Consider the following 72089-nt stretch of genomic DNA (forward strand, 5'->3'; position numbering starts at 1 on the left):
AAATGCGCACTTAGACTTTTCCCCGATTCTTCACGCCGGCGGGAGTCGGCCGGATGCCACGGGCGACGGCGCTCGAAGGTTTCCTTCCTAGGGTACAACGGTTCCTTCGCAGCCCTCTCTCCTGACTTTATCTTCTTATCTCGCCGCTTACCACCTTCTACTTTTTCTTTACTTTGTTTGCCTTCCGACGATGCGTCCCTCTGATCGCCATCCTTTTCCATTTTTGCACGCTTTCTTTTGAAAGCATCATCCTCCTCGTCCAAGATGTAGGTGTTTGCCCTCGCCCGGATTTATGTCATCGACCGAGCCGGCTTACGGCTCAACTTATTGTACAGCTTTCCTGGCCGCAACCCGTTCTTGAAAGCGCGCGCGCAAGCATGTGGTTCTGACTACTCAATTTTAACAGACGCCGCGCTGAATCGCTTCACGTACTACTTCAAAGTTTCACCTTCTGATTGGCGGACATTGTATAGGTCATCGATCATTACCTGCTTGGTTTTGCTCGCAGAGAACTGGACGAGGAACTTCGATGAGAAGTCGCGAAAAGTTATGATAGATCCCCGAGGTAAGGTCGTAAACCAAGCCATGGTCGTGCCTTTGAACTTCGATGGGAACATCATGCATTTCACCGCGTCGGAAGCAGCTTAGAGAATCTAGAGAGAGTTTAGAGCGTAACCGCTTAGAGAGAGAAAGTAACTGAATTTCAAGCTTTTATTTATCAATTGAGCAAAGAGTCCCTTACCATTGGTAACCGCCCCCTATTTATAGGCTAGGGGTTGGGCCTAGTGTTCCTAACTGTCCTTAGTGGGCCAGTTGGGCCTTCCGGGAGAGGCCCAACTCCCTGGCTCGTGTACCGCCCTGAAACAAGCGCCTCTGGGCGAGGGCCCCTGGGGTCTCGCCCAGTCCAGATTTGTTGGTTTATAGCTAAATAAAAGAGCAATAAAAAATGGAAAGCAAGTGATATATTGAATGGTGAAGGGTCTACGGTTCGAACCCTGAGGATGACTAATTTACTAACATTACTAATAACTAACATTTCCCTATAAAAAATGATATATAGAAGCTCTTACATTTACAAATAACCGTTACAAACAAAGTAAAGGAATGTTCCCATAAGTATCGTAATTAGAAAGAAAGTAGAAAACAGTTACATGATCTCTTTGGAAGTGTGGGGGCACTAGCAATTTTGGTGTGGGGGCAATCTTATGATATTAGAGATATATTGATGAACCCCCTATGCTTGAACCTGAGTCTATCCTTGTACCCAAACCAACCCCATTAATGCCAAATATTCTCCACCAGAATCTCCGGTTTCGGTAACCGTCGCGTGCACCACCGTGTGACCACTGCTATTAAACCTCGCACATCATCAAAACCAGGTCCAACCCCATCGCCTGAACCATCATAGAAATCCGAGTCGTAATCAACCCAGATTTAGAATTTGTGAAAGAAAAAAACCTGAAATTGGTTAGTCAGATCTCTCTCTACCAACCTTTTCTCTCTTATGTGGTGATGATTCCCTTCGACGGAGAATAAAACATCGTCATCGTCACAATCCCTACTGCCTTTGACGGAGTCCAAAACGACCATTGTCGTTAACGACAACACAAATAAAAAGCAATCTTTCAATAAAAATCAAAACATTAGTGAGATTCACAACCACCACTATCAGATTTGAACTCACCATGGATTCCCTGTTCCACCACCACAAAGCCAATTTGATTCAGGGTTCCCTTTCTCACTTGCTTTTGGATATAGGGTTTTGTTCGTCATCCAGACCCATAAACCCACACAAAAAACCCTATCTCGCGGGAACAACACATACTGGTGACGGTAGAGGTCGATGACGGCTACGATCCGTAAGGATGGAGAAAAAAAGAAGCATCAACATGACATGCATGCCATAGATTTTTAGATCTGGGATGGGGGTTTCTTTGTACCAGACCCTCAACCATCGCGCCACGACCAGAACGCCCACCGCGCCGCTCCTCGTATCACCGCGACAATCATCATGTGAAGCCAGCGCCGCTACTACCTGTTACCACTACCGCTTCACCTACGAAGTTGACACCCAATTTCTGAAACCCACCCCACTCTACAATCATTTTTCCCAAAATTCTTTCAGAATGTGAAAGGTAGAAGATGGTGAACAATGTTGTGCTTCTCACGACGGTAGATGTCCATATCTCTAGATAATGTGAGACTTCTCAACACACCTCATTAACGACAACACAAATAAAAAGCAATCTTTCAATAAAAATCAAAACAACAGTGAGATTCACAACCACCACTATCAGATTTGCACTCACCATGGATTCCCTATTCCACCACCACAAAGCCAATTTGATTAAAGGTTCCCTTTCTCACTTGCTTTGAGATCTAGGGTTTTGTTCGTCATCCATACCCATAAACCCACACAAAAAACCCATATCACACGGGAACAACACAGACTAGTGACGGTAGAGGTCGGCGATGACTACGATCTGTAAGGATGGAGAAAAAAAGAAGAAGCATCAACATGACAGGCACATTATAGATTTTTAGATATGAGATCGTAGATCTTCAAATTGGGATGGGGTTTCTTTGTACCAGACCCTCAACCATCGCACCACGACAAGAACGCCCACCGTGCCGCTCCTCGTGCCACTGCGACAATCATCATGTGCAGCCAGCGCCGCTACTACCTGTTACCACCACGGCTTCACCTACGAAGTTGACACCCAATTTCTGAAACCCACCCCACTCTACCATAATTTCTTCCCAAAATTCTTTCAGAATCTGAAAGGTAGAAGATGGTGAACAGTGTTGTGCTTCTCGTGACTGTAGATGTCCATATCTCTAGATAATGTGAGACTTCTCAACACACCTCATTAAGAGCTTGAGATATGCAGAAATATACATGCATGAATGGGTACCCCATATACAAGTTGTGTCCAATTAATGGATATATGACCCTGATACAATATTAAAATTTGAGATGCCTGACTGACAAAAGCACTGTCGCGGGTGAGTGTAAAAGTATTTTGCTTTTAAGTCTAGTACTAGGTGATGAACACCAGGATCGTTCTCACAAGGACTTGATGAAGTATTAGGTAGCGTTTGGAATACATGTTGGAACGGGACGGAACGAGACATGTGAATTATGTTCTGTGTTTGTTAGCTTTTTAAGTTGGAACGGAACGGGACAAAAGTCTTTCCGAACAGTACACTTTGGCTATGTGAATAATGGTGGAACGGAAAAAAACGGAACCAGACACACAATTAAAATATTTACACTGACAAAAGTACCCTAGGTTATTATCTTCTTTCTCCTTCTTAATTCTTTTCACAATCACAAACATTACTGGAGGCAAAGATCAATCCCGATCCTTGAAATTATTTTTTCTCCTAATATGTCTTCTCCGAAACCGTAACAGAATTGAATATTTTTTTGTTTTGAAGCTAGAGACGTTACACTCCGAAATTTAATGAGGTTGAAAAATGAAGAGAATGTACATAAACCTTTTGGAGAAAGGAGAAAAAGTAGTAATACCTGGAGGTGATTTTAGACAAATACTACCTATAATAACTAGAGGAAGCACACAAGAAGTTGAGGAAACTACTGTAAACTCTTCATTATTGTGGAAGCATTGCAAAGTTATGAAATTGTCTAATAACATGCGGCTAACCGCAACTGAAACGACTGATGAAGCAAAAGAAATCAAAGAGTTTGCATATTGGATTCTTAAAATTGAAATTGGCGATCATCCTGATTCTAGAGCATGAGAGTATGATGTTCAAATCATGCCAAATCTGCTCATCCCAATTATTCCTGACCCATTAATGAAATTGATTAACTATACATATCATGAACTTCCACACAAAATGAAAGACCCGCAATTCTTTCAAGATAGAGAAATATTGGCCAGTACATTGGAGGCTGTTGAAATGATAAACACTTACATGCTTGACATGATAATTGCACTAGAACATGAATTTCTGAGTTCCGACTCTGCCTTGCGATCTGATGAGGATTCTGAAATTCGAGGTGAGTGGCTTACCACAGAATTTTTGAACGGCACTAAAATTTCAGGAATGCTTAACCACAAACTATTATTGAAAGTTGTTACTCCAATCATGCTTTTGAGAAATATAGACCAAGCAAAAAGTTTACGCAATGGAACCAGGTTAATTGTAGATGAACTTGGTGGACGTTTTATTGGTGCAACTGTTATCATGGGAACAATGCTAATGACAAATTGCAGTATGCTTTGCGATGACCATAAACAAAATTCAAGGACAAACACTATCTACAGTTGGACTCTTCCTTCCGAGGTCTGTCTTCACTCACTGTCAGTTATATGTAGCTCTAGCTATCTAGAGTACGCTCAAGACATGATCTTAAACTTTGTTTACTGATGAGTCGGGCAAACAACAAACCAGTACTGTAAATATAGTGTTTAAGGAAGTTTTTAAAATATTTGATGTATACAATGCAATTTCACGTATTTATTCTATTTTTCTCTACATATATTATTACACGATTGACTTATTTATAATTTAAAAATTACATATATATGTAAACTTATTTCTTATAAAATTCTAACATAAAATTCCGTACAGCGTACGGGTTATTGTACTAGTATATATCAATGTGTCTTTTGCGTCAGGGATGCTGTGATCAATTCCTATCACTGTTTTTCCTTCTAATCTTTTTTTGAGAAATTAACATGAAAGATGAAACTATGTGACATGTGACTTGCTAAAAACAAATCAAAATCATATAAAAAACAAGAACCCGATACACAATCCCTGCAAATCTTAAAAATTTGTTCTTTATATAATCACCAGAAACAATTTTACAAAACCCCTAAGATCTGAAAAAAAAACGAAAAACCCTAAAATCACAGAAACGAGGAAAAGAAAGCAAACGCTGTTTTGAGTCGCAGATAGACACACGTTTCCCCTCCTAATATTCCTTTTGGCTTTTAATCTATTACACCAATTTCAACCACATGTTTCGTTATTCAACAGGAATTTCCAGAAAAGTTACATGTTCCAGGCACTAATGAATTTTTCTAGGAAAATAAATCAATATTTGCAAATTATATTTTTCTATAATTTATGGGTATATATGTAAATAACCTTGTAGTTCCGTTTTGTCTATGATGTAACCACCAAACACATTGTACAGAACATTATTGTCCTGATCCATTCTGTTATGTTTCGTTCCATCATGTTCTGTTTTGTTCCGTTCAGATTCTAAACGCAACCTTAATTGATATTAGAGTAAAACAAAAGCAAATAAAAAGGTGTTTTGATTGATTTAATTGCAGGGTAACAAAGAATAATTAAATAGATTAGACAGATGAGAGAAAGCGTTAGTCATCGGATTATAACATTCAAGTGCATCAAACCTTCATTGATTACAAAAGATTAATTCTTCCTCATTAATTCCCTAATTCGTCAGAACTAATTAACTAAGCGGAAATTAATTCACAGTTTCCTAAACCAAGCGATTAAGAAACATTTGCGAACTAACATGAACTAAGCGAACATGCATCAGAAAGAAACATGGATGAAGATGATTAATAAGAACGAATTTGCATGAAGAACAGAACCTCAAGTTTGCAAACACGAGAATATTAAAAATCCTAAGACTAACTAAGGAATTTAGCAACTCATACTAGAAAAGAGGGAGAGATAGGAGGTGTCTAACAAAAGCCTAAAACTTACTTATTTATACTAATAAATAACTTCTCCTCCAAGTATCAATCCTTGTTATCTAAATCTTTTCTAAATCTTCACAAAATCAGGCCCACATGAAGGAGCAAGCAGCTTAACAATCAGGCATTCGCGGGTCCCACAAGAAGTCCGAATCTTTAATTGAGGTAAATATGAGAGTTGTAGCTCTTGTAAGATCAAGATTTGATCATGTAGTACAACTCTATGTTTTGATTATTACATGTTAACTATTGTGTATGAACAATTATGGTACTCTAACGTTGTTTTCTGAGTGTTTATATGACAGGATTTGACTCTGGTCAATACTCACACTTATCAGAAGCACTATGCCCAAAGAGTAACCTATGCAACGCTTTCGCACTCACTATGTTCTGTTGAACAGTAGTATATGCTTCAGAAGTTCTGAAGTTTACAAGCTCTGATATGGATTCAGATCACTTGAAGTTCTGAAGGTCCAGAAGCTCTGAAGGTCCAGAGGCTCTGAAGGATCAGAAGTTCTGAAGGTCGAGAAGCTGAGAAGTGAAGACTCTGAAGTCCAAGAGTAAGCTGGCTCTGAAGACCAAGTACTTTCTACTCTGAGGTCCATAAGCAGAAGTTACGAAGGTCAGAGGATCCAAGCTTCCCTCTGACTCTGATCACCAAGCTTCACAAGTTCCAACATGAAGCGTCGCTCTGATCAGAAGTCATCTAGGATAAAGGTCAAGTCGCTATCCAAGTACAAAAGCAATTGTACTATCCTGACGACCTTACCTAAGACAATTAGCCACATCAGAATCTGGAAGTTACAGATTTTCCCTCTAACGGTAGCAATCCATGCAACGGATACAACGCTACTCCTTGGAGTATATAAAGAGGCTGAAGATGAAAGATGCCGCCTAAGAAACCTTGTTCAAGCTCAAGCAATATAAAATATTCTCTTAGCAATCTTTCTTCAAACCGATCTCATTATGTTTACCTTAGCTTTCTGAGAAGCATTTCATTGTAAACCCAAACATTCAAACAGTTAGTTTGTTTTTCCTTAAGGGACCAAGGTTGATCAGGTCCTTGAGAAGACTCAGAGAGTGAATCTTAGTGTTTACTAGTTCATTGTATTGTTAGACACTGAGCAGGTTGCTAGTGCAGTTGTAACAAACTCTGAATAGTGGATTGCCTTCATTCTAAGAAGGAAGAAATCACCTTAACGGGTGGACTGGATTAGCTTGAGGGATTTATCAAGTGAACCAGGATAAAATCCTTGTGTGCTTTCCTCAACTCTTATCTTAGCACTTTTCATTCTTTGTTTGAGAGATTTGTTAAAATCTCAAGTGGGAAAAGTTTTATCTGAAAACGCTATTCAACCCCCCCCTTTCTATCGTTTTTCATACCTTCAGCTCTTTCAGGTCAGCTTCGCGGGCTTTGATTCGGAGTTCTGTAACCCAAGATATGATCATTTTAGTGCACACTGTTCGAGACTCGCAGGATTAGCGACAGCAACTTGGAAAAGCAATTCTGATCCTGTTAGAGGCCGATTCTCGACTTTTTCTGAACAAGAAAGTTGTAGAGCTTCGAGTTAGCTTTCCAACAACATATTATTCGCCCTATTTAGATATATGGAGCTCCATATTCAACCTGTTCTAGTGCAAAGGGCCACAAAAGCTGAAAAGAAAGAATTAAGCATTTTTTTATGAATAATCCAATTACGCACTAATAGTCAGAACATGACTAAGGCATAACAATTAAAGACAAAAATGTATATAATGAAGCTTAGAAAGACACACATAAAAGCATCAATTATGCGCTTATCACTGACTTAACCTAAAAACTAGCTTAAATGTTTTTTTTTTTGAAAGCAAGCTTAAAATTAGTTAAAGATTCTCTTTCCATATATACAATAGTCATGTTATATCTCTTATCAATTTGAGTCTTCTTAATGTCGGATACTCGATAAAATTAGAATGATAAAGAGAATTTGAGTCTTCTAAATAATCTAAAAATTAAAGTTAAAAATCTCATACACATCTGATCTTTTTTCTCTCCATCTCCATTTTCTTATGAAACCAAAGATATATATGACATTCATTACGTGTACGGAGTGTCTATTCAATGTGAATTCCACAAATAATTCATCAGAAGATTAATTGCTCATTCAAAGGGGCGCGTTTACTATAGACCTCTTTTTGGTGGTCTATAGTTACACCACCTACTTTTGACCTGCTACTACAGGTTTTACAGGTAATGTCTAATTTTTTAAAAATCAAATAATTAATATATTATAGTATAATTAGTTATATAATTAGTGAATGTTAATATGATTTAAGCTAATTGGATCAGGTAACTCATCATCTTGCTGTTAAAAAAAAAAAACTCATCATCTTCAACCTTTCACAATCTCATCCTCTCATCATCCACCCAACCACCACTGCCCCACCCCACCGCCCAAGTCACCAACCCCCTCTGAACTCCACCCCATAATTTTTCAAAAACCAAAAATGAATCTTCACAAGTTTGAAACTAAATTGCGCACAAAGTACCACCACAAATCTCCTCTCTGCATCTCTGAAATTTAACGAGAACTATGCAGACTTAAGAATTGATCTCCACCATGATGAGATCACAGCAAGCAAGAAAGAAAAAACCGAAATTCAAAACCTCTAACACCACTATCTTCCAAAAGCTTATACAATCTCAAAGGGCAAATGCTAAAATTGTTTTCCTCATGAAGTTAACTGAACAACGATATTAACATATCCGTCCATCAATTCCATGATCAAAAAAAGGGGAAATGAGGTTCAAACTTTTAGTGCGGAAATCAAAACCCAGATGAAAACTGTCTGAAAAATGCAAGATCTAAGGGGAAAGCAAGAGTGGCAAAGATTCAAACTTTCTTAAGCTTAAGAGCAAGAAGAAGATTTGGTAGTGCAAGGATGGCACTAGATAGTGAAGTTGTCTGCAAGTAGGGGATAAATCAAGTTCTGGATGAAATTGTTATGAATCAACCAGAACAAGAAAAAATATGGGTTTCTGGGTCTTCACATATCGAACGTGAATTCTTCATCTTGAGCTAGAACGGCGGCCACCGCCACTTCTCACTCTGCACCTCTCCCTCCATCGAACCCACATCAGCAAACCACAACCCAGAACCACCCCCACCAGCAAACCACAACCCCCCCAAACCCAGAACCCACCCACACCTAACTTGACCCCATCCCCACCGCAACCCACTACCGCAAACCCAGCCATTATCTCTTCGATTTTCGCCGTCGTGTCGTCATTAGATCTGGGAGGAAACGATGCACGGTCTCAGATCTGGAATTTTAGTGAGAAAGAAAACTCGGAAGCAGTGGTGGTGGATTCTTTGACGCCGGAAATGATGGGGTTGTGGTGCGACCGGAGTAGACGACGGAGGTGCGGTGGCGTTAGTCGCCGGCGGTGAAGATGGTGCTCTCTGATTGAAAAGGTTGAAGCTTTGAGAGAGAGAAAAGGGGAGAAGATTAGGGGTAATTAATTAACTTGAATATATTAATTATTTGTATTTTCGAAAATTCCAAAAATACAAAATTACCTCCAGTAACAGGTTATCAGGTAGTGGTCTAAGTTTACACCACTAAAAAGTGGTCCATAATAAATTTTCCCCATTGAAAGCTTCCTACATATGAGTAAAATTTAAGTTAGACGTGGAAATGATATTGAGATCCATCCAAGGTAATGTCAATGTCCACAATCCAAATATAGTGAAGTACTCTCCGTTTAGACCAAGTCTTATGAGGAAAAATAGAAACCCCACGGCCCACACATTAAAATTAAATGTCGCACATGGATGGTGTTTTTATTCAAATTCAATGTAGCTTTCTTTAAGCCGTCTAATTAACGACAACCAAACATTGACACATGAAGATGAAGTGCCTAGGATCCACAGTCCCAATCCAGCGTACAAAAAGGGTCATGAATCCTAAACCGACCCATACGCTATGCACTTCAAGCCACACTCTCATCTCATGAGATAAACCTGTCCTACAGGACGAAATAAAATACTGAAGTGTAACTGTGTAAGTGTTCCTTAAATCAAACATTCATGTTCATAATTCATTCACGTGACTACTCTATTTCCGATTCAATTTTATTCATCTCTTTCTTCTTTTTCAATTATTCTTTAATCACATCTTTTCAAATTTTTTCTTTTCATTTTTCTTTCTATCTCTCTTTTCAACACACCATATCTCCATTTTTTGAGAGATGTCAATGAAATTTAATCCAGGCATCTACTCTTGTCGGTCAGGTCCGTTAGCGGTCCATTCGTAGAATAAGATATAATAATAAAATATTAGATTGATTACGTATTTGGTCCTTGTAAAATATGAGTGAACTAAATCTGTCAATCCAAAAGAAATTATAGCTTTTAATCCCAACATTATTGAAATAAGTGATGCTAGTCTCTATCGTACATTTTGTGTCGATTTTTAACCTCCACAATTTATAAATTCTTAGTTTTTTTTTTTCAGATGCACATCTTCTGGCAGCAAACATACTTAGGAGAAGCTAATTGGGAGGTGGCAGGGTCCATGAGCTTGACGACGACAAGCTTCTGGTAAGGTGTGTTGTGTATGAAAGAAAGGGGTGTAAGACCAAGATTTGGTCATGTGGTACAACTCTATGTTTTGATGATAACAAGTTTATTATTGTGTATGAACAATTAGGGTACTCTAACGTTTGTCTTTTAAGTGTTTGACAAACAGGTTCTGATTCTGATTTCAAGGCATACACATCAGAAGTTGAAGACCAAAGAGTAACCAATGAAACGCTTCTGCAATCACTACGTTCCTCTGGACGGTAGTAAACGCTTCAGATGTTCTGAAGATTAAAGCTCTGACGTGGACTCTGACAATCTCAAGTGTTGAAGTTCTGAAGACCAGATGTTATGAATGAACGGTCCAGAAGCTGAGGACTTGAAGAATCTGAAGTCCTGGAGTTAGCTGGCTCTCAAGACCAAAACACTTCCATTTTTGAAGACCAGATGTTCAGAGTGAACGGTCCAGAAGCAGAAGTTCTGAAGGTCAGAGGATCCAAGCTTCCTTCTGACTCTGATCACATTGCTTCACAAGTTCCAACATGAAGTGTCGCCAAAGATCAGGAGTCAACTAGGCTAAGGCAATGTCATTGTCAATAGTACAAAAGCAAGTGTACTATTCTAACCGCCTTACCTACGATGCTCAGCCACAGTAGGCTATGGAATTTCCAGAATTGCCCTCCAACGGATATAATCTTTCAACGACTACAACATCTCACCTTGGAGTATGAATAGGCTGAAGAGAGAGGAAATTGGAAAAGAAACTATTGTGCAATACAAGTGAAAACCTACAAGCGAATACCTTAGTAATATTTCTTCATTGTTCTGATTGTGTTTACTTCTGCTTGTTTAGAAGCAACTCTTTGTAAACCCAATCTTCTACAAACTTTGTTTGTATTTCCTTGAGAGACCACTAAGGTCAGGATTCTTGAGAAGACTAAGACTTGTGTGTCTTAGTGTTGCTAGTTCTTAGATTTGTTAGTCACTGAGCAAGGTGTGCTAGTGCAGTTGTAACAATCTTTGATTAGTGGATTACCTTCATTCTACGAAGGAAGAAATCACCTTAACGGGTGGAGTGGATTAGCTTGAGGGATTTATCAAGTGAAACAGGATAAAACACTTGCGTGATTTTCTCATCTCTTTATCTCTTGCACTTTGTGTTCTTGAAACCGAGAAGATTTGCTAAAATCTTAGAGGGAAAGTTTTGAAACGTAAAACCCTATTCAAACCCCCCCCCTTCTAGTGTTTTCATACCTTCAAGAGGATGTGGGGGGAAGTAGAGGGTGTGATGGGGGAGAAATTGTGCTTTCTGTCATGCCTGGTTGCTGTTCCCTGCCCGGTCTGGTTGCTTCACTTGTCGTTGTTGGAGAAGATTAAAAAAAATGATTGAGATGATTTTGGGGATAATCAGATTCATTTTGTCTTTGTGAAAATTTTCGAATTGGTCTGTTGGTAGACTGCTATTTTAGTTGGTCCATCGTAGATGCGCCCTTAATCGAAACAATATTGATGCACACTATAAAAATAAAGAGTTATCATACAGCTATGCTTGTTTTTCCCTAGACATGTACATATAGCATGACATGTACACTTTTTTGTTGTTGTTACATTTGAAAAACTAAAGAAACAGTATATAATCAAGTCACAGTAAAGAAAATAAATAACAATGAAGGAAGAAACTTCCAAACACGAAGAGGATAATCATCTCTAGTAGCTTGTTCAATCAACGCGTTTGTAACCGGGAATATGGGACAAAGAAACAAAACAACTCCAATTCAGCATACTCCTAACTATGAGAATCACATCTCTCAACCAATGAGTACTAACAATGTTAATAGGCAAAGACTCCAAGGACACCGAAGCGTCGCCATCATTGCACAGTTAAGACTACAAGGAGCAGGAGGCGTGCATGCCAGCTGCGCGAGAGCACGCGTTTTCGAACAACATGACCAAATAATATGCATGCCTGCTCCTACATGGTTGTGTCTTTTTAAATGTAACAACCAGTAGGGATCCGAACCAAAGTGACGCTTTTGCAAACTGAAAACATAAGCTAAACATACTATGGCTCCCGGTGCATTGTACACCATATACCCAAGGGTTTCACTGATAAGTTCGGGCCCATAAACTCTACCTTCCGGTAATCGGGCATGAGCCCGCTTGACTCTTGATCGTCCCTTAATCAAGTGGATTAGTTGAGAAATGACACCCTGAGGTGACCGACGATCGACCAAACATCCCGCGACATTCATATTTCTAAGTGCCATATTCACGCCTAAAGCTATGAGGCTATTGTCCTAGTAGACGGGCATAGGCCCGCTTGATTATTGATCTTTCCTTAGTTGGGTTGACCATGTCCTTTACCCGACCGTGCACATAAGGAACCGGCGACGATTCGACATCCTTACCAGGGAGCTGATGACCTTTAGATGTCCTTACCCTCTATGCAGATCTCGAAACCAGAGGCTTTATCTCACTATGTCACATGAAGTGGATGTAGCCCAATAATCAAGGTAAGTGCGCGAAGCTCAAGGACCTAGTAAACAATTAATACACTAGCTCGTCCCCTATCATAGGATAAGCCCAAAGTTAGAAGATCTAATGATCCATATTAAAGATCACATTGAATACTCATGACAACATTAGACCGTGTGGACTTCACCTCTATAAAAAGAAAGTCATGGAAAAACTGAAGGTACTACCCTCTTCCTGTGCTACCACAGACAAATTCAAATCCACTATGATATATAAGGCAATTTCATCCACTCAATTTTTTTTAGTATCACATAATATTACGTGTATGGTTTGTATTTTTTCTTGCTTTCTGAAAAAATTGATTTGTATTTTTTGCCCCACAATTTTTTATATTATAATATCACCTATCTATTGTCTGTATATGTATATTTCCCAACAACAACAAAAAGTTATAAATTCATCCCTGTCTGCTACTTTCTCTCTCTCTGACTTGGATGTTGCAGTGTCATCATAGGACCTCTCCTGGGTGCCAGTACTGACGACGAAGCTGCACCATCCCACCAACGGAGACACCCTGATCATTCTTGTGATCTTGTTGCTCGTTTCCTCAATCAATACTCATAGAGCCATTTTTTTGGTTACAGTAGGAAAAATAAACGCAAGAAATAGACTAATCCCTAGCGTCTAAATACATTGACGCATAGATAAACGATGGAAGTTGCCCCCAATTTCTCTGCGCTGTCCCCTCTTGAGACGCCTTTCGAGCAAGACAATCCGCTGTGTTGTTCTTTTCCCACGGGATATGAATAAAGGATATTGTCTAGTCCTTCAAACGCCATGCCCTGACCTCGAAGATTGCATCCCGTGCCCAGAAAGTGTCCACTGTCATTGTTCCCTGGAGCACTTGCACTGCCTCCTGGCAGTCAGAAGCACACACCACTGTGCGAACACCAAGGTCCCAAGCTAGTCGTAGACCAAGCTCGATACTCAAAGTTCCACGTTAAAGGCTGAGCCCTGCTCGCAGCTCTCATAAATCGCTGCCTTCCAAGATCCATCTGGTGCGCGGAGCACCGCAGCAACCCCCATCCTACAGGATGTCGAGTTCCAGCTGCCATCCGTTGAGATATGGTATGCGCTTGCATCCACAAAGTTGCTTCCATGTGCGAGTCCAAGCCATCGCTCTTCCGTCGTTGATTCCATGCATTCTCGCCATGTTGATACATCTGTTAAGACATGCCTGAGGACGTGATTCATATGCCACTTCTCCTCTCCAAACACTTCATTGTTATGCCAACGCCATGCCCACCATATCACATCGATTGCTAGTAGGTGCTCGCGGTTCTGCAGCACCGCCTCGAGCCACGCTTGAAACGACTGCCCACTCATAGAGCCAGTTGACTGACTATTCCGATTAATTTCTTCAATTTCATTTCTTTATAAGCAAAATGTATATTGATTAAGGAGAAGGGGTGCTCAACCCATTTAGAAAGAAAAGTTACAACAAATTTGTTAAAAATCCACTTAAAAGAAGTAACACAAGAAGGAAAAAAGAAGAAGTTAATAACCCATCACAATAGAACCAAATCCGAACTAAGCCTTACTCCTACACTGTCCTCTAACCTATAGCGGAATCCTAGTGAAGAACGTGTCTACCCAACATGTATATTCCCAATTTAAATTAAAACCTACGGAAAACAGTAAGTAACCAATGAAATTGCGACAACCTCCATTGTGGGTCAATGTTAAATATAGCTGACCTGAGCTCCAAGTACTCTGCTTCTATTCTATATATATTAATGCATATTCTATGGCCACTCTATATACTCATCTTCCTCGAAGCCCCTCACTCCCACTTCCCAAGTCCCAAACGATTCATTTGTTCCTTTGTGTTTGTACTTTCCCAGTTAATACACCTATAAATAATGGATACCAAAGTGCTCTCTTCTGGAATCCGCTACTCAAACGTGCCGGAGAGTTACATCCGACCAGAATCCGAGCGACCTCATCTCTCCGAAGTCTCTGACTGTGATGATGTTCCTGTCATCGACCTTGGTTCTCAATACAGAACTCAGATTGTTCAGCAAATCGGTGAAGCTTGCAAGTCCTACGGCTTTTTCCAGGTCCTAACAAAATTAATTTTCTCAATTCTTACTTAGTGTAGGTTTGAAAACTCGTTCCAAAATTCTAAAATAACATTGAAGTCAAAACTACGTTAAACAAAAATAAAAACTAATAGAAATTGCTTTCTTTTGTCTATTTTGATTTTACACGCACGTGTTGTGAACGAGTTTTCAAACATACATTTAGATTATGAACATTGTTGTATAAGGGTCCATTTGATCGAAAATAGACATCCCAACTCGTTAAGCAAACTAAATGTTTGTTTAATTTCCAGTTTAAAAGTATTTTCATTTAATGGAAGTTCAAAACTAGCTTCTTTTACGTTTGAGACAAGAAAATATGTGATTTCAAATTCCAATACCCCAAATAGACTTTCTAAACTAAAAATTAAATACAACCTAAAGTCCTGCTACATCAATTCAAACGTGGATGGATATAGGAGATTGTGTTCAACAAAATACAAAATATATTAAAATAATAAAACTAATATGTCAATGTAATACTATTCAATTAATTGACAGATAATCAATCATGGGGTGTGTCTAGAAGCAGTGAGGGAAATGGGTGATGTGGCACGTGAATTTTTCAACCTGCCGGTGGAGGAGAAGTTGAAGTTGTACTCTGAGGATCCTACAAAAACAATGAGACTATCTACAAGTTTCAATGTGAACAAAGAGGCTGTGCATAATTGGAGAGACTATCTGAGGCTCCATTGTTATCCTTTGGACAAGTATGTGCCTGAATGGCCTTCGAATCCTCCCTCATTCAAGTAAGTCCTCTCAAAGTCACACTCTCTTTTTATCTTTATTTGTCTCAGCCACATAAATATGTTAGTGGACAAGTACCGCTGACTAGGTCATGTCACATTTATCATTCGTACTTATCACAGAAAAAGAATTCAATAGCTTATGATTGATTTTTTTTTCTTTTTTTTTTAAGTTTGGTTGAAGTACCCCTTATACTTTGCTTTAATATAAATTTTCTATTGCTTATGATTGATATTAGTTGACGGGTATAACAAATAGGAAAATCATTTATTTGTAAACATACACATATATTGTATACATCTAAATATCTAATAGACATTAAGATTGAGAAGAGGAGAAGAGAGAACATGCATGTATGATGGATGTGAAGAAAGAAAGATAGAGATAAAAGTTTAGTACCGGATGGATGTCTTATAAATTTAAGTATGATTACTGTAACAAATTTCACATACTCCGAATGAAATGTAATCATACTTATTATCCAAAAAGTAAAATAATCTATATATATATATGTAAAGCTCACTTGAGCTTTTGCATTAAACTCATTAGCAAAGAGTATTAAATGCATTAAACCATATAATTCTCAAATTAAAAACTAAAAAAATTTATTGTCAATATTAAAAATTAATTTTGTTAAAAAAAACAGAAATTTTTTTTAGTTTTGCATTTGACAAATATTGAAAATTAAAATTAGTCAATAATAAAATAATATTTTTAATAAATAATGTAGATAAATAGTTTTAAAATTAAAAAGCGCCGCTAAAATGAATTTAAAGTTAACTATAACATATATGTGCATTATTGAAAAAATATCTAATAATAATTTTGATCTATGATATATTAGTAAAAATTACTTATCCATGAGAGGGTTGTCTCATGAATCATTTGCTATTAATAATATTCATCTTTTGTTGTAAAAAAAATTACTTAAGGAAGTATAATAGAGAAAAATAATAATGGTCAAAGTTGAATAAATGTTCGTTGTGAGAGGCATATCCATTTAATGTGATCGTAGAACCTCAAGAGATTATAAGTCTCTTGGCTATCGGCTTTGAGAAAACATTCGAAAACCAAATAAGTTAAATAAATTTAAATTCGCTTGATAATATTTTAAGCTATTTATGTTATCACTTATCATAATTCTAAAATTTAAAATTAATTTATTCTTCTTGACCTTGACAAGTCACAACAAATGACTTTTTTGGTGAAAAGTTGAATTGGGCGAGCCCCCCACACCCTAGAGGAACTTGTCCAGGGACGAACAAGACCTAAAAGAGAGGAACTCGCTAAGGACGAGAGAAAAGACTTAGGAGATTAGGGACCCCCTTAGGGCAAGCGCCAGGGGCGGTTGATGTATGTAAGGGAGTTGAGCCGAGTGAGGTACGACCCAACAAGCCCCATTAGTGGCAAAGTTAGGGTTTCATGTAACCTCTATAAAAGGGGACTTTATGATCATTGCAAAGGATCATTCGGCATTTATTCTAAAGGATTAGGCTATTACTAGACTCATGCTTTACTAGGGTTTGAGGCTTATACCATTCTTGAGTGTTCATTTCCAGAACAAAAGTATAAAAAATGATATTAAAATTTATTTCATGACACTAGCACTTAGCATTTTTTTACGTAATTTAAATATTTCAAATTAACTTAATAATTTTTCATAAATTTTTTTATTTCTAAAAATCATTTCTATGCTAATAATTAAATATCAATAATAAAATTTGAGTAATATTAATTATTTATACAAAAAAATCTAATAATATTTATTGAAATGTCTTAACACAACTTATTTACAATTATAATTAAAAAATATTTGATTATTTATTTAAACTATAATAATTTATATATAATGTTAAAAAATATTGTAAGTAAATCCGTGCAACGCACGGGTCTCCCAACTATTGCCTTCATTGAGAAAACTAACGTGCGAAGCTGGTGTGACTCACTCACTCGTAAGTTTTTTTGGATCCGATGAAATCATCCTCTTCTCACTTAAGGATCTTACCATGTTACATTCATGCATGTGAGGTATTAAAGAATAAGTTTTGGTTGACACTCCTCTCATACCTTCTTGAGAATAATGAAGAAATAACGGGTAATGTGTTGATAAATATGTGGTGAAGAAATCAAGAAAAATAATCAGCACGACATCAAAATTAAAGTTTAATACCTCTCGTGGGCATAAGCGACATAATTGTGGGGTAGTAAACGTGCTCCAAGAGTGTATGTATGTAGTTTAATACCTATAGAGGATATAAGAGATAGAGATGAAGGGTACTGAAGAATTAAATGTGGTCAGGTTCACCTGAAGGAACTAATTTACAAACATTTCTAGGAGTAATATTTATCAATAAAAAAATTGTAGTTCTCCTATAGATACTCCTGTTTAATTATTGGTCTTTACTCTTTAATTTCACACTGCTGCTCACATTCATTTCCACTCGAATTCCATAGTGGTCCATCAAGTCAACTGTGTTGTAGGCATGTATAGTATAGCTGTACGCAAAAAAAATATACTTATTTTCATTTATTTTACAGCAATTTCTTTGGTACTTACTCAAAATTGAAGGGTACTATACCTTTTACTTTGTTTTTCATCCTATCTTTTTTGAAACCATTTTTTTTGTAATTATAATTCATCCTATCTGTCCCCGTAGGATAGTTCAAGAGGTAGGAGCTGAGGGACATATGGGTTGGGTAGGGGAGGTCCAGGATTCGATTCCTGATAAATATAATTTATCTTTCTGATATAAAAAAATTAAATTCTCCTGTCTACTTCCATTCTCATAAATTACCTCCAAAGGTTCAGTTCAGATAGGTCCCAAGGGAAGCTAACTCTGTAGCGGATATCCTTGCTAAGGTCGCTCACGTGTTTGGCTTTGGTATCCAAGTTCTGCATACTCCTTTGGCGGAATGTTGCCATCTTCTGTCCCAGGATAGGGATGAGGCGTTAGCCTCACTCCGTGCTCCTGCTAGTTAGCGTGTTTCGCTTTTCGGGACCTTGCCCCTCCATGTAACAAAAAAAAAATTACCTCCAAATATTGTAAAATATATACCTCTAAAAAGAATTGAGTTCCATTCTCAAGAAATACCTCTAAATAAATAAATAGAGTGTTATTAGTGTAGGAACGAAAGAAGTTTTAAAATATATTTTTCATGATGGCAATGTTTTGGTCATGTTTTGGTTACAAAACATTACCTTCAAAACATTGCCGATGGCAACGTAATGTAATATGATAGTGATGTCAAAAAAAAAATAACACTCACAAATATTGATATATAAACTAGATTAAGAGTTATGATATATACACACACATATCCACTCATTTTCCACCTCTATTTTATATTATTTCTCTTTTCTCAATTAATCAAATCACCTATCACATCTTTACTTTATTTCTCATTTCTTCTTATCTTTCTTCCTCCACTCTCCACACCTAAAAACAAGGTGTGAAGATATAATTATTTCTAGATTAAATATTTCTTTATTTAAATCTATTTCTCTTGACTTTTATAAAAAAAAATATAAAAAATTTAACCATCAGATTAGGTGTAAGCCAGACAGGGGAAGCTAAACTAACGATTCCTTTCTAATTAGAGCATGTTTAGATATATTTTTAAATTTCTTGAATTGATCCCTTTCTAAAATGTGGAAATTTCCAAAATCATATTTAATGAGATAAACAGCTCAGCACATAGATATTTATGACTGGGTTGTGATTTGGCAGTGACGTCACTAGTTATTTGCGTGTTGACGTAATCTTTTTAAATTTTTTTTTAAAGATTTCCAGATCTGCAAGTTTTTAATTTCCTTATCTTAGAAATAGCCCTTCATTGAAAAAAAAGAAAAAGAATAATAGTGTGTACAATATTCACGCTGATTTGATACTTGATAAATAAATATGTAGGGACTCTTGGTCGTTGGTAAGGTGGGTGCTCCTCCCAGTAAAATTGTGAGATGTACAATATAGTATCCCTGTTTATTACGCATGTGGGTTATTTAACCCACAATTCAATAGATCAATCAAATTTTTTATAAATAAATAAATTAATAAAATATTAAAAATTTTCAACTCACTTATCTTTAATATGATTGGAAGATGAGTTATTTAACCCAAACTTTCACATTGGTCATTCAGACAACCCTCACATCTAAACATACAATAGACAATATAGGTAAACTCAAACTCTTAGAGCATCTCCAATGCTAGTTCTTATTTTTTAGTTCTTAGCACTATTTATGTGGGCCTGTATTGCCATATGTCTTTAAGCAACTCTCAAGCAATTTTGCTCCAACCATGAGTTCTTAGTTCTTAATTCTTAGTTCTTACTACTATTCATTTGGTCCCACCAACCACATTATTTATATTTTTTATTTTCATAAAGTAATAAAACAAAACTCATAAAGTAATAAAGTAATTTGGATGAGAGAGAAATAATTAATATTTTAAGCTAAGAACTCAAAAAGCAAAACTCCTTATATAAGAACTGAGTTCTTATTTTTAAGAACTAAGGAGTCCATGTCAGCACCTCCAATGGTAAAGTTCTTAGTTCTTAATTTTTAACTCCAAAATAAGAACTAAGAACCTTGCATTGAAGATGCTCTTAGAATTTTCATTTCCGTTTCTGACTTTGATACAAAAAAACCGGTTCTTAGTTTTTATAAAGGTGAAAGTATGTGAGACTGTTTTAAAAAAACTATCATACATTAAGCCTAGGCTTACGCTAGATTAAGTTTTTTTTTTATAAGCACACCTTAATAGTAAATAATATGAAAACCTTTTCAAAACTGTATATATGGTTGATTTTTTTTTAACACGAAGGGGCATGGCTCCGGAAACGAAACAACAGGATCGCGAAGGGAGGTTAAGGCGAAAAGAAAGAAAGAAAAAGCTAAGGAAAACATAAATCTCCAAAAAAAATTCGGCAGTTTGGAATAAGAGAAATCGACAACTAGAACTTTTTAAAGTCTATATTTTATAATCATCATGTTTAATTTTTACTTAAGAATATTTATGTCATTTTATAGACATTTTTTTTCTTATCTCACTTCTTTTTTCATAGTCTATTAAGCCTAACAATTTGAAAATTATATTATTTCTACACATTTTCTTCCCTTTTTGTCTTTTCTTTTTCTTTCCATTTTTCTTCTACCTAAGGCAAGATTCTTGTCATTCAAAAACTTTTTAAATACAATAGATCGGTCTTCGTAGAATATCTCAAGTGGTAGAGGAACTGGAGATATATAAGTTGAGTAGATGGAGGTCCAGGGTTAGATCAGTGGCGGAGCCAGAACTTTTATTGAGCCTGGGCAAGGTTAAGCCTAAGCTTAACTACCCATACTTGACGTCGGACTCAAGACTTTAAATTGTGATTGTGGTCGCAGTTGCAGGTGTTACGGTATTGCGGTGTTGTGGTGTGAATAGTCTGTTGCAATTCTTAATTAAACACTCAACCCAAACATATAGGTTTTTTTTATAGGCGAATGTTAGTCTTTAGAAATGTTAGTTAAATAGTCTCCCTCCTTCAGGTTCGAACCTGAGACCCTTCCCCATTCATCTCACCCCACCCTTATGTCTCTAGCTTACCACTTGAGCTATCATTCGAAGATACCCAAACATATAGGTACAATCCATAGTTAATAGGTTCGTCATACGCTTCGGTACATGGTACAAGTACGCTGTACGCGAAGTATACATAATCGCTTGTATATATAATTTGATTTAAACTTAAACTTTACTTTAAAAATTCAAAGTTTGTGTATAGTATAGTGTTGATCAAGAGAGTTTTATCACATTAAAAAGTTATATATTTGAATAAATGGGTATTTCAACCCATGGAATAATTACAAAGGATACCCATGGAATAATTACAAACCAGGCCCTCACCTCACCCACGCCTCACTCTCTCGTTTTTTTTTTTTTTTTTTTCAATGGAACAGTTTTCCATAAATAATAGCTAAGTGAGACAATCACATACAATATAATCTAGATACAATAGAAGTGCACCTAGCTCAAGACTAACAACAGTCCACGTGAAGCCCACATGGCTAGTAGAAAAGGACCTACTCCTACTTGAGTGACAAGCGATAGAGAGTACTACCTTGTCTCTGGCCCAAGCAAGTGTAAATGTGAAAGAAAAAATTTGCCCTTTTTCTTTTTTCTATTGGGGCCCAAAATATGATTTGGGCTAAAGAAAAAAAAATAAAAATTGGCCAGAGCCTGGGCACAGGCCCAGGATGGTCAGGCGGTGGATCCGCCTATGGTTAGATTCCTAACGGGTGTAATTTATCTTTCTGATGTACCAAAAAAATAATAATAGATCGGTCTATTTAAATAGATATATTTATACAAGTTTATTTTATTATTATTGCTAAATTGTATTTTTATTATATCTATTGAAATTATTTAATAAGATAGACAAGAGTTAAGCATAGATTTTTTGTAATGAGATCATGATGGTGTTTGGCACATGGTACTTCATTCATGTCTTTTATAAAAATCTCACTCGAGTCTGCCTTCGATCTTCTTGGTTCAAGACGGGATTGGGGAGAGTAAAATGAAATCTGTTGTCGCCCGACTCCGTTGCCATCCTAAATCATTAATAGAAGTATAGTTTCGAAATTAATGATCCTTATTGATTACTTATTGAAGGAGTATAATGAGAAATTTTCAGAAATTGCAAAAGAATCATGCTATGCTTGAGCTTGTGCATTTCTCCCGGAAGTGAATAGTCGAATTGGATTCTGTTGGAATGTGAAAGTTGGAGAAGCTTAAGCTAAGCTGTACATAAACTCAATGTCATGGCTACATGATATCTGTGTGACTGTGAAGTGTGAAGTATGCTGTATGCCTAAAGGAGGGGTGAAAATAAGATCATTATCAAAATTTAGGGTTTAATTCTTAAATAATTTAAAACTAATTATAGCCAATCATTTTTTTTGTTTTGCAAGTAGAGCCAATCATTTCAAGTAGAGCATCGAGGGAACATTTTTAAATTGTTCCATCATATAATTTCTGTCTAGACTCTTGGAAACAAAATGTATGTGTAGACTAGAATTATTAGGATGTTGAATCATTGAACTAACAACATATTTGGATCCACATTTGAACATCCCACAATCACTCCCCCCTCAGGCCCTCCCCCACCCACTTCTAGTAGTTTCTTCCATATCACTTCTCCCACATGTTTGACTCAATTAATACCAAGTTGCTGATTCATATACCACAAAGTGCATGGATTAACTGATGCGAATTGTTTTAGCTTAAGTATAGGTTTCGGGTTCAAGTCCATGTAAATGTAACATTCAATACTCTTATAGATGGACTCCCTGTTTTTCTAACTTCTAAAATGATAATTGGTTTGATGTTGGCAGGGAAATTGTGACAAATTACTGCAAAGAAGTTAGGGCATTGGGGTTCCGAATAGAGGAGTACATATCAGAGAGCTTGGGCCTAGAAAAAGATTACATAAAAAATGTTTTTAGGGAACAAGGGCAGCACATGGCAGTGAACTACTATCCACCATGCCCAGAACCAGATCTTACTTTTGGATTGCCAGGGCACACCGACCCAAATGCACTCACTATTCTGCTCCAAGATTTGGAGGTTACTGGCCTTCAAGTTCTCAAAGATGGCAAGTGGCTAGCTGTTAATCCTCAGCCAGATGCCTTTGTCATTAACATAGGTGACCAACTACAGGTAAACTACTACTTCATAATGTGCAAACCTAATTTGGTAACTCAATTTAGGAGATGTTGGCTTATACAAAATCATCATATCTAGAAACATGTTTGATTTTTCTTGAATAAGGTATCAATTTCAAGACTTTATAAAAAAATTAGCGGAAGAGCTAAACCGCACCTGAATGTGGACGTCGAAGATTCAAATAAAATTGTCTCTGATAAAGCATACATATGCGTTGGATAGTAAAAACAGTAATGATACTTGTGAGCTCGTTTGACACATTGTACAGGGGCGGATCCAGACCTTATATATTAGTGTGACTAAACATAAAATAAATTATATACTAAAATATATTGAAAATATTTTTTTTTAAAAAAGAAATATTAGAGATAAAACCATGAGAGGAAGGCATCCAAGAGATATTATTTTTTTGGCTACCCAACATTTAGTCACATTATGTAGTATGTACCCATTATAATGGTGTTTAAGATGGTTGAGAATACATTATTCAATAAAAGAGTAATTGTGCGAAGGCATCCATGCATTTCTCAGCAAAAAATTAAGAAACTCACCAATGAGTCGTCCATAGGTCTGCCCATCCTTGCAAGAAAATATAGCCTTCAAAGGTAGCAAAACAGTCAATCAAAGTCTTCAATATATTGCATAAGAGGCAAGTTTACCTTTATGAAGGAATTTATCCAGGAAATTGGCATCAGTCCCATTTAGCAAAGTCCAGTACTGATGATATCAGTTTTTAAAGTTTAAGACATGCAAAAAAAAAAGACACAAACAAACAATTTTTTTTAGATAACTGTTCATGAATGAACTTTCAATCAGTAGACCAATGAAAATAACTAAGTGTGTTTGTATTGCACGAGTGAAAAATAAGATGTCTTTGATACATACAGAAGACCCCCTTTTATAGTAGGTGAGTCTCCAACCCTAGCTCTCATTCCTATTACACAGTCCATTGACTAAAACGGTCGGATCGCACTGATCAGGGTGGACTTCTTGATTTTCCCGTCGGTCATGATGTGATGGCGAGTCATCCGTGTTGTGATTGCGAGTCGTCCGTATTGTGATTGTGAGTCATCCGTAATCGAGGTTCTGAGTCATCCGTAACTGAGGGGGACCTGACTGTAGCATTGACTATGTCGTCATTCGCGGTTGAGTGAGTCTTTGGTCTGGTCAAAGCATCATGCCCGTGTTGCCCTACGGTATTTTTGGATGGATGGGCCTCTTGGAGTAACAATACCGGCTCGGTGTCAATGTTATGTCTGCGCGGCCCAGCCTTGAGACGACCCGGATGTGTCCCCTGGAATGGTCTGTCCAGCCTAATAATGATGTCTCATCCGATCCAAATCACGGAGCGGTCCAATAACTAATGAATTGCATTTAAATTTAGCACAAAGGGTGCTAAGCCCCAATAAGAAGAAATAAGAGAAAATAAACTAAAAATCAAAGGATCTATAAATTTCAAGCCAACCCAAAGCTTAAGCTTGAAACAAAAAACTACCCGCAAAACCAAATGCCCACCGTTCATTACAATATCACCCAATACCCATCAAATACCAGACATCCAACAATCCCAAAAAAACAAGTTTACAATAGAGCTGAGCTTCCCACAGCGAATTAAAGAATGAAGTAGTTGCCAAATCCCACCGCCTACTGCCTCGACTAACATCATAGGGAAGAAAGACATGCCCACGTGTTGGAAGAGAAAGTATCAAAGAAGGCAGGTAAAAGTTGAGCCACACCTAGCCTTAGAGTGGGTCCGCCCCTGACGTCGTTTTAGGCATGATAATATAATCTTATACAATACATATAGACTTATCAAGTGTTTGGTGCTAACATTGTATTGTATAAACTTATACATCAATCCTCTCTTATACATTAAGATGACAGATTACTTAAGCCCCGTTTTGGAAAAACAGCTTAATTAAGCACTTATGATCATAAGCGCTTATTCATAAGCTATTTTAAAAAATTTATTGAAATAAATTGAAAATAAGCTATATATAAGCATAAGCTCTTTTTCATAAGCTATCATGAATAACTTATGAAATTAAGCTCAAAACAGTTTATGGTAGACATAAGCTCTCCTAAACACGGTCATAAGCGTTTAGGCTATCAGGTAAGTTCAAATAAGCACTTCCAAACGGGGCCTTAATACACCCTATAGATGATGGGTAAGGCATGGTAAGATTGTCATGTATAAACCAACCCCACAACCCTCCACTATCGCCACCACACCACCTTCCACCACCGCCGCAACCGTCGCCGCCGCCACCGTTGTTGTTGTCGTCACTATCACCACTGCCATCACATCACCCACCACCACCGTCCACCGCCACCTCCACCCCTACAATTACCTTCCACCACTACCACCACCGCTGCCGCCTCCACCACCTCAACCGTCATTGTCATCGCCGCCACCAATAGATACCGCCATGACCCACCACCACCTCCACCGCCACAACCACGTTCCCTCCACTGCCGCCACCACCACTATTGCCACCGCCACAACCATCATCACCATCACTTCCAACACCAACATTGCCACCGCCACAACCACCTTCCCTCCACTGCCGCCACCATTGACTACCACCGCCACAACCCTCCACCATCGCCACCATCACATCTCTCCACCGCCGCCGCACTACCATCATCACCATCACTTCCAACACCGTCGTCACCCTAACCACCATTCAGCCACCACCACAAGCACCACCCTCCATCACCACCATTGTCATTATTGTAGCCACATCGGCCACCACAACCACCTTTACCATCCGCTAATCATCTTCATTTTTGTAATATATATCATTATTCAATATTTCACAAAACATAAGTTTATATTAATTTAAATAAAATGACAAGTTATACAGTGTATGACGAAACGCCTTATAGTATTAAAATTTTATCAAGCCTAATAAAATCAGTCATAATACTCTCAGACCTTATACTATACAACATATCAAACGGGCCCTAGATATACAAACAATTCAAACACCCAATATATATTATGTGTTTCTCTCCATCTCTTTGTTTTTTTCCTTTTTATACATCACATTAATTGCTTCTCCCTATTCATTTCTTTTTTTATTCTAGGTGTCTGTTGGATGTTTGCACCATGCAAATGTTTACAAATCATTTAAAAAAACTATCTAAGGTCTCAATTAATTGATTTGTCCCTTCAAGTAAAAATACTTAAAAAAAAAATTGTGGTATTAGCATTTTTGTGCCAAGAGCGAGGTTGGTTTCATTTTTAGGCTAGAGATTATCACCAACTGTGTAGATTAATTGATGTGGAGTTGTATATATCTTAGTTTAGGGTTTATGTGAATGAAACACGTTAAATACGTGGTATGAAAAGTTTTACCACACTTAATGAACTAGTGATCCTACCCGACTCAAATATATTGATTAGTGTTCAGCCCACTCTTGCGGTTGCCTTTAGACCTATGGACCTTAAAGTGCACATGATTGGGCATGTTATGCTAAGCCCTCTAAACCCTAAACCAATCCATGCACAGCTCTTACTACCTCATGTTTTGACATTCATTTTGCTGTTACCTTTGAGTGGTTGCAGGCTCTGAGCAATGGAATTTACAAGAGTGTCTGGCACCGTGCTGTGGTGAATGTTGAGAAGCCAAGGCTTTCAGTGGCATCATTTCTGGTTCCAGCTGATGAGGCCTTGATAAGCCCTGCAAAACCACTCACAGAAGATGGATCTGGAGCCATATACAAAGGATATACCTACCCAGAATATTATAAGAAGTTCTGGAGTAGGGACTTGGAGAAAGATCACTGTTTGGAATTTTTCAAAGTCAAGTAAACTTTATGGCCTGATTATCAAGAAATGAAATAAGGATGATATAGCAGGGATGGTGTTTGGCAAAATGATTATTATGATGTGTTGTCTTTCACTCTCCCTTCTTCCTACCCAATCTTCACTCATATAATAATTGTCAATTCCCTTTTGCTTTTGTTGTTTTGTTGTTATTTGTTTATTTGAAATTAAAGTTGGTCGCAAAACTTTATGTGAGACAATAATAAATTTCTCATGAATTTATATAGCTGCAAGAATCATTGGCTTATTCTTATTATAGGTGAGAAAAACCTAACCTATTTCAACTACCAAGAGCAGAATGCTATTGTCCAAATCACAACATGCCAATTTATTCCACCTTCTAACTTATGCTTTTAACCAGCTTCAATTTTTCTTTAATTACATATGTCCTTCAATTATCAACACTTCTAAACCACTTTTTGAAATCCTTTATCAAGCTGCCAACAGTTATCAAACTTAACTGATTTTAGGCACCAATTCAGATGCCATGCTTAGGAACAAGTGAATAAGCAAGCAACCATACATTACTTTTCAGTGCTCATTGAGCTATTGAACTCAAACTGTTATTGGAAGAAGGAAATTATCCAATCTACCAATCGAGTGTGATGTGAATGAACTTTCATCTCAATCTATATGAAGAGTTTGGTTCACTTTTTATCTTAAAGCTAGCTAATGTTTATTTCATGGGTGTCAATGGAGATCCAGACATTGGCTTAAACCATCTGGTTTGAGCTAAGTAAATCTTCTTCCTAAGATGGGAGGTCTACTAACATCATATCCACAATAAACTGTTTATTCTTCCATCTTAATGAGCTAGACCTATTTCTTTCTTCTAAACTTGCCATCACACTGAAACCCCTTCTCTGTCTATTCAACAAGGTGATGGATTTGCCACCAAGGAAAACTAAAAGCATACTCATTGGAATTTTATTGCTACATATGCGTTTGTATTGGTAAATAATCTAATTAACAAAAAAAAAAAATCAGCATTAAAGAGAAAACATAAAGCTAGAATCCACAACATGAAACTTGTTATTTCATATAGGCAGTATACAAAGAACTTCTTTCACTATTTTTTCCTACTTTGTTTAAGAGAAAATCACATATTTCTGGGGAACCTTTCATAAGTAGCACCTCAACCACAATCTGAACCCAAATGCAACCGATATGAATTCACAACAAAGAGCTTAAGTACCAATTCAAACCAAAGAGCACTTATTGGAGCTTATTTAATGCATTTTCTAGTATATAAACTCCAATAAGTCTGTATCCAAATGGACTCTAAACCTTCTTGAGAAATTCCATGACATAAGAGTTGAAAGCGCAACACAGGACTTGGAATCCTTGGAATCCAGCACCCTTAGCAAGAGCCTCAAACTCTTTCTCTGTTCTCTCTTTCCCTCCTGGATTGTGAGCCAACATGATGACATCAATGTGAACCACACCTTTTGTAGCTAAGCTAGAGTCTGGAGCCACTGGAAGAATGCATTCTGCCACAATCACTTTCCCGTTGTCTGGGAGTGCCTCGTAGCAGTTCTTCAAAAACTTCAAGCAGTGCTCATCACTCCAATCATGACAAATCCACTGAATGTACATAAAGAAATTAACACCATTAGCATAAACATGTGAACATTATTAGAGATATGAAAAAGTAAAGACTAAAACTTGATTCTACGTTCCTAGACTAAAACAGGAAGTGATTACTATGGTCTATTGAGCCTCCCATAAAACCAACTTTTTTAGATAAAAGTTTTAGACACTTTTTTGTTGTTGGAATAGTTATTCTCACTTTTTTTATTGGTTGAGATTCTTGAGGTATCTATTAAAGTATCGAGTTTCGCTCCTAATTTAAGTTCTATATGAATTTTAACTAAAAAGAGAGTGCGGGAAAAAAGTTTAATAGAAAAATAGTAGCTTTTTATCATATGAGATTATTGAAGTAAGTTTGTAACCAATTAGCATCCTCTATAGCCTTCTGCAGCTTCTGCAACACGGACAAATAAACATAAATTTTTTAATTTAATAAAAAAAGTTTAGATTGATCTTAACCATTAATTGTAAAACTCAATGACCATGGCTGTGCAGGAGGGATTTGTGGAGAATAAGTGCTGTGGAGGATACAAATTAACTATCAACACATGACCAAAATGAAAATAGCTTCTTTGTTTTTAAGGACAAAAAAAATGAAAAAAGCTTAAATATGGTTTTTTTATCACTTCTTATATATGGCTTAAGTGGTACTCTTTTACTTTTTGCTAACATTTTTGGCCACCAACTTCTTTATCTAACTTCCATCAATAAACAAGCACAAAGAAAAAGGCCCATACTGGTTAAAGTAGGTAAGAAAAAAAAAAGTGAAGGGATTTCAGATTTAAAAGTGTACCTTCATGAAAACGGCATCAGCTTTTGGGACACTGACAAACATGTCTCCACCAACATGCTCCACTCCTACACGAAAAAACCAATGTCAATTCTAAATGATTAATATCTCAACAAAATGTCAAAACCAAGCAATTAAATCAGTGAATATATGAAGTTAAAAACACAACCTGGATAAGATGGAGCATCTTCAATGACATGGGGCAAATCAAAATTGATGCCCTTTATAGTCGGATACTTTGAGACAATCATGTTGATTACAGCTCCAGTTCCACCACCTACATCAACCAGAGATTTAAGACCCTCAAAGCCTGTGTAGGTCTCAAGAATTTTCTTCATTGTGATGGTAGAGTGATCTGACATTCCCTTGTTGAAAACCTTGTTAAACCTTGGATCTGTCCCATGGTACTCAAAGGCTGTCATTCCATATGCCTTGTTAAATGGAATGCCCCCTTCAAGAACTGCATCTTTCAAGTGGTACCTACAATACAAGAACACAATCAATTCAACCCCTTGCTTATAGTAAATATTTTTAAATATTTAAAGGTTGTATTTCAAAATATCTTATGAGGCATAACTAATTTTTTTAGTGAATTTTTAAATAGTTAAAAGGCGTGTACAGATGCATTTCATTCACTTAGATGTATTTGATAAATGATCGAGTGAATGATCAAATTGGTTCATGAAAGTGTTAGGCTCTAACCAGATCGTTTCTTGAAGAAAATAACTCATGCAATTTAAATTGTCGGTTAGATTAGTCCTTGAGGTCACATAAAATGTCGATCAAGTTAGTCTCCATAGAGACTAATTTGACCAACATTTTAGATAATCAAAAAGTATTTTCTTTTTCTATAAATGTACTAACCAAACCCCAACATTTTGGAGATTATTTTTTGATAACATGGAGAATTAATTTGATCATTCACTAAAATATGATTATAAGCAATGTTATATGACACGCCAACTTTTTGTCGTGTTATGCATGATTCATGTTTCCAGGCAGTTCTAAACCGCCAAAAATGTATAAGCTGTCACAAATTGCAAAAACCCAAAATGAAAATTTCTAGCGATTTTCACATAACAAGCGGTTTGAAACCGCCACAAAATGACATTGTGCATTACACGACAGACACCCTTTCGTGTAGTGTAGCATTTTTCTATGATTATAGTGCACGAGTCATTACTTATATCATCAATTAACAAAGCCCTCGCAATTGAAATATCTAAGTTTGTTCAACTACTCAACTCAAGTGTAAAAGGAAAACCCAATATAGTCTTTTTTTTTTTGTCAATAACCGAATATATTCTTAAGTTGATAAAAAAAGTTGGACCATTATGGAATTGTCCTTCTGTTCATATTGGAAGCCCAACACAAAAGGATTGGTTCACACTTCATCGTGGTAGGTGATTCGACCAAAAAAAAAAGTGGTAAGTGTGAAAGTCACACTGGGGTCCCAGTTGCTGTGATTTCATATTTGAGGCTCTGACCTTTCAGTGTTCGTGGACAACAATAGTCTTCCATATAATCAAAACGGTTGGACTTTTTACATCCAAAAGCTTACGCCACCCCATTCCCATTAAGCTAATTAATTAAAAATGTTTCTTGCTTAAAAATACTTTAAATTTATCAATTAAATCATAAGCAAGAAACAATTTTTATGGAAGATAAAAAAATAAACAAATTTTAAAAAATGGAATTGTCTAAATGACTAAAGATAAAAAATTTGGTTAAATTACTTAGTGGACTAATAATATTTTAATACTCCCTCCGTCCCTAATTATAAGCTAAAGTTGTAAAAATCACGCTTATTAAGAAAGTCTTAATTGATGCATTGGTTTTCAAAAAAAAGGTACAACTTTCCATGTCTACCCCTATTTAAGATAGCACTTTTTAATCATTATACTACTAATAGTGCTCTACTACCAATAAATGCAAGGATAAATATGGAAAGAAATATTAGCTTTTACAACTTTAGCTTATATTTAGTGACAAAACATAAGTCTCAACTTTAGCTTATAATTAGGGACGAAGGGAGTAATACTTATGATAAACAGGTTTCATATTTTATTGACAACCCAATTTTTTTTCACCTAAACTCCTTAACCAAGATAATATTCATTTAGCTCTATATCTAATCAATGTGAGTGAGACTTCTCAACAATTGTTTTATAACATAGGAGTAAAGAAAAGGTATAGAGAAAGATCAATAAGGTGGAGTAAAATTTACCAGCTTTCCATGAGAACCTTGTCCTGATTCATAAGATTAAGAGCAGAAATCGAAACACCATCTTCATTCTTAACCAAGTACTTGGCAACAGGGGCAAGACCATACAGCCTCTGCACCTTCCCATCCTGTTCAGTTCGAACAGAGCAAGTGAGGATGTTGTAGCAGGCCAAGAGGCGGAGCATGCGGTCGAGCACGGTGGGCGCGTCAGGGTTGGTTGTGGGAAGCTGAGAAGCTATTTCAGCTGGGGAAAGCTGAGCTCCGGTGCCAGCCTTGGCTATGAACTCCAAGAGATCAAGCTCAATGGCTGATTTCAGAACCATGGGGAGAACAGAGGCGCTGGCTAATTGCATGGCGAAGAGGTTCGCTTCTTCGTCGGAGACATGGGTTGGGGTTATCTGGGTTTCACCGGTTGAACCCATGGTTGAGAAAACAAAGGAATGAGTGGGATTTGATTTTGATTTAGAAGAAGTGTTTTGTTGTGTGCACTAGGACAAGGTACAAAGTGGGTATATATGAGCATAGAAAAGATGGAGAAAGAGGTTTGGTGGGTATGGTCCATATGCCCCACCTCAACCACCGCAACGAGGACCTGCTATCAGGATTTTGGGTTTCCTATAGTAAATACGCATTGTTCACACGTTAATTAAATTCCATCCAATAAAGTTTTCTTCACACTTAAAAATGTTAGAAAATTTTATTTTCTATATTTGGTCGGCTACTAATTTATGAAAATTGGTTGAATAGTATCTTGATGTTTCATAGAATATTCATCTTGTGATATTGGAAATCACATATGCTAAGTATACATGAATAATGTAACCTATGGTTAAATGAAACCTTGATGGATAGGAACCATTCAGACTATGTCGTGAAAGAGTATGGTTTGAGAGCATTGTGACTCCTCATGAGATGATGTATGTGAACTATTGTAACCCTACTTGAAAGGGTAGGTTTCCTCTCCACTCTCTCTCTCTATATATATATATATATATGACTTGAGTTATATGATTACAGGATGATGATATTCTATTATCTCAAATCTCATCAAAGTTGAGGAAGAAGGAGAGGATGATACTATCCTGTAAACTAAGTCATCCAAGTAGATCAAAGGCTTGAAACATCAAGTCAAGTTACAATGGATACTAGAGAGGTATGTCATCATCCCTTTGTCTTAAACTATTGAGGTCCTAAATTCATGCAACGATGATCCTATATGAATGATTCATGTGTCTTCGGTATTGTGTTTTGTGAGTCATGATGTTTAAATTACTAACAAAAAATACACTTCAACCCATTTGAAAGAGATTTATGGGTCGATGCGTTTTTAGCATGTTCATCGTGAAGTAATTTTGCTTGCGGATTACTTGACTCAAGTGGCTACTCATTTTCCTCTGAGGTTGCACTTGTTTACCTCTTTGTTTGGGGAATGTCACAAAATCATTGCCCAAGATAACTTAGGGGTTGTGCCTATTAATCCTGTTGTCGCTCTTGTGTAGTGTTTTGCCTTTTGTCAGGGTGTAGCCCTTCATTTTTAACAAAAAAAATCTTGATACATGAAAGAAAAAAAGAGAAATGCGAGATATGATGGGTGATGTAATATAAATAGAAGTTAGAGATATGAAAAGAAAGAAAGTGAAAATGAGTTGAGAAAAAAATTAGGCTGAATGAATCATAACTCAATTGCATCGGATGCACCATTGAAATGTTCCAATTGTTGGAAAATATTATTCCAATTCTTTTTGAAATCTGCCCGCTGCATTATTAATTTGAAACGGGTACATAGACCTCAAAATTAGAGAGTACAAAAAGGTTGGCCTTAGAAGGAACCTACTCAATCCACACTACTTGAGAAAAAGATTGATAATCTAGCCACCTTGGTTACTCAATTGGCCATGAACCAGAATAAACCTCCGCAACAGGCGAGAGTTTGTGACATTTGCACCAAAGACCATAATACTGACATTTGTCATTCTCTGCGGGAACCTACAGCTAGAGCTGGGTACGCGGGTGGCCCGCCCCGCGCAGGCCCGCCCTGCGTAGGCTCGCCCCACGTAGGCCCGTATTTTAGCGGTCCTCTATTTTCCGGGCTATAGCCCGCACTATTCCGCGGTTTCGCGGGCCGGTCCGCGGACTTTGGCATCTCTTACCCCTTTTGTGCTCTCGTAGGCCCGCCCCGCATTGACCCGCTTCGCGCTGGCCCGCTCTGCGTAGGCTCGCATTTTAGCGGTCCTCTATTTTTCGGGCTATAGCCCGCACTAGTCCGCGGTGTAAGACCCAAGATTTTAAGCTTAGAATAAGTGGAAGAGATTTCCATTTACGATTAGGCTTGATGTAATGTGAAAGGAAACCTGAACGAAAGTTTATTAAATGAAATATATTTATGAAGGAGAAAGTTCAGGAAAAGTTCAAGGATTGCATTATGATCGATAAAAGTTATAGCACGATCGTTATACGCTTAAACCTAGGTCAGAAACCCTAGTATATAGCTGATTTTCACTTTAGGCACGACGGAAGTTAATTCCAAAAATCTTCAGAGAAATGTTAGAACTTCTCTTTTTCCATATATCACAATCGTTTCGAGGCGAAACTCTAGGATCTACGAACGTCCGATTCCAATCATCAGAAGTTTGCCGAAACCGAATCCCTGGTATTTCAAAACCCTAGAATTTCTCGACAATGAAGACTTTATCTATTCAGAGCTTCAAATGGATATTCTACACGCGTACACCCATTTCTCTTGATGATTTCAATCTTTCTTCAGAAGGAAGTTTTCCATTCCGACATTCGATGCAAAAAGCAACTTATCGGGTAAAATAGTTTTACACCGACTTTGCACCGACTTTGCATTAGTTGCCAAAAATACAAGGAGACATCTTCTTAGCTTAGGAATTCCTTTGCCAAAACCTATCTTAGAATTCATGGAGAATGACGCCGGAAAAATCAGATTCGCGAAACTTTCATTTTCCAGCGTTTTGCCAACCTCTATATATAGCAAAGAAAGGAAGAAAAATCAAAACAAACTACCCAAAACCCACCCAAAGGCCGCGAGTTTGAGAGGAGAGGAGGAGGAGAAGATTTTGTTCAATCCTTGCTTGATCGTCGATCAATCAGTTGCTGCTTCAAGGCTTCGAGGTATAGTCGCTAATCCTTACCTCTGATCGCTTTTTCCATAGCTTTTCTGTAGAGTTTTCTGAGTGGATAGTTTATGGGTTTTTGCAAAACTATCCTGAATCTTTCATTTCTGATTCTAAACCTCTTCTATATGTGCCCAAGATCACTTCTGCCGGATTAGATTTTCCGTTATGTCGCCGGAATTCCGCCGGAATCAATTTTAGCCTTAAATACCCATTTTTGGAGTTTTTGAGGTAAAGCTTCAACCTTTAGGCTAAAAACTATCGCCTTAGCTTAGTGTTAGTAGGATTAGTTGTCATAAACGTCGTTAGTAACGTCCCTGCAAAATTTGGTTTTTGGGATTTCAGTTTTGAAATTTCTAAGTTAAAAATCATGACCAAAATACCCCTGCGACAGTTTTTGATCCGATAATTTTTCCGAGTTCAGAATACCCTTAGTTACGGCTAATGAAAGCATAGGAACCAAGTTTGATCGAAGAAAAATCGAGCCCCACAATTGAGAAAAGTGGCCGAGCCCTATAGGGGAGGAGGGGGAAAATTCCTTTTCCGAAAACTTGTCCTTTCGCGCTAGATTATCGTACCTCGGAGTATGAACTACTTCGTGTAACCTTAGTGAGCATTGATAGCTTAGTTTCCGATAGATTTTGATAGAATTCTGTGGTTTTACTTTAAAGGTTCTTTTGAAGAATTTCCTGAAGATCAAGGAGCTCATTGTGAAGGAACGTTTGAGGAGAACGCTGGAATAACTAGAGGTAAGGGCAACTTACCTTACTAGCTAATGCTTTAGGTGTCGACGCATTCGACTTGATTTACTGTTTATGCACTTGTTTGTGTATGATTGGGAAAATGTTTTCTGAGGCTTCGGCTGACAATGTAGATGATTTATCTACTGACTGTTTTGAGATTGAATTATATGCTATGTGCTATGTGGGTAATCAAGGATGTGTGGTGCATGCCTTATATGCTAAGTGCTATGTGGTTATTGCTTATTATGTGGATATATGACATGTTGATTGATGGTGCTGAGTTATTTATGCTTTAGCAATGAAATCTGAGTTTCTGAATAGTGAGAATAGCGGGCAGGTCATGCCGATTTTATTTTGAGAGTTTTGAGAAAGTTCGATAGGACGAATGAGATTCGGGCCTTGTTATGGTGTTAATGGATCGAGACATTCTCTGGAGTCATTTGGGGATTTGGAGATCCCGAGAACTGATAGGATTTGCGATAAGACTAAAAGGATACTATTTTGTAAAGAAAACTCATAAGACATTAAACAACCTCTAAATCTTCAAATAATGATAATAGACTCGTTCGGGGAAGCTTGGGATGCAAATCTTAGTTTTTGGAAAACGAGAAGTGTCGTCGGATCCAAGTGTTGAGGAAGTTGAGAGGTTTTGAGTATGTTGATACTCTTGTGCTCTGGGAGCAGTTGTGTTGTTGGGCTATCTGAGAGATAAGCCGGGAAACGGGTAGTTTCCGAGCATGTTGATGCTCTTTGCTCGTTGAGCAGTGTTGACCATCGGATAGAGATGAGTCGGATGACTTGGAGATCATCATGAGATACCGTTTATACCTTCGGGTACAGTTTATGCCTTCGGGTACAGTTTATGCCTTCGGGTACAGTTTATACCTTCGGGTACCGTTTATGCCTTCGGGTACAGTTTATGCCTTCGGGTACAGTTTATACCTTCGGGTACCGTTTATGCCTTCGGGTACAGTTTATACCTTCGGGTACCGTTTATGCCTTCGGGTACAGTTTATACCTTCGGGTACCGTTTATGCCTTCGGGTACAGTTTATACCTTCGGGTACAGTTTATACCTTCGGGTACAGTTTATGCCTTCGGGTACGGTTTATGCCTTCGGGTACCGTTTATGCCTTCGGGTACGGTTTATGCCTTCGGGTACGGTTTATGCCTTCGGGTACGGTTTATACCTTCGGGTACAGTTTATACCTTCGGGTAATTTGGACATCGACGGGGGATATGATCGACCGTGAGGTTAGGATCGACCTGTTGATTGTCGGGCATAGCGGAGGGAAAAGTCGACCCGCAGGGTTAGGACTGATCCGGCTATGTCAAGGTTGTAAGTGACACTCGGGGGTTATGGTCGGCACAATGCCAGTGTTGGGACCGACTCAATCGTGCCCAGCCTATTTTTCGGAATCGTCGAGATTGACGTTGCATTGATATATCGTGCACTCTAATTATATTCGTTGAGATTTTGATGAGTTGATGTTGATAAACATCGTTATGTGTTTTGATGAGTAGATGTTGATAGATATCGTTATGTGCTTTGATGATGGAATTGTACTAGAGATTTGATAACATGCTATGTTTAAACCTTAGGGTAGACAATGCAGAACTTATATGTATGTAGACAACATATATATATATATATACCCCTTATACTTTATCTGGTGTCTTGTATTCTCTATCCTATATTCCGTAAGTTGACCCTTGCACGTGCTACCTGTGTTTGGGGGGCTATGTATGCCCTTTTTGTCAGATGTCGTTGGTGGATTCTTCCGTGATTCCTCGTCGTTCGGGGAAGACCCGGAGCGAAATGACTACTATTGAGCCTTCGACGTGGACCCGGACTTCATGCATGACCAGATGGGAGTCGATGATGGAAGTATGGGGGATGGGTGGTTAGAGTCTATTAAGGTTGGGTGTTAGTGTCCTAGCTCTGACTTATTCTTATTTTTGAGGGCTTGTGTTGCTGACACTTGACCTATCACTTAGTGGATTGTACATTTTGCCTACGGGCGTTACATTTTTCTACTTTCCGTCACTGGAGGTTACTCGTGACGAGGTCGCTACTTACAGCGGGGAATGTTATATGTATTGTGTATTAGTTCTGTTACCTTTCGCATTTGGGTTTTATTCAATTCAGTCTTGTCTTAGTTATTAAAAAAAAAAAATATTTACGTTTTCCGCATTAAGTTTATTTTGGTTACTAAAGTGACGCCACCGAAATCGGGGTGTTACACGCGGTCTCGCGGGTCTGCCTGCCGACTTCAACCCGCTTACCCAGCTCTACCTACAGCTGAGAATCCTTAAGCTTATGCTGCCAACATTTTCAACAACCGACCTCAGCGAAATTATGATCTGTCATCAAACAAATATAACCCTGGCTGGAGAAATCGTCCAAATCTTAGATGGTCTGATCAGTCACAACCCGCCCAAGCACCGTTTCAGAATAATTCTAGGCCATATGTGCCCCCTCCAATTCAACAACAAGCGAACAACCCTGGAGCACCACAAACTGAGGAACCTTCATTGGAGGATATGTTGTAGCAGATGACAACCCAAAATATGCAGTTCCAACAAGACACCAGATCCTCCATTCTAAGACAGGAAGCATCTATTCAGAATTTGACCAACCAGATAGAACAGATGGCTACTTCATTAAACCAGCTGCAGTCCCAAAATTCTAGTAAGCTGCCTTCTCAAACTATTGTCAATCCAAAGAATGTGAGCGTCATCACCTTAAGGTCGGGGAAGCAGATTGAAGCAGACCATGCCCCAGAACCTAAAAAGGAAACTGAGACCACTAGCGCAAGAAGCTTTCACGCACATCCACCTTCTGTTCCTCTCGCATTCCCTCCAAAAGCTATGCCGAGCAAAAAGAAGGAAGGGGTAGACAAGGGAATATTGGAGATATTCAAGAAAGTGGAGGTAAACATACCTCTACTCGATGCAATCAAGCAAATCCCAAGATATGCAAAGTTTCTGAAAGAATTATGCACTTTTGGTAAACATGCTCCTGTTTTTGATGTTCCTGAAAAGTGTGAAGATCAAGGTACGTTTTATGTTCCTTGCATCATAGGTGATACTAAATTTGAGAGTGTCATGCTAGATCTAGGAGCTTCAATTAATGTTATGTCTATGTCTATTTTAAATCTCTTTCACTAGTCCTTTGAAACGTACGAGTGTTATCATTCAATTAGCAAATAGGAGCACTACACACCCTGCTGGTTGGGTAGAGGATGTCTTGGTTAGGGTCGGTGAACATATTTTCCCTGTTGATTTTCATGTGCTTGAAATGGAAAAATTATCTTCTCGTAATACAGTTCCTATTATTTTGGGGAGACCATTTTTAGAGACAGCCTGAACCAAGATAGATGTTTATGCTGGAGCACTTACTAAGGAATTTAGTGATATTGTGGTTCAGATGAACATTTTTTATGCTATGAAACATCCACCTGAGGACTATTCTGTGTTTCATATTGATTTGCTTGATGACATGCTTGATGAACATGAGTATGATTTTATACATGATTTTGATTATCCCTCACTAAATGAGTCATACACTTGTCATGCATGCACTGATTCTGATTTTAGACACTGTTATTGAGGTCCAGGCTGCAGAAAATGTGTCCACTAGTTTGGTTCCATCGGTTTTGCAGGTACCCGTGTTGGAGCTTAAGCCCTTACCAGATAACCTCAAGTACGCTTACTTGGAGGATGATAAGAAGCTCCATGTCATTGTTTCCTCTCTCCTTTATGATAATCAAGAGGAAAAATTGCTGCAAGTACTAAAGAAGCACAAGAAAGCTATTGGTTGGACCCAAGCTGACATTCCTGGTATTAGTCCATCCATGTGCATGCATAGAATACTCTTGGAAGACGGAGCTAAACCATTCAACAACCACAAAGGAGACTCAACCAAGTGATACTTGATGTTGTGAAGAAGGAGATCACCAAGCTGCTGCAAGCTGGAATTATATATCCGATCTCTGACAACCCTTGGGTGAGCCTAGTTCAAGTGGTCCCTAAGAAGATAAGACTTACTAGTGAAGAATGAGAGAAACGAGCTTAGCCCTACTCGAGTGCAAAACAGTTGGAGACTCTGCATTGATTATAGGAGGCTCAATCAAGCAACCAGAAAGAATCACTTTCCTTTGCCCTTCATTGATCAAATGCTTGAGCGCTTACCAGGTAAAAGTCACCACTGTTTTCTTGATAGTTTTTCTGGGTATTTTCAAATTCACATTGCTCCTGAGGACCAAGATAAGACCACATTCACCTGCCCCTTTGGTACTTTTTCCTATAGAAGGATGTCATTTGGCCTATGTAATGCCCATATGGATCATTTCACTGTTTTGAATTATGAGAAGTTCCTGTTGAAGAAAGCTGAGTCCAAGCCAAGGTTGATCAGATGGATTCTCTTGCTCCAAGAGTTAAATTTGGAGATTTGAGATAGGAGTGGAGCACCGAATTTGATGGCCGATCACTTGAGCAGGATTGAGAGGGATGTTGATGCTCTACCCATTAGAGATGATTTTCCTGATGAGCGTCTTTTTAATATTTCGGTTTCTTCTCCTACACCTTGGTTGACTAATATTGTTAATTATTTGGTTGCATCTGTTGTCCCTCCATTTGCATCTAGAGCTCAAATTGATAAACTTAAGAGTGATGCTAAGTATTCTGTTGGGATTACCCCTATTTGTGGAAGTTTTGTACTGACCAGGTTAATAGAAGATGCATTCCAGATCATGAGATCGAGTCAGTCCTTCAGTTTTGCCATGCTTCTGCAGTAGACAGTCACTTTGGACCCCAAAGGACAGCGCACAAGGTGCTTGAATATGGATTTTACTGGCCCACCATCTTCAAAGATGTGTCTAGGATTTGCAGCACTTGCGAGCCATGTCAGAGAGCAAAGGATACCATTTCTTGGAGAAAAGAGATGCCTCAACATGCGATGCTGTTTTGTGAGGTCTTTGATGTATGGGGTATCAATTTTATGGGTTCGTTTTCTGTTTATTTTGGTTTTTATTATATTTTGCTTACTGTTGATTATGTTTCTAAATGGGTGGAAGCTAAGGCTACCCGGACTAATGATGCTCGAGTTGTTGTGGATTTTGTTAGGTCTCACATCTTTTGTAGGTTTGGCATTCCTAGAGCCATTATTAGTGACCAAGGCACCCAATTCTGCAATAGGTCCATACAAGCTCTTCTCAAGAAGTATGGGGTTGTTCAGAGAATTTCCACACCGTACCATCCTCAAACAAATGGGCGAGCTGAAAATTCCAACAGAGAGATAAAGAGGATCTTGGAGAAGAATGTCTAGCCTAACAAAAAGGATTGGAGTAATGGACTTGAGGATGCTCTTTGGGCCCATCGTACTGCTTACAATGCACCTATAAGAATGTCGCCTTATCGCGTTGTCTTTGGTAAAGCATGTCAACTTCCTGTTGAAATAGAGCACCGTGCTTACTGGGCTTTGAAGACTTGAAACTTGGCTCTTGATCAAGCTGGTGAAGAAAGGAAGCTTCAACTAAGTTAGTTAGATGAGATCCACTTGGAAATCTATGAGAACTTTAAGTTCTACAATGAAAAGACCAAAACATTCGATGATAGCTTTATTTCCAGAAAAGACTTTTTGGTTGGATAACAAGTGTTGTTGTATAACTCTAGGCTTGGCCTAATGAGAGGTAAGCTTCGTTCTAAGTGGATTGGTCCTTCGTTCTAAGTGTTTCCTTCAAGGTTAATGATCATCACCTCAAGCGTTTCCTCACCAATCCTTCTCTTGTGGATGCTACAATGGATGATAATTCCTTGGTTGTTCCCGGCCTCATCCCGCCATGAATTAGGGAGTTTTCTTTCTCCTTTATTTTTATTGCACTTGTTCAATTCCATATGCTTCATTGAGACAATGTGTAGTTCAAGTGTGGGGGGAGGGGGGGTGGAGACTAGCTTAGGTAGATTAGATTAGAGTAGGATTGATGCATGCTTTTCTTTGATTTCTTAGGTCTTGCTTAGATTATGGACATTTTATTTCTTTAAACTGAGTCATGATATTTTGTGGTGTGAATCCTTGCATCCTTGTGTGTCAAGTTACTTTTGAAAATTGAGAGGTTGAAGCAATTATGATAGACTTGATCCCCCTGTGAGAGATTTTGAGCCTTAACTTTAGGTGGATTGATGTATGCCATCTCTAATTTTTTTTTTCTTGTGTGATTGCACTCTTGATAACTTTCACTCTAGAACTTGACTTGACGCTTGTTGATACTTGATATTCGCATGCACATATTGAAGTGATTTTAGGCATTTTCTTTTAATAAGCCACTAGCCATATAAGCCTACCTTGAATGAATTTATCCTTTGATACTCCCTTTGAACCTTTTTATTCTCCTTTTCTTTAGCTCATTACAAGCTTACAAGTGGAAAACCATGTTTGACCTAATCTTACGAAATTTTGGAGCTTTGGAATTGTTTTGGGAGTAAGTACTAAGTGGGTAAATGTGCATTGTTCTTTATTCTTTGTAATTCTTCTCGGTTATGCTTTGTTGGACGTACATAAGTTTGGTATTGCTTTCATTTCAGTTTTGTTTCTCTCGTTTTTCAGTAAAAAAAAACAAAAAAAAAAAGACAAAAAAGCAGTAAAAGGAAAAAAGAGAAGAAAGGCCAATAGGAGAAAAAAGTATGAAAATTTGAAGTGTGGAATTGGAGGAAGAATTGCAAGTCTTATGCTATGGTATTGGGTTGATTTTGACTTACTTTTTACTTATTCCCCATTGCTCCTCTATTTCCTTTTATTTTAGCTACTTATCTCATATTTTGTCCTACCTTGTCCTTGGCCCCATTACAACCTTTAAAAGTCCTTTTTGATCTTTATGTGCATGAGTTTTTGATTGTTGATGTTAGCGGCTTGTCAAGCCTATGGTAGTGTTTGTTTTTCATGAAGTGCCTTGAGCGTAAACACAAACCTTAAACACTTGAGTGTAAACACTTTGAGAGCATATCTTGTGAGGTTATATCACCTTTGTTCTCACCTCTTGGTTTGATGAGTTACTTTGCATGCTTGGATGTTTGGATGATATTCATGGATTTCTTGCCTCTTTAATTCTTTATGTGCTTTTTCCCACTTCTTTTCATTTCCTAGTATTATTTGTTGAGTATGTGGTCTTTTAGGTTATTGCATTTCTTACATGATTCACTTCTTTGTTACAAATTGATTTTCATGTTCTTAATTCTTTATTTTGCCGAGGAGTGCAAAAGGTCAAGTGTGGGGGTGTTTGATGAGCAATATTTTACCCATTTTTCATAAACTTAATTTTCCATTGATGATGGTTCTTTATGCTTAATTGACTTTGTTTGGAATGGATTTATATTATGAGGTCTAATTAAGTTTATTATTATTTTTAGGTTATATTTGGCAGCAAGGGCATTTTGGGAATTGCGGAATGAAGATTGAATTTGTGCTGAAGTGAAGATTGTATTTTAGATTATATTAGGATTTAATTTCTGAATAAATTATCTTTAGGATTCAAACTTATTTAAGTTTGTTATTTTAGGATCTTATCTTTAAGATTTTATCTTTTATGATTTGATTTTTATTAGGATTTGATCTCAGCTTTATTTAAGGATTTGTGTTGAGACAACAATTTACCTTTTACTTTATTATTTTAATGCAGTTTCATTTTTCAGTAATATTAGAGTTTTGCTAGGGTTTATGCTTTTAGTCCCTATTCTCTTCTCCAATAATGTTGCTGATTTCGCCCAGTCCATGGAAGGCTAACTTCCTTGGATTGAATTCCTTTGCAACGTATATCGCGCTCTTGAGGTATAGTCTTTAATGTAGAATTTGTTCTTAATTAATCTTCTTCATCTCTACTTCTGATTTAGGTTTGCTTAATTCTCTAATTTAGAATTAGAAGATGATGCATGTTCGCTTAGTTCATGTTAGGTCGTAAACGGTTCTTAATCGCTTAGTTTAGGGATCTGTGAATTAGTTATCGCTTAGTTAATTAATTTGCACGAACTAGGAAATTAATAAGAAAGAATTGATCTTTTTATACCAGTGATTGAGTAGCGATAAACTGAACAAATGAATTCGTCTGTTTTAATCGATTTTGTTAATCCGTTTATTATATTTTACTTGTCTATTGAAACTGAACCATAAACCCCCCAATGTGTGTGCGTTCTTGAATCTTTGTTGAAACGATAATCCCTGGGAAACGACCTAGGAGTCTCACTTCCGAGTTACTACACGTTTTCTTAATTTAATTATTTGCATCGGGTATGGCCTCGATCACTTCCGCAAGAGTGAAGTCTTGTTCCTCATTTGATTGGAATTCAAGCAAGACATCTCGAGCCCCCATCACCTTTAGAATGAAATTATATAGGCTCATCACCTTAAGGTGATCTCAAACAACTTCCACTGTTTGTACGTTGTACATAGTACACCTTGCCATCCTCATCAATCGAATAAACAACATTGGTGTTTGCCCTGCCGCACTTTTTCCTTGAGCTTTCTGTGTGTAAACCTTCGACTTCCAAGTTCTGCCCCGCACAACATACTTCAAATGGTGATTAGAGTTATGATAAAAGACATTCGAACTCTTTCTTTGAAACTTTGATTTCCTGACATGCAAGAAAGCTCCTTTAAGTTTCAAGACATTGAACATGCAAACCTCTCTCCATGCATCTTGATCGTTTTCATACCAAACAAAACCGAACTTAAAACGCCTTCCCTCCCTCGTCAGGACCTGCACAAAAACATCACAAAACCTTCCAGCCTTTGCAAAAATTGCAGCCACTTTATCCTTCGAGATCTATCACCCAAACCATCGATGAAGATTGAGAAAGACCCTCTTGCTACACCATCTCCTCTTCTACCCACACCATATTCCCCGCGGTTTCCTCCATAGTCCCCTAAATCCAACCGCTGTTGGGATGGCCTGAAATGCCTCACCAGCGACTCCGGAAGGAAGCCCTAGCAGAGCTCCTCCACTCCATTCGTTCACAGTGTGGAACATTGAAAACAAACCTTTTAGAAAAATGGAAATGATAATTAAAATAATAGTGTCAGAGCCATCAACTTTAGACATCCTTTTAAAAAATAACTCTAGACATATAATAGTAAGTAATATTAGTATTTTAACTTGTGCAATGCACGTGCAATTTCTTGTGTTTTGGTGATAAGCTAAGAAGTTTTCTCATAAAATGAGATATATGTAATTTCTTGTGTTTCATCAAATTTTATTCCATAACAAATAATGTCGCTCATCAAGAAACTCAGGATTTCACAAAATTGGACTTATTAGTTTTGAAGAAAAAATATTTGATTGGTTTTTTATTTTTAACATCCAATAAATTTGTCCCTAAATTCAAATCCAATCTTATTTGATCCAATCTAGAGGTTTGGATTATATTGAATTTTTCATTTTTAGTTTTTTCTTCCCTTTGATATTGTAGATATATTCCCTTTGTTTCAATTTAAGTGTTCACTTAGAGAGCTTGCACACATATTAAGAAATGCAATCAATTTTGTTAACTTTTTAAAACATATCATTTGTTTCCTTATTTTACCTTTTACAATGTACTTTTATCTCTCTTCATTTATTATTCTCAGAGAGACATTATATGTAAAAATAGCAATTAATACACAATTGAAATTCTAGGTGGAAGGAAAACTATTGTGAAACAAACTTTCTCTTTCTAACTGGACAGTTATTATGAAACAGAGAAATTACATCTTAAAATTTTATAGGCTTAATTACAACTTTGGTCCCCGGCGTTTACCAATGCCACGATTTTGGTCCCCCACCTAATTTAATTACATGGATGGTCCCCGACGTTGTAGGCTGCGTGCAACGTTAGTTCTACCGTTTATTTCTTAATAGTGGAGGCTTACATGGACGTCTAGTTGGAGAGAAAAAGGAGATCTTAGGAGAGAGGGGAGCACGTGAGTATCACGTGAACTCACGTGAACCTTATATGAACCCATTATACCCAAATTTGAAACCCTAGGGATCTAACTCGCGTTACCTTCTTCGTTCCAGGGAGGTCAGGGGTTTGGGTATAATGGGTTCAGATAAGGGTCACGTGATACTCACGTGCTTCCCTCTCTCCTCATACCTCATTTCTCTCTCCAACTGGACGTCCACGTAAGCCTCCTCCATTAAGAAATAAACGGTAGGACTAACGTTGCACACGACCTACAACGTCGGGGACCATCCATGTAATTAAATTAGGTGGGGGACCAAAATCGTGACATTGGTAAACGTCGGGGACCAAAGTTGCAATAAGCCAATTTTATAATATGTACTCAATACAACGACAAAAAATTATACTATAATATCAAAATAGGAGATGGAATGCTTATTTGAGTTATTTCATTGATCATTAATAACGTTTTAAATGTTAATTAATCTACGACATTCTTTAACAAAGTAACATTTTTTGAGATATTTTTTATAATATTCTATTATTTTACCTTCTCTTTATTTTATATAAGAGTAATTGATTATGCTTGATAACTAAATGATAATAAAATAGTAAGAATAATTAGTAATTAATATTTTCTTTAAGAACAAGTCAATGCAATTATACTTATATATTTTTGGTACAAAATTATACTTATATGTAATAACTAGTTTTATTTAACCAAAAAAACACTAACTTTAATCATATTATTAAAAAAATATAACTTAATTGTTAACATAATTAATTAAATATAACATTAATTACTAATTAATATCGACATTATTAAAAAGTTCAATCTAATTTTATTTTATATAAATATTTCACTTAATTTTTAAAATATTTTCATAAAATTATAATAAATAGTTGAAATAAATTTTGTGTGTGTGTAAATTTTGTTTAGTATTGTCATTAATATAAGGTCCAATTTTTTTTTACCTATATGTTTAAAAATTTCATCAATTTGTAGTAAATAATTAATATTGAATAAATTTCATGTTTGATATATTAATTTTTTATAATTTATCACTAATTAATATATTCTTACTTTTATAATCAACAAAGTAATAATTTTTAATTTTTCTTTAAATGTTTTTATAGGAATTGAAAATTATTATATAAGAAAATAATCAAGTGATTTTAAATGTTGTAACTTAATGAATTTTACTTTTACTCTTCCTCAAGTCAAATTTATTAATACATACGTGGCATTATTGGATTATGGAAATATCTTTATCATCCTTCACTCTCTTTCTCTCTGAAAATAAAGATTTTAAAATTTAAAATTATAGTACTTTAAAATTATAATATTAGAAATTAATTAAGTGATTTTAAATATTGTAACTAAATAGGTACCAAAAATATTGTAACTAAATTAATTTTACTTTTATTCTTCTTCAAGTCATCTTTATTAATACATATCTGGCAATGGTGAATTATATAAATATCTTTATCCTCCTTCTCTTTCTTTCTCTCTCTGCCTCCCTCCCATACTAGTTTATCACCAATTAATATTTTCTCACTTTTTCTAATCAACAAAATAATAATGTTAATATTAAAAATTATAGTAATTTAAAATTATGATATAGGAAAATAATTAAGAGATTTTAAATATTGTAAATTAATTAATTTTAATTTGATTCTTCCTCAAATGAAATTTATTAATACATATGTGGCACTTTTGGATTATAGAAAATTCTTTATCCTCCTTTTCTCTCTTCTCTCTCCCTCCCTAAAATAATAAATTTAATATTCTTTTCAAAAAAAAATCATATTAAAAATTATAGTAATTTAAAATTATAATATAAGAAAATAATTAAGTGATTTTAAATATTCTAACTTAATTCATTTTACTTTTATTCTTCCTCAAATCAAATTTTATTAATACATATGTGGCATTAGTGGATTATAGAAATATCTTTATCCTCCTCTCTCTTTCTCTCCCTCCCTCCCTCTCTCTCAATCTTGTACACTTACAAACATTGATGACAAAGTTTGTCTTGTAACTATAAATTAATATCCTAGTCACGTATAGTGATCCATCTAAACAGTTCATATATACAAGGCCATTCTTCACTTGATATGACATCCTTTGAGATGGAAGGCCTCATAACTTGTGATAAGGATGGGGGTATTAGATTGCTACCTGGGTACATGTTTGATCCCACTGATGAGGTTCTTGTCAACTTCTACTTGAAGAGGAGGGCTTTTGCTCAACCTCTTCCTGTTCAAATAATCCCAAATTTTGACGTGTTTCAGACTGAGCCTTGGAAGTTGCCTGGAGGAGGTTTGTGAAACTAATATTTTAAAATTCTATATTTTTTCATTTTTCTCAAGCTCTTCAATCTTTTCTTGCCCATGTGCTAACCTAGAGAGCATCATGTCTTGTCACACAAAAAATTCAATTTTTCCAACTGTTTGTTTATTTTCAAGTAGGGATTGAACCAAGATGATGTATCGAATTTAATTTAGGGTTTGCTTTCATTTTAGATGGAAAGATTTTCAACCAGCGTAAGTGTTTCTTCTACAACACCATGGGTCGTGACCTTGAAAGTCTTGACCTAAGAGTTGTAGGGAGTGGCCAGTGGAAGGTTGTGGAGAAAGGTAGAGACATTCCTATCCCTCCAAAAAATGAAGTGATTGGGAAGAGGAACACTCTGGTTTTTTGGGAGTTGCAAGGGGCTTGCGCTAGGAGGACAAAATGGGTGATGCATGAGTTTCGTCTTTTATTCATAGCTAACCCATCTAAGGTAAATAAAGAATAAAAAATGAGACTTCAGAATTAAGCATATTTAGAGTATTTCTTTTTTCCTTTTATTTTATTCATCACCAGTATTATCTGATCATTGAACGTTGTAACTCAAATGTAGATATCAAATTGGGTCGTGTATCGCATATTTCTAAAGCAGGATGCAAATATGGTAAAGATGGTGAAGAATACGAGAGGGTCTAATGGGAATACCTCCAACGGTGGTGAAAATTTTGGAAGTGTTGAGGTCATTGAACTCAGTGAGGAGAGTGGAAATATCTTAGATCATCCCTCGATGCCCCCTTCCTAAGCGAGGGCGATGAATCTACTTAAAATGTTCCAATTCCATGCCTTCCTTATTGTTTCCGTTTATCATAATTGACCAATAATTTACGTTAAAAAATGTCATGTCATGAATAATGAGTTTTAAATTAGCATTTTGCTTTCAACAAAGAGATGGCAGTGCAAGCTCTAGACTAGAGAGGCATGTGGGAGACACGTCTACTACTAAGTGATACTTTGAAATTATTCTCAAATACTTTAAATAAAATATCAACTACATTTCAAAGAGATTTTTTTTTTGTAATAATACTAATAGATTTAGTTTAATTAACCCTCCTAGAAAAAAATTAACCAAAATCTAATTTAATATTTAAGAGATAACAATATTTAAATTATTCAATTTCTAATTAGAAAGTAATATTCTCATAAACATGTTAAATTTTATGGATATTGACCATTAGTGAGATGATATTTTAACTAAATCAAATTTCAAACTTAGATTTCTTTTATATAGTTCATCATAGCTTGATCGAAAATATGATCAAAGAACTTTAATATATCTATTTTACTTTTTTTTAACCGAGTGTTATGACTTATTTTGCTAAAAAATGATTGTACCCAATTGATTCGGCGACCCCAAACCCAATCTAAGTCACACTTGAACTCCACTAAACTTAACGATTAGGACTTGGGGTTGTGTACCTCCAAGTTTGGCGACCCCAACCCAGTTTAATGTACAGGTCACACTTAAGTCCAATTAACTCATTGTTTGGGACTTGGAGAGCTCGGCAACCTCAAACTCGGTCTAAGGAACATGTCACACTTTAATTTAAATCCACTAAGCTTAACGCTTAGGAATTGTGGGATTGTGTACCCTCCAAGTTATGCAACCCTAAACACAACCTAAGGGAGGCAGTTTAAATACACTAAGATCAACCCTTAGAACTTGGGGGATTGTGTACCCTCAGAGTGTGATCATCTCAAACCCAGTCTAAGGGATGAGTCGCACTTCAAATCCACCATTAGTCCTATACACTAGCAAGAATTCTATACCCTAAGAAATTAAGTAATTCTTATTTCTTTGTTAGTTTTCTATTTGCATTTAATCAATATATATATTTGTACACATCTCTTTTCTCTTTTACTAAAAATCTCCATTTCTCCTACATAATCTAGATGACAAATATTTCTTCAGAAAACAAGAATGTTATAATCGGAAGAAGAATATGAATGATGACAGCAAGTTAGAAAATGATGATCTAAGCGAAATTAGAAAAAAAAAATGTGAAACATGTAATGAAAACAAATTAAACAATACACGGAACAGCTGTAAAAAATGACACGGCCGGAGCTGCATATCTTTTTTTTTGGTAGATGGAGCTAAAGAAAAAAAAAACTAAGGCCTTAAGTGAGGAACACCAAAGCTACCAGCCAGCAAAAAAGGAGTAAGGCCAGGAGGAGGTGTCAGGAACATCATAGTCTGAACAGCAGACATGTCAGCACCAAACTTCGCCATAAAATCCGCCGGAGCATTTCCCTCACGAAGAGTGTGCTACAAATTAACTTGCCAAGATCTCTGAACCAATGTCTGGATAGAGAGAATCAAAGCAACATAAATATCGAAGCGCGACACCGCTCCCTTAACTAGCTCAAGGGCCAAAGTTGAATCAGAGCAAACCTGAACCTGGCGATAACCTTTGTCCCAACAAATAACCAACCCTTGAAAAAGAGCCATTAACTCAGCTTGCAGTATCTCTGAATGACCAATAGCACCCGCAAAACCCAACAAAAAACGTCGCAATTGTAAGAATGCTATATATGCAAATGCAAGTAAAGAGAGAATAAGGAAGGAGACAGAAACAAAGATATGAGGTATGTTTTAAGATATCTTCATTGATACGTCGCAATTGTGATTTAGGGCTTAGCCGTTTAGGTATATAGACAACGCAATCAAATCATACACGATAAAAATCTAGTAATGGAAAAAGAGTAGAACATTTTCTAATGTGTCACTAATTTAACCGCTTCCTCATTATAAACCTTATGAAGAAAAATCTAACAGAAAAAAAAAACTCATGGTTGAGGAAAAAAGAGTATAATGCATTTTAGTTGAGATATTTGAGTAAACAAATCTTATATTACGCAAAAGCTTTTTCAAATGTTTCAGTCAAAAGGCCCTTAGTAAATGAATTTGTCAAATCATCACTTAAACGAATTCATTGGATGTATTTAACACCATTCTCTTATAGATCATGAGTGACGAAGAACTTTGGTGATATGTGTTATGTTCTATCTTTTTCTTTTTGAAACATATGTTCTATCTCTCTTGATGTATCATTCATTTTTTGTGAAACATATGTTTTGAGAGAGAGAGAGAGAGAGAGAGAGAGAGAGAGAGAGAGAGAGAGAGAGAGAGAGGATGTATCTTGTGATTTAGAGGACAAACATCAAGTAAGTATAAAGGACACATTGTATCACAAATCTCAGTTAAAAACGCATTCTCGACTTGCCACATTCTCAACCTGTATTTTTAAATAAACATTATTAAATATTATGTTTATTGAATATTAATATTATATGCATGATTTAAAAATGAAAATGACTTTTCCTAAACATAGAATATATATATATATATATATTTAAAAATCATAATTAATTTTGGATTTTTTTAAAATATAAATTTAAGAACCTTTTGATATAATTAAAATGTTAATCAAAAATTAATATTGACTATGATTATTAAATAATACAACTATAATCTGATTTAAAAATTGACTTTTATTAGAAAGGAAAAATATATTTCAAAGGACATTATAAATTTTGATTCATTTTGAAACCATGTTATATAAAGAATTAAAAACCTTTTACATTTCTTATAAACATTATTTACCATGTTTAATAAATATTAAAATTAGCAATCGCTCCTCTCACTCTGTGGCTTGGAATAAGCTTTGTCGCCCTAAGAGAGAAGGTGGCTTGGGCCTCAGACACATGCATGACTTCAACCGTTCTCTTGTTATGAAGATGGGGTGGGGTTTGATCTCGAACCCGAATGCGTTGTGGGCTAGGGTTTTGAAAGATAAGTATTCTTGTGGCTCCGCCCCTATGCCCGTGGTCCAGAAAAAGTACTCGGAGTATTACATTTGGAGATAAATTCGTAAAACATGGGAAGAGTTAAATCATCATCTCTGTTGACGTATGGGGGATGGTAGTACTGTGAGTTTCTGGAATGACAGATGGCTGCATTCGGGAGTTATTTTGAAGGAGGTAGCAGTGGCTCCAATTCCGTTCCCTGACTTGTACAATTCAGTGGCGGATTATTTTGATCATAATGCGACAGCGTGGCGTTCATCATCGTTTCAGCACCTTATTCCTACTCATTGCTTTGCTGAGATTTTAGCTATGCCTCCTCTGTCGGATGCTAGTGGCCAGGATAGGATTATTTGGGGTCTTACTAGCAATGGGGTCTTCTCCTCTAAATCCGCTTATGAAGCGCGCATGAGGACTAATGCAGGGAATGCTGAGCTTCCGTGGAGACGTGTTTGGAGTTGGGAAGGGCGCTACAAAGTTTCGAATTTCTTGTGGCGCACTATGAATAATGGGATTTGGGTGAATAATAAGAGATGGTTGTAAGACCCAGGATTTTAGAATTGAATAAATAATTAATTTACAACTCACGCATAGGATTATGGGTAAGCGTGAGAGGAACTTGACTTGTGTGTGTTGTTTGGATTAGTATTATGAAGAAGAAAATTTAGGAAACAACATAGAATATTACTAATTTCGCTATAGGTTATAGCACGAGCTTATTCACTTCCGCCTTAGGGCGAAAACGTTAGTAAAGGGCTAATTTTCTCTTAAAGCACTGTAGAAACGATATTCAAAAATATTTAAAGGAATATAAGAATTTCTCTTATTCCTTTCCACAACAAGTGTTTCGACACGAAACCCTGGAATGTACGAATGATCGATTTCGATTATCGGAAGTTTGCCGAAACTGAATCCCTGATAGCTCAAGAACCTTAAAGTAAACTGTTGATGAAGACTTTTTCTATTCGGAGCTTCAAACGAAGATTCCACACGCGTGCACCCATTTCTTTCGATGTTTCCAATCTTTCTTTAGAAGGAATTTTCTCATCCGACATCAACTGCAAAAAGTAACTTTTCGGGTTAAATCGATTAACACCGTTAGTGAATCGTTTGCTTAAATTCCAAGAAACCTGTTTCGAGTTCTGAAATTCTGTCGTCGGATTCTATCTTATAATTCACAGAGGAATGTGCAGGAAAAATCGGAATCGCGAAATATTAATTTTCCCGCGTTTTCCATTTTCTATAAATAGCTTGAAAAAAAAAATAACATCACCACCAACACACACACACGACCGAGAGCTTGAGGAGGAAGGAGGGGAGAATTGATTTTCGCCGATTCTTGTCTGATCGTCGCTCTATTCGTTGCTACGCGTAGGCCTCGAGGTACTGATGCTTTTCCTTACCTCTGATCGTAAATTCTGTCGCTTTTCTCTATGTCTTTCTGTGCTCAAAGTTTTGAGCTTTTTGTAAAAGTGTCCAAATAACTTGATTTCTCTGTCTAAACTTATTCCTTGCATGCCCAAGAGCATGTTTAGCGGATTACATTTCGCCGAATCTCGCCGAATCGCCGCCGAGCTTCAATTCTGCTCAAAATATCCATTTTATGCTGAGGTTCCGCTTTTTGAATCAAAAACTCTCGAATGAGCTTAGCGTCAGTAGGATTAGTCGTCATAAACGCCGTTGGTATTGACCTCATCCAATTTATTTTTCGAAATTCCGATTTTGAGTTTCCGAGCTAAAAATCTTGACCAAAATACCCCTGTTCTAGTTTTCGATCCGATAATTTTTCTGAGAGTTTCCCTGGCCTAGATATCGCCTAAGAATACCTAGGAATTAATTTAGATCGAAGAAAAAGTTCGGGAAACCCTTTTTTTAAGAAGTGGCCGAGACCTGTTTGTTAGGGTACCGTGTCCAAAAATAATTTTTGAGTCTCTATGACCTGAGCTATAACGTAGCTCTTTCGATTGTCGAAATTTTGGCTTTGGTTTCGTGTCATTCCGAGTTCTGTAGCTCAAGTTATGCGCGTTTTAGCAAATGAAGTTATGTTGTCAATTCATGCCTAAATAGGAACTCTGAAGCTTTAAAAGTTTTCTTTCCGGTTTCGATTAGTGTTATTAGATAGTGTTGTTTCTAGTGGGGCTTGTGTTGACGATTGTATTTCCTAGTTGCAGGACCATTGACGAAACTCACCCGGAAGAATCAACCTTTCGCATGGACAGAAGATTGTGAACAGAGTTTTCAGGATTTGAAGGAGCGTTTGGCGACCGCGCCAGTTCTGACTTTACCACAAGAGGAGGAACCTTACGAGGTTTACTGCGATGCTTCGTACCACGGGTTGGGCTGTGTGTTGATGCAACACCGAAAGGCTGTGGCTTATTCTTCAAGGTAGTTGAAGATACATGAACAGAACTATCCTACGCATGACTTGTAGTTGGCGGCTGTGGTATTTGCGCTCAAGATTTGGAGGCACTATCTTTATGGAAGCACTTTCACTGTTTTTAGTGATCACAAGAGTCTGAAGTACCTGTTCGATCAGAAGGATCTGAATATGAGACAAAAGCGTTGGATGAAATTTATCAAGGACTATGATTTCACTTTGTTGTACCACCCAGGAAAAGCAAATGTTGTAGTAGACGCTCTGAGTCGCCAGACAATTCATGTTTCATCGCTGATGATTAAGGAATTGGAACTTATCGAGACTTTTCGCGACCTCAGTTTAGGTATGCAAGTGACACCTGGAAAATTGAGCTTTGGGATGGTGATGATCACTAGTGATTTTATGAACAAGATCAAAGTGAAGCAACTGTTAGATGAGGAGCTGATCGAGAAACGGAACTTGATCATTTTGGGAAAAGCGCCGGATTTCGAAGTAGGAACCGATGACATTCTACGTTGCAAAGGACATGTCTGCGTGCCATGTGACATGGAGTCGAGAAGGATGATTCTTGACGAAGGTCACAAGAGCAGATTGAGTATTCATCCGAGATCGACAAAGATTTACAAAGATCTAAAGTTGAATTTCTGGTGGTCAGGAATGAAGAAGAATGTAGCAGAGTTTGTGGCGGCATGTCTGACATGTCAGAAGGCGAAGATAGAACATCAAAAGCCTGCGGGTATGTTACAATCACTTGATGTGCCGGAGTGGAAGTGGGACAGTATCTCTATGGATTTCGTGGTAGCTTTACCAGCTACATGGAAGAGATTTGATTCCATTTGGGTCATTGTGGACCGCTTGACGAAATCAGCGCATTTCATACCAGTGAAGACAACGTTTAATGTGGAGGCACTTGCAAATGAATATGTCGCTGAGATTGTACGACTTTATGGAGTACCCTCGAGTATTGTTTCTGACAGAGATCCGAAGTTTACTTCACATTTCTGGAAGGCCTTGCACGAGGCGCTTGGGATGAAGTTAAGGTTGAGCTCTGCCTATCACCCTCAGACGGATGGGCAGACAGAGAGGACGATACAGTCATTGGAAGACTTGCTGCGAGCCTGTGTTCTGGATAGTCAAGAAAGCTGGGATGAGTTGTTGCCGTTGATCGAGTTCACTTATAACAACAGTTTTTATGCTAGTATTGGAATGGCACTTGATGAGGCTTTGTATGGAAGGAGATGTAGAACTCCTCTATGTTGGTTTCAAGATGGCGAACATCTTCTCGTTGGACCGGAATTAGTACAACAAACAACTGAGAAGGTGAAACAAATACAATAGAAGATGAGGACGTCACAGAGTCGACAGAAGAGTTATGCCGACACACGTCGGAGAGAACTAGAGTTCGAGGCGGGAGACCATGTGTTTCTTCGCGTGACACCTACTACTGGAGTGGGAAGAGCGATAAAGTCGAGGAAGCTGACACCGAAGTTCATTGGACCGTATTAGATTATCGAGCGAGTCGGTAAAGTAGCTTATAGGATTGCGTTGCCACCATTTCTGTCCAAGATTCATGATGTGCTACACGTGTCACAATTGAGGAAGTATATTCCTGATCCCTCTCACATTATCAAGGAAGACGACATCCAGCTTAGAGACAACTTGTCTTTTGAAGTGGCACTAATGAGGATTGAGGAACGTAGGATCAAGCAGTTGAGGAACAAGCAGGTTCCTCTGGTAAAAGTGATTTGGAACCAAGTCACTGGCAATGCTACTTGGGAACTAGAAGAGAAGATGAAGGAACAGTATCCGGAACTCTTCACTAAGCCTTAAGTTTCGAGGACGAAACTTTCTTTTTTGGGGGTAGTATTGTAAGACCCAGGATTTTAGAATTAAATAAATAATTAATTTACAACTAACGCATAGGATTATGTGTAAGCGTGAGAGGAACATGACTTGTGTGTGATGTTTGGATTAGTATTATGAAGAAGAAAATTTAGGAAACAACATAGAATATCACTAATTTCGCTATTGGTTATAGCACGAGCTTATTCAATTCCGCCTAATGGTGAAAATGTTAGTAAATGACTAATTTGCTCTTAAAGCACTGTAGAAACGATATTCAAAAATATTTAGAGGAATATAAGAATTTCTCTTATTCCTTTCCACAACAAGTGTTTCGACACGAAACCCTGGAATGTACGAATGATCGATTTCGATTCTCGGAAGTTTGCCGAAACTGAATCCCTGATAACTCAAGAACCTTAAAGTAAACTGTTGATGAAGAATTTTTCTATTCGGAGATTCAAACGATGATTCCACACGCATACACCCATTTCTTTCGATGTTTCCAATCTTTCTTCAGAAGGAAGTTTTCTCATCCGACATCAACTGCAAAAAGTAACTTTTCGGGTTAAATCGATTAACACCGTTAGTGAATCGTTTGCTGAAATTCCAAGAAACCTGTTTCGAGTTCTGAAATTCTATCGTTGGATTCTATCTTATAATTCACAGAAGAATGTGCAGGAAAAATCAGAATCGCGAAATATTCATTTTCCCGCGTTTTCCATTTTCTATAAATAGCTTGAAAAAAAAAATAACATCACCACCAACACACACACTCGGCCAAGAGTTTGAGGAGGAAGGAGGGGAGAATTGATTTTCGTCGATTCTTGTCTGATCTTCGCTCTGTTCGTTGCTACGCGTAGGCCTCGAGGTACTGATGCTTTTCCTTACCTCTGATCGTAAATTCTGTCGTTTTTCTCGATGTCTTTTTGTGCTCAAAGTTTTGAGCTTTTTGTAAAAGTGTCCAAATAACTTGATTTCTCTGTCTAAACTTATTCCCTGCATGCCCAAGAGCATGTTTAGCGAATTACATTTCGCCGAATCGTCGCCGAGCTTCAATTCTGCTAAAAATACCCATTCTATGTTGAGGTTCCGCTTTTTGAATCAAAAACTCTCGATTGAGCTTAGCGTCAGTAGGATTAGTCGTCATAAACGTCGTTGGTATCGACCTCATCCAATTTATTTTTCGAAATTCCGATTTTGAGTTTCCGAGCTAAAAATCTTGACCAAAATACCCCTGTTCTAGTTTTCGATCCGATAATTTTTCTGAGAGTTTTCCTGGCCTAGATATCGCCTAAGAATACCTAGGAATTAATCTAGATCGAAGAAAAAGTTCGGGAAAATAATTTTTGGGTCTCTATGACCTGAGCTATAGCGTAGCTTTTTCGATTGTCGAAATTTTGGCTTTGGTTTCGTGTCATTCCGAGTTCTGTAGCTCAAGTTATGCGCGTTTTAGCAAATGAAGTTCTGTTGTCAATTTGTGCCTAAATAGAAACTCTAAAGCTTTAAAATTTTTCTTTCGGATTTCGATAAGAGTTATTAGATAGTGTTGTTTCTAGTAGGGCTTGTGTTGACGATTGTGTTTCCTTGTTCTAGGTTCGCAATTTCCATGCACAACTTCTACTCACGAAGGTAAAGGTAACTCAGTTTTAGAGCGTCTTTGAGTCTTGCTTGCTTTTATCGCACTGTCTGCGTTTGAGATGAAGATGTTTATATTGATTGGAATTGGATTATGATTATTATGCTGAACTGGGAAAATATTTTCTGGAGGCTTCGGCCGAGTGAACTTATGGAGACGTGTGTCTCCGTTTTCTGAGAGGCTTCAACCGTTTACTGGTTTCTGTCATTGAACTGAGTTGGTATGCAATTGAGTTGATTTATGTTCGTTGATAATATGAATAACATGTGGTTACTCTGAATTGATCATTTGCTGGGCATTGTTGTTGACTGACTTGGCAAATAGGCTTTGGTCCTTAAGTGGCAATGAGGTGGGTGTGGCCCCGTGTGATTGTCCCGTCTTTCGAGGCGTTATCAAGTGGCAATGAGGTGGGTGTGGTCCCGCGGGATTGTACCATCTTTCGAGATGTTCTAAAGTGGCGATGATGTGAGTGTGGTCCCACACGATTGTCCCGTCCGTAGTGGCGCTAAGTGGCGATGAGGTGGGTGTGGTTCCGTGTGATTGTCCCGTCTTATGAGACGATATTGATCGATCCATTTTGGTAGAAGCATATAGTCGCATTATAGGACACTAACATTCGATGGTACATATGTTTGATTTGATGCTATATTGTTCAATGAATCGTCATTTAACTTGATATATGCTGTTAGTTTAATTATCGCGTTATATGATTAAGTTCGAATAACATGTTTTCTCTTTCATATATGGTAATGGCATGAAGTTAACCCTTTCTATTTGCTACTTGTTGTTTGGGCGCTTAACGCTATTAGGCGATGAAGATCCTTCCGCCGAAGCTTAGCTGCTCGAGTTGGAGATCGGGTTGTAGGCGGTGGAGTCGAGGTGTATGAAGCAGCTTTGCTTCTCTTATTGTGAACTATGTTTGAGTCTCCTTTTCTATATGAGAACTCTGTTATTAAAGCCTTGCTTCCGCCACTGTTAAAGTGCGCATGTTTATTCTGAACCTTATTTATGGTATTGTAAACTATTATTACTGTATATCAGGAAACAAGTTATTTAAATATAGTTATGATGTGTTTCCAACCCTATGGTATTTAGTCATTTAAAAAAAATACCCTTGGATTTTAGGGATTGCAGAATAGTCCCTAGACTTTGTTAGGTTACTTAATGTGATTCCTCAGTTGAGAAATTAGGGCGTTACAATGGCAGAGTCACTTGACAGAGGATGTTCTTTGCTCGCTGTGCCAGGAGGAACCAGAGACTACTCTCCATTTATTTCGAGACTGCAGTAGGGTGAAACCTCTTTGGCAGCAACATATTCGTCCTTCCATGCAGGCTTCGGTTTTTGTGTTGGACTACATGCCTTTGGTCCTGCATAATTTGCATAATGAGTCGATGCAGCCTCCAGCGAGTGGTGTGGTTCCAAGCTTCGGGCTTCTCCTTTGGCTGATCTGGACGTCAAGATCCAAATTTGTCTTCCTGGGGATTGCTTTTGATATGCACCATGTCTTTACCTCAGCGCTGAGGTTACAGCTAGACCATTCACAAAGCATTTCTTTTTGAAATTCTGGCACACGCGGACAAATGTTCTACCAGATGTCTAAGACATCTTGTACAACATGATACAAAATAGTTAATTGAATATGCAATATAAAGAAAATAAACAGAGACAAGACACAAGGGATTGTTAACCCAGTTCGGTGCAAAATCACCTACGTCTGGAGGGTTTTCACCCAAGAGAAAGATAATCCACTATTTAGAGAAATTGTAGACAAAATGTCTTAACTGAACTGCCACAGTTCACAACCTTTTCTACCTATCTCTACAAGTGATTATTACTTAGTCCTCCCCCTAAGTATGATAACCCCTCTCACTTTCTCTTAATCACTGCCACAGTGATTCAAAAGCTCAAAACAAGAGTAAAGACAAATCTCATGATCAAACAACAAAAACACAACTCTCAGCAAAAGAATCAACACATGAATATGCTGAGAGAACAACAAGTGTGAACACAGACAAGAGTAAACCCTAGTTTTACTCAACAGAAGCTCTCTACCTAAACACTAGGTTTCAGTCTTCATATATAGCAGTCATCCAAGCCTTGTCTTCGATGAGCTTGGACGAGCAAAGGTCCACACAACACGCAGGAAGTTACCAGGAAACAAATCTGCAGAAAAGTCTTCAATAAAAAGTTGCATTTTCCAGAAATAAAACTCCCACAAAATCCTCAGATCAAATCATTGAAACCGATTTGATCACATAGAATATAATCCTTGAACGGTGCATAGAAGCTTCCAGAAATACCCTAGCTTAATCACCAAGTAATCAAAACGAAGCTTCACAGAAAACCTAGCCAACTCATTGCAGGTTTAGGAGGGACAGATGTCACAGGCAAGATGTTGTGACATCGGGTCCGACGTGTTGGCCAAAAAACTTAACTTAACTAAAATGCAGATAACATAACAAAGGAACAACACTTTTATTCGATCCTCTTCGTTGCCCGGAGTTCGTAGTTACTGTGTGCATTTTACCTAGTTTCAATGAGCAATTTAGGCACTTATCTTTGTTAATCACGTAGATTTCTCATCAAATTTACTCTCTTTGGTTAAAATTTATAAATATATAATTTTAGTTGTAATATGTTGAATTTTAACTATAATATATGTTTAATTTTAAGTTTGTTTATGTAGGAAAGAAGCAAAAGGCTAAAGGAAAGAATTTAGAAAAAGAAGATTTTGGCTCAGCATTGCACCTGATGCTAAGCCAAAATGAGGCAATGCATATTGATAGATAAAAGAAGATTCTGGCTTAGCATTGCACTTGATGCTAAGCCAAAACAATGCCATTTTGAATGATTTGAAGACCTTTTTGGCTTAGCACGAGTGATGATCTAAGCCAAAGAAAGAAAACCCCTTATGAAGAAATACACTCTGGCTTAGCAATGTACCTGATGCTAAGCCAGAGTAGGGCGGCCAGCACCCCTTTAAAAGGGATTTTTCAGATCTTCTTCATAATCTAACACATTTAGAATGGAAAATATGTCACTTTTAGAGAGAAAAACAAGGAAGAAAGCTTAGGAGGCTGAAGCGGAAGCTTGGGTGCCGAATTCAACGGCGAGACATACAGAGTCTTCGGTCCTTCTTTCTTCTTCTTCATGATTTTAAAGATATACATGAATATGGATAGCTAATCTTTGTTTGTTGGGGTTAGATGTAGTTATTTTGATTCTTATGTTTTCAATGTGATTCTCTTTGATATAAATCTTGCTCTTTGTCTATGATTTAGTGATTTTCTCTTGATCTTTATGCTATACCATAGATTGATCACCTATGGTATTTTGCTTGATTCGACTTGTGAGCGTAAGCTACAATGTTTTGAGTCCGAACTAGAGTAAATCACCTTATAATCCTAATTGCTAGACATAGAGTTAGGTTTGTTAGTCACTTAAACACATAAAATTCATGATAACTATCTTTCTTAATCATGAAAGACATCAATGTTTAGGATTAGAGAGTTATTGTTGTCCGCTCATGCGAGACATCTATGAAGTAGGGTTGAACTGATGTAGATGAATCATATGCTTAGGCTTGGTTTGTATTTGAAACACTAGAATGGAAAAAGGTTAAACAATGAAATCTAATCCCAACAAATTCTCATACCCGTTGTTTCTCAGTTAGTTTACTTGTCTTTCATTTATTTTCATGTTCAAACAAACAATCAATCTCTTTCTGAAACCATCATTTGAGTTTGTTAACTATTGAACGGGGTAAGTATTGCACCTCCCTGTGGATACGACAAAACCCTTTACTCTACAATTGAGTATTGAGAGATTCGAAAGTAGAGTGGTAAAAAATATTTCATCAATCCTTACAATCTGATTGGTTGAGGGTGTAAAAAAATTTACATTGTCGGTGCATCATGTTTTTCTCTACTAAAAAATGATATAAATTTTAATACATATTCATTTTTTTATGATTATATAAACAATGCACAACTCATTAGTACTTTTACCTAAATTAAGAGAAAAATTGGATAGTAAAAGACACTTATAACCAAGATGAAAAAGTTTAAATGATTTGAAAAAGATGAAAAATAGAAATATAAATAATAAGATTTAAAAGGTATAAATATAAGTATTAAATATGAAAAATAATTAATTAGGTGATTGAGTTAGTTTGGGTTGAAAAATGTATATCTAAGAACATAACCGATTTTAATTAGTTTGGTTCGGATTTAAGGTGAAGTAAACTAATTGATTAAACAAATTTCAACCAACGAAATTTATTTAGTTTGGATTATTGAGTTCATCATGTCGATCCAAACTAATGAACGCCCTTATCTAAGACTTTATGACAACCAATCATACCTTGTTATAGTGATGAGTTGATTTCTTTTATTCTTTTTGTTACGCATGCGCATAATTTTTGTCCTCAATCACAAACTCAATTTTTTAACAGCAAAACCATCTTGAAATAAATTTTCTCATATTATTATTGGATAGTGCAGGACATAAAGATCATCTGTAAGTTTATTCTAAGAATTTCAAGGACATATCTCTTGAAACTAAGACAACTAAAATTTCCTACTTTCCTTATCTTTTATCAACCTGTTAGTTTGAAATTGGAAAAATGAAAAAATAGAAGTGAATAAAAAGGCTTGCAATTTAGGAATAGATAGGAGAATCTGATTCATTAAGAACTTCGTCAAATACAGTAGCACCTTTTGAAATTCGACCAATGAATTTAAAATTTACATCATCCTAAAAATAAACTAAAAAGACAAGATTAAAAGTGAGTATATGGACGGGCGGCCATTATAGGAATTAATGACCGCCCTAAGACACTACAAGATAAGGCGAGGTTCAACACCGGTAGGCATTTGGCGGGATTAGAAGGAGGAATCGACGATTGACTTACGAGTGGCCCTACCTGCCAGTTAGGAGATACTTTTGGGTTTGTCTTATTCACATAGGGATTTGGGCCTTGATTGTAGGGCCCAAATCAAGTAATAAAGTGACAAGTGTAAAATCAAGTTTTGATCTAGTAGTACAATTCTATGTTTTGATGATTACGAGTTAACTATTAAGTATGAACAATCATGGTACTCTAACGTTGTTTTCTGAGTGTTCAAATGACAGGCCAAGACTCTGGACCTATCTCACCAAAATCAGAAGCACAATGCTCAAAGAGTAACCTCTGCAACGCTTTCGCACGTACTATGTTCATCTGGACAATAGATCAAGCTTCAGAAGATTTGAAGATTACAAAGCTCTGATATGGATTCAGCTCACTAGAAGCTCTGAAGGATCAGACGCTCTGAAGAATCAGACGCTCTGAAGGATCAGACGCTCTGAAGAATCAGACGCTCTGTAGGATCAGACGCTCTGAAGGATCAGAAGCTCTGAAGCATCAGAAGCTGAGTAGTGAAGACTCTGAAGTCCAAGAGTAAGCTGGCTCTGAAGACCAAATACTTCTCCTCTGAGTCCCGAAGCAGAAGGTACAAAGGTCAGAGGATCCAAGCTTCCCTCTAACTCTGATCATCAAGCTTCACAAGTTCCAAGATGAAGCATCCTCTGATCAGAAGTCAACAAGGTTGAAGGTCATGTCGCTATACAAAGTACAAAAGCATTGTACCATTCCTGACGACCTTACCTAACTGATTCAGCCATAGCAGAACTTGGAAATTCCAGATCTGCCCTCCAACGGTAGCATCTCCATGCAACGATCAAACCCTAATCCTTGGAGTATATAAAGAGGCTGAAGATTGAAAGATGCCGCCCAAGAAACTCACTCACGCGCAAGAAATATTTCAAATCTTCTTAACAATCTTTCTTCAAATAGAACTAAGTGTGTTTACTATCAGCTTTTGTAGAAGCACTTATTTGTAAACCCAATACTTTCAAACAGTTGTTTGTTTTACCTTTAGGAGATCAAGGTTGATCAGATCCTAGAGAAGACTAAGAGAGTGAATCTTAATGTTAGCTAAGTCAGTATATTGTTAGTCACTTTGCAGGTAGCAAGTGCAGTTGTAACAAAACTCTGATTAGTGGATTGTCTTCATTCTGGGAAGGAAGAAATCACCTTAGCGGGTGGACTGGATTAGCTTGAGGGATTTATCAAGTGAACCAGGATAAAATCATTTGTGTGCTTTACTTATCTCTTATCTCTGCACTCTTATCTTTGGTGTTCGAAGAGATTTATTTAAATCTCAAGTGGGTTGAGTTTTTAGTTGTAAAACACTATTCATACCCCCCCTTTCTATCGTTTTTCATACCTTCAATTGGTATCAGAGCGCAAGTTCTGATACCACACCTAACAGTGTTCAGTGATCCGGGCCGGGGTGAAAAACTTAAAATGGCTGCCACCATTGAAACGCAAAAAGATGTCTACAATGCAAAGCCTCCTATGTTTGATGGGCAAAGATTTGAATACTGGAAAGACAGGATTGAAAGCTTCTTTCTGGGCTTTGATGCAGATCTCTGGGATATTATAGTGGATGGCTACGAGCGTCCAGTTGATGTTGATGGCAAGAAGATCTCAAGATCAGAGATGTCTGCAGAACAAAAGAAGCTTTACTCACTGCATCATAAAGCTAGAACTATTCTTCTAAGTTCTATCTCTTACGAAGAATATCAAAAGATCACAGATCTTGAGTATGCCAAGGGTATCTTTGATTCATTAAAGATGACTCATGAAGGAAACAAGAAGGTGAAGGAATCAAAGGAGTTGGCCTTAATCAGAAAGTATGAATCCTTCCAGATGGAATCCAGTGAGTCCATTGAGGACATGTTCTCCAGATTTAAGCTACTTATTGCTAGAATTAGACCTCTCAACAAGAGCTACACAACAGCTGATCATGTCATGAGAATTCTGAGAGGTCTTCCTGAAAGCTGGATGCCTCTGATAACTTCTTTGGAGCTCACAAGAGATGTTGATTAGATGAGTCTGGAAGAACTCATAAGCATACTGAAGTGTCATGAACTGAAGCGTTCTGAAAATCAGGATCAGAAGAAGAAGTCTATAGCCTTGAAATCCAAATCTGAAAAGGCTAAAGCTCTCCAAGCAGAAGAAGAAGAATCTGAAGAACCCTCTGAAGATTCTGATGAGGATGAGCTGACTCTGATCTCCAGAAGGCTTAACCGCATCTGGAAGCACAGTAAAAGCAAGTACAAAGGCTCTGGAAAGTATAAAGGAAAGAATGAATCTTCCTCTGGTCAGAAGAAGTCTTCATCAAAGGAAGTCACATGCTTTGAATGCAAAGAATCAGGGCACTACAAGAGTGATTTTCCTAAGCTGAAAAATGACAAGAAGCCAAAGAAGCATTTCAAAGCTAAGAAAGGCCTCATGGTGACCTTTGATGAATCAGAGTCAGAGGATGTTGAATCTGATGGAGAAGTTGTTGAAGGACTCATGGCTATTGTCTAGAACAAAGAAGCAGAGTCAAAAGAAGCAACTAATTCTAAATCAGCATCAGAGGAAGATCCAGACTCTGACGATGAAAATGAGGTATTCGCTTCCTTCTCAACCTCTGAACATAAATGTGCTTTGTCTGATATCATGGATAAATATAACTCTCTCTTGACTAAGCTTAAAAGGTTGAAAAAGGAATTTACTGTTGTTTCTAAAACTTCTACTGAACATGAGAAAATTATTTCTGAATTGAATGAAAATAATCATGCTTTAGTTAACTCTAACTCTGTGCTTAAAAACCAAATTATCAAGTTAGAAGAAGTTGTTGCACGTGATGCCTCTGACATAAAGAATGAATCTAAATATGAAAAATCCTTTCAAAGATTCCTAGCTAAAAGCGTAGATAGAAGCCTGATGGCTTCAATGATCTATGGCGTTAGCAGAAATGGGATGAGTGGCATTGGCTATTCTGGACCAAGTAGAAATGAGCCTCCTATGCCTAAGGCCAAACCTCTGCATGAACAGTTTGTACCCTCTGGTACCATTTTGCCTGAATCATTGCCTGCTAAAATTTCTAAACCCTCTCGTAAAAAGGGAACTCCTTCTGTGCTTAAATATAATGCTCAAATTCCTTTACATTATCATGTTGAGAAACCCAAGGTCATCAGAACCTCTGGGGTAACTAACAAGAAAGGACCCAGAAAATGGGTACCTAAGGACAAGAATATCTATGTTGCAGATATCCTTGATCGCTCCACTGAAACACCAATCATGGTATCTGGACAGTTGATGCTCGCGTCACATGACGGGAGAAAGGCGTATGTTCCAAGAGCTAAAACTTAAGCCTGGAGGCGAAGTTGGCTTTGGAGGAAATGAGAAGGGTAAAATTGTTGGTTCTGGTACTATTGGTATTGATAATAATCCATGCATTGATAATGTTCTGCTAGTAGATGGATTAAATCACAACTTATTGTCTATAAGCCAATTAGCTGACAAGGGTTATGATATTATCTTCAATCAAAAGTCCTGCAGGGCTGTAAGTCAGATCGATGGCTCTGTTCTGTTTAACAGCAATTGGAGGAACAACACTTATAAGAACCAGATCAGCTTTCAGACCCTCTGAAGAGACTCTACTTAGTCTGAAGGGATTGGTTTCCTTAATTGAACCAAAATCAATTGATGAAGCTCTTCAAGACAAAGACTTGATTTTGGCAATGGAAGAAGAACTGAATCAATTCTCTAAGAATGATGTTTGGAACCTTGTCAAGAAACCTCAAGGTGTTCACATCATTGGAACCAAATGGGTATTTAGAAACAAGCTGAATGAAAAAGGAGATGTAGTCAGAAACAAAGCAAGACTAGTTGCTCAAGGCTACAGTCAGCAAGAAGGAATAGATTATACTGAAACGTTTTCTCCAGTAGCAAGATTAGAAGCAATCAGACTGCTGATCTCCTTCTCAGTGAATCACAACATAATCCTTCATCAGATGGATGTCAAAAGTGTCTTCCTGAATGGATACATCTCAGAGGAAGTATATGTGCACCAACCTCTTGGTTTTGAAGATGAGAAGAACCCTGACCATGTTTTCAAATTGAAGAAATCACTCTATGGTCTGAAGCAAGCTCCCAGGGCATGGTATGAGAGACTTAGCTCATTCCTTCTGGAAAATGAGTTTGTAAGGGGTAAAGTAGATACAACTCTCTTTTGCAAAACTTACAAGGTGATATCTTAATTGTGCAAATTTATGTTGATAATATTATATTTGGATCAGTTAATCCATCTCTTTGCAAAGAATTTTCTGCGATGATGCAGGCTGAATTTGAAATGAGTATGATGGGAGAACTCAAGTACTTTATGGGAATACAAGTTGATCAAAAACCAGAAGCTACTTACATCCATCAGAGCAAGTATACAAAGGAACTTCTGAAGAAGTTCAATATGACAGAATCAATAATTGCTAAGACTCCTATGCATCCTACTTGCATTCTGGAAAAGGAAGATGCCAGTGGGAAAGTATGTAAGAAGCTATATCGTGGAATGATAGGTTCACTTCTATACTTAACTGCATCTAGGCTAGATATTCTGTTTAGTGTACATTTATGTGCTCGTTTCCAATCAGATCCTAGAGAAACTCACTTAACTGTTGTTAAGAGAATTCTCAGATATCTTAAAGGTACCACTAACCTCGGCTTGATGTATAAGAAAACATTAGAGTATAAGCTTTCAGGTTATTGTGATGCTGATTATGCTGGAGATAGAACTGAAAGAAAGAGTACTTCTGGAAATTGTCAATTTCTGAGAAGTAACCTAGTCTCTTGGGCAAGCAAGAGGCAGTCTACTATTGCACTATCCACTGCAGAGGCAGAATATATCTCAGCAGCTATTTGTAGCACTCAGATGCTCTGGATGAAACATCAGCTAGAGGATTATCAAATCCTTGAGAGCAACATTCCAATCCATTGTGATAACACTGCTGCAATTTCTCTCAGTAAGAATCCAATCTTACACTCAAGGGCTAAACACATTGAGGCAAAGTATCATTTTATTAGAGATTATGTTCAGAAGGGCGTACTTCTTCTGAAGTTTATTGATACTGACTATCAATGGGCAGATATCTTCACAAAGCCCTTAGCAGAAGATAGATTTAAATTTATACTGAAAAATCTAACAGGCCAAGACTCTGGAAATATCTCACAAAAATCAGAAGCACAATGCTCAAAGAGTAACCTCTGCAACGCTTTCGCACGTACTATGTTCAATCTGAACAGTAGATCAAGCTTCAGAAGATCTGAAGATGACAAAGCTCTAATATGGATTCACCTCACTAGAAGCTCTGAAGGATCAGACACTCTGAAGGATCAGACGCTCTGAATGATCAGACGCTCTGAAGGATCAGAAGCTCTGAAGCATCAGAAGCTGAGTAGTGAAGACTCTGAAGTCCAAGAGTAAGCTGGCTCTGAAGACCAAGTACTTCTCCTCTGAGTCCCGAAGCAGAAGGTACAAAGGTCAGAGGATCCAAGCTTCCCTCTGACTCTGATCATCAAGCTTCACAAGTTCCAAGATGAAGCATCCTCTGATCAGAAGTCAACAAGGTTGAAGGTCATGTCGCTATCCAAAGTACAAAAGCATTGTACCATTCCTGACGACCTTACCTAACTGATTCAGCCATAGCAGAACTTGGAAATTCCAGATCTGCCCTCCAACGGTAGCATCTCCATGCAACGATCAAACCCTAATCCTTGGAGTATATAAAGAGGCTGAAGATTGAAAGATGCCGCCCAAGAAACTCATTCACGCGCAAGAAATATTTCAAATCTTCTTAGCAATCTTTCTTCAAATTGAACTAAGTGTGTTTACTATCATCTTTTGTAGAAGCACTTATTTGTAAACCCACTACTTTCAAACAGTTGTTTGTCTTACCTTTAGGAGATCAAGGTTGATCAGATCCTAGAGAAGACTAAGAGAGTGAATCTTAGTGTTAGCTAAGTCAGTGTATTGTTAGTCACTTTGCAGGTAGCAAGTGCAGTTGTAACAAAACTCTGATTAGTGGATTACCTTGATTCTAAGAAGGAAGAAATCACCTTAGCGGGTGGACTGGATTAGCTTGAGGGATTTATCAAGTGAACCAGGATAAAATCATTTGTGTGCTTTACTTATCTCTTATCTCTGCACTCTTATCTTTGGTGTTCGAAGAGATTTATTTAAATCTTAAGTGGGTTGAGTTTTTATTTGTAAAACGCTATTCAAACCGCCCCCTTTCTATCGTTTTTCATACCTTCAACGAGGGCCTCTCCACTATAAAAGGAAGGTCCCTTACCTTGTACAAACGATCTTTTGACCATTAATGAGAATATTCCTTGTTATTGCATCATTCTGATATTTATGCTCTGCTAGGGGTTAGTTATCATATCTTTTATACTTAAGTAAGCTCTAGTACGTAGCAGTATATATCTTGACAGTAGAGGTTGAGCCTTAGACCTAAGTAAGTGGAAACCGTGACATTAAGGGGATGTGAAGTTTGGAAATATAAAAGAATAGGGTAAAAAGGTAGTGAGGTATTATTTTTATAACAGTTAATGATCTCCACTAACCAATGCTCCAACCTCTTCTTCAGTTCTACGAAAGCTTCCTCAATCATGAACCATCCCACTACCATGAAAGATTTAAATGATCTTGAATGGTGATGAACCATTCAAATACAAAGTAACCCAGCGAAATCAGGTGCAGTGCCTCATGCCCAACTTTTTGATAAGATCAGCATAATACTCAGACTCTCCAATCCATCCCAATAGCACCCTACTCCTTTTTTTGTTTTTTAGACTAGAGTATTCACTGCCAAACCCTCACTGCAAGCACGCGCATTAAGCCTCTATTTACACGGGTACTCCTTATAGTACATCATACAATGTAACTTTCTTAAGAATATCGAGGGGTCAAAAACTCAATTTTGCATCAATGGCACTGGATACAGAAACATAAGCTACACAACCTCAAATAATGATCTACGCAAACGATTGGATAAGTTGTGTTTATGTGAAAACATCAATATATTCTTCAGCCAGCTTACTTAAATTAGAATCAAAAGTTAAACAATATAATGCAACAATGAATGAGAAGCTGCACCATAATTTTGCAGGGTAAATTGAATAATTAAAAATGCACATTATCTGCTACATCATTTTCCATATCATTTATAAACACATGTGGTAAATGTAAGATTGGATTCTCTTACCACACAATGTGTGTGAGGTAGACAAAACAAATAATAAATAATGAAATATCCCGTAGGATATAATGTCTATTTATCTCTATCACCCCCCATCAAGCTTTGCGTTGGATTAAGACCAACTCGAAGCTTGGATCTTAAAAGGTCAAACAACGGTCGAGGCAACACCTTTGTGAAAATATCAGCAAGCTGGAGAGAAGTAGGCACATGCCGAACTAATCGACCAGAAGAAACCAGCTCATGAACGAAGTGACAATCCAAGTCAATGTGTTTGGCATGCTTATGCGCAACGGGATTCTGAGCCATAAACAAAGCACTCTGGTTGTCACTAAGAAGAAGAGGAGTCGCTGATAAGCGAACACGAAACTCATGAAGAAGATTAAGCAACCAAACAAGCTCAGAAGCAGTATTAGCCATGGCTCGATACTCAGATTCACAACTAGAGCGAGCAATAGTAGGCTGTTTCTTGGCACTCCAAGACAAGAGATTATCACCAAGAAAAATAGCGTAGTCATAAGTGGAGCGGCGAGTGTCCGTGCAGCGAACCCAATCAGCATCACTATAACCAAGAACAACGGGGGAAGAGGTACGACGAAATGTAAGACCGAAGTGTTGCGTGTCACAGACATAACGAAGAATTCGTTTGACAGCCTGAAAATGATCCACTTTTGGAGCCTGAAGGAACTGACTAACCGTGTTAACAGCATATGACAAGTCAGGACGAGTAATAGTCAAGTACTGCAAGGCCCCAACCAAAGAGCGATAATGAGTAGGATCCGAGTAAGCATCCCAGAACTGACAAGATGAGAACCGACAGCCAAGGGTGTCGAAACATGACTGACCTCAAGCATCATAGCACGGGAAAGCAAATCATGAGCATATTTAGCCTGACCCAAGAACAAGCCATCAGCTGTATAAGTGATCTCAAGACCAAGGAAGTAGCCAAGCTTACCCAGATATTTAATAGCGAACTCAGCATTAAGGCGAGCAATATACTGAGTCAGAAGAGAGGGATCACTACCAGTAAGAATGATGTCATCCACATACACAAGAAGATAAAGAGTAACACGTCCTTTGTGGAAGAAGAACAATGAAGGATCAACCCGACTACACGAAAAACCATAACGCATGAGAAAAGAACAAAAGCGCTGAAACCAAGCACGAGGCGCCTGTTTGAGGCCGTAGAGGGGCTTGTTTAACCGACACACATGAGTCGGAAAACGAGGATCAACAAAACCAGGAGGCTGCTCCATATAAACAGTTTTAGTGAGATGACCATGAAGGAAAGCAGTTTTGACATCCAACAGATGAATCTGCCAATCATTAATCACAGCAAGAGATAAAATAAGGCGTACAGTAGTAGCTTTGACAACAGGACTGAAAGTAAGAGAGTAATCAAACCCTGGAATTTGAGTGAAACCCTGAGCCACCAAACGCGCTTTTAAGCGCTTAACAGTGTCGTCACTATGAAATTTAGTGCGAAAAACCCATTTACTGTCAACTACATTGGTAGTGGAAGGGTGAGGGACCAAAGTCCAAGTACAATTCTTATGAAGGGCAGAGAGTTCATCCTCCATAGCTGCCAACCATTGAGGATGCTTCATAGCAGATTTGAATCCCTTAGGCTCAGCAACAGTATACAAAGCTGTGAGAAGACCAGTAGGCTGAGCATGAACCAGAGAACGAGTCCGCGGACGAGCAGCAACAGGAGCAAGTGGAACTTGAGCCACTGCAAGGGAAGTAGCCGGCGGTGAAGCAGGCGTAGCCTGAGTCACAACAAGAGGGGTGGCCGGCTGTGCTGGGGAAGTAGGAGTCGGCGAGGGTGGTGCATCACCAGGAGGAACCGGCAAAGCAGGTAGGGCATCTGAGTCATCACAAGATGGACAAGACAGAGAACCAGTAGGTGGTGAACTCTCCGGAATGATAGGAAGAACAGGTTGCGGAGAAGGAGGAGAACTTGCAGCCGGTGCAACCGGTTCATAAAACGTAGAGACCACCAAGTCATTGGGTTGAGAGTGAGAACCTGCAAAAGGGAAGCAAAATTCGTCAAATTGAGCATGACGAGACACATAAGCCCGAGAAGTAGCCGGATCGAAGCATTTAAATCCTTTGTGGTGACTGCTGTATCCCAAAAATATGCAAGGAGTACTCCGAGGGCTAAACTTATTTTTCATGTAGGGGCGCAAGCACGGAAACACCCGATAACCAAAAGGATTGAAATTAGCAGATGTACCATGTAAGATTGGATTCTCTCACCACACAATGTGTGTGAGGTAGACAATGTTATTTATAATAATAAAAACACAGAATATACTAAGAATATTCTGAGGCATATTACAAAATAAAAAAAATAATAAATA

At 37.5% G+C, this 72089-nt stretch overlaps 3 protein-coding genes across 3 annotated transcripts; 2 read left to right on the forward strand and 1 right to left on the reverse strand.

The window, feature by feature from the left end:
- Positions 1-14543: 14543 nt before the first annotated feature.
- Positions 14544-27421, forward strand: LOC130747073 (protein DOWNY MILDEW RESISTANCE 6). Its single transcript, XM_057599892.1, has 4 exons — positions 14544-14862; positions 15385-15632; positions 23006-23330; positions 26908-27421. Exons 1-4 carry the CDS (start codon positions 14665-14667, stop codon positions 27151-27153), a joined length of 1017 nt encoding a protein of 338 aa, XP_057455875.1. The 5' UTR covers positions 14544-14664; the 3' UTR covers positions 27154-27421.
- Positions 27422-28177: 756 nt separating this feature from the next.
- On the reverse strand, positions 28178-32270 carry LOC130747059 (caffeic acid 3-O-methyltransferase). Its single transcript, XM_057599881.1, has 4 exons — positions 31776-32270; positions 29718-30028; positions 29552-29616; positions 28178-28752 (listed from the first exon to the last, which is right to left on the reverse strand). The coding sequence occupies exons 1-4, from the start codon at positions 32192-32194 to the stop codon at positions 28450-28452; spliced, it is 1098 nt and encodes a 365-aa protein (XP_057455864.1). The 5' UTR covers positions 32195-32270; the 3' UTR covers positions 28178-28449.
- A 15444-nt stretch (positions 32271-47714) lies between these two features.
- On the forward strand, positions 47715-48676 carry LOC130745032 (NAC domain-containing protein 83-like). The gene is made up of 3 exons (XM_057597185.1): positions 47715-47904; positions 48108-48367; positions 48488-48676. Exons 1-3 carry the CDS (start codon positions 47715-47717, stop codon positions 48674-48676), a joined length of 639 nt encoding a protein of 212 aa, XP_057453168.1.
- Positions 48677-72089: the final 23413 nt, after the last annotated feature.

Source organism: Lotus japonicus, chromosome 1 (assembly GCF_012489685.1).
Source record: "Lotus japonicus ecotype B-129 chromosome 1, LjGifu_v1.2".
NCBI classification, from domain to species: domain Eukaryota; kingdom Viridiplantae; phylum Streptophyta; class Magnoliopsida; order Fabales; family Fabaceae; genus Lotus; species Lotus japonicus.

Coding starts and splice junctions, on each gene's coding strand:
- LOC130745032 (XM_057597185.1), top strand. CDS start 47,715: ATGGAAGGCCTCATAACTTGTGATAAGGATGGGGGTATTAGATTGCTA. Junction 47,905..48,107: donor TTGGAAGTTGCCTGGAGGAG/GTTTGTGAAACT, acceptor CTTTCATTTTAG/ATGGAAAGATTTTCAACCAG. Junction 48,368..48,487: donor TCATAGCTAACCCATCTAAG/GTAAATAAAGAA, acceptor ACTCAAATGTAG/ATATCAAATTGGGTCGTGTA.
- LOC130747073 (XM_057599892.1), top strand. CDS start 14,665: ATGGATACCAAAGTGCTCTCTTCTGGAATCCGCTACTCAAACGTGCCG. Junction 14,863..15,384: donor AGTCCTACGGCTTTTTCCAG/GTCCTAACAAAA, acceptor ATTAATTGACAG/ATAATCAATCATGGGGTGTG. Junction 23,331..26,907: donor ACATAGGTGACCAACTACAG/GTAAACTACTAC, acceptor GAGTGGTTGCAG/GCTCTGAGCAATGGAATTTA.
- LOC130747059 (XM_057599881.1), bottom strand. CDS start 32,194: ATGGGTTCAACCGGTGAAACCCAGATAACCCCAACCCATGTCTCCGAC. Junction 30,029..31,775: donor AAGGTTCTCATGGAAAGCTG/GTAAATTTTACT, acceptor CTTGTATTGTAG/GTACCACTTGAAAGATGCAG. Junction 29,617..29,717: donor AGATGCTCCATCTTATCCAG/GTTGTGTTTTTA, acceptor TTTTTCGTGTAG/GAGTGGAGCATGTTGGTGGA.